The 72,089-nt window shown below is 35.5% G+C and overlaps 1 protein-coding gene across 1 annotated transcript; it reads right to left on the bottom strand.

The window, feature by feature from the left end:
• Positions 1-24,407: 24,407 nt before the first annotated feature.
• LOC149198378 (UDP-glycosyltransferase 86A2-like) lies at positions 24,408-27,028 on the bottom strand. The gene is made up of 2 exons (XM_089404135.1): positions 26,506-27,028; positions 24,408-25,507 (listed from the first exon to the last, which is right to left on the bottom strand). The coding sequence occupies exons 1-2, from the start codon at positions 27,008-27,010 to the stop codon at positions 24,498-24,500; spliced, it is 1,515 nt and encodes a 504-aa protein (XP_089260261.1). The 5' UTR covers positions 27,011-27,028; the 3' UTR covers positions 24,408-24,497.
• Positions 27,029-72,089: the final 45,061 nt, after the last annotated feature.

The following is a 72,089-nucleotide window of genomic DNA, read 5'->3' as shown; positions in this document are numbered from 1 at the left end:
TTCAAAGCTTTGGTTGAGAAAGATTCAGGGAAGAAGATCAAGGCCTTGAGAAGCGACAACGGTGTAGAATATGTCTCTCAAGGGTTTAATGAATTCTGTGTAGCGGAAGGAATTAAATGAGAGTTAATGGCACCTCATAACCCATAGCAGAATGGGGTGGCCGAGAGGAAGAACAAAACTATTATAGTGGCAACATGGGCAATGCTGCATGACCAAGGCCTACCACTTCACTTGTGGGCTGAGGCATGCAACACAGTGGTCTATTTGCATAATAGAAGCCCACATCGCATACTTGGGATGAAGACACCAGAGGAAGCTTTCTCTGGTAAGAGACTAGATGTGGGTCACTTCAGGATCTTTGGCTCATTGGTATATTTCCATGTGACAAAGGATGCACGAAAGAAGCTTGAGCCGACAGCAGAGTTGGGGATATTTGTGGGGTACAATGATACACCTCACAACTATCAAGTGTACTTGCCTACTAGTCAGAGGACAGTGGTTCGCAGAGATATCAAGTTTGATGAGCAGAAGATCATGCGAGTTTCCCTTGAGAGGGAGCTCCAACTACAGGCTATGGAGGAACTGTTGGTTCCTAAGGAGGAGGAGCCTCAGACTGATGCGGAGCAGCCACATGTAGAGGTTTTAGGAATGGAGACATCCAGTCAAGCAGAGTCTTCTAGAGATGGACGGAAGTGCACAAGAGAAGCTGACAGATTGTTGGAGGATGCGGAAGAGAATGTGGGAGCACCATCATATCAGCACAAATAGAGGAGGTCACCTGAGAGGTACACCAGATACATGGCCCTTACGGGGGAATGTGTTGAGACCGAGCCATCTTCCTTTGAGGAAGTAGTGCAGCAGTCGATTTGGGTTGATGCTATGGTGGAGGAGTATGAATCCATAGTTCGTAACAGTGTTTGGGACGTGGTTCCGAGACCAGAGAACAAGTTAGTTGTGAGTTTCCGTTGGCTTTACAAGGTAAAGCAAGCTGCTGATGTAGCAAGGAGGATCATGTTGTTGTTGTTGTAGTATATTTCGACGAAGGCATTGTCAAAGTGCACATTCGAGTTCCATAGAAACAGGATCGGGGTGATAGATAATCCCTTTCTTGTTGAGAGGGAGTGTTGAAATGTGGCAACAAGAATATTCCAATTTAATTTGTCCTTGAATTAAATTGTGAATTAAAATTGAATTTAGCCTTAACAACTACTTGGAAATAATTAATTAATTCATTTTGAATTAATTAGTTGGAGAAATTCAAGTTAGAAGTCTTTCTGAAATCATGCAAGAGTTATTCCTTAAATTAAGGAGATAAGATTGAGTTATATTTGAGTTGTAATTAGTTAACTCAGTTTACTGAGTTAAGTCCAGTTAAATTAGTTCCAAACCGTTTGAGGAACTAAAAGTGAGTTAACAGTCAGTTGATGCATGCATGCACTCAACTAATGCTACTCCAGTTAACTGAAGATTCCCTCATCAGAAACTCATGCATGTCTATTCTGAGAAAGACCCAGTTGAGTTAAATGTAAAGGACAATGTACTATCAGTTGCATGTGTTTTCTTATAAAGAAAACTCATGCATGCAGTCAAGGCATCATTCCTTGAGGATTGTGCAGTTCTGACAGTGTGAGAGAGTGTTCCACTTGGTAACAGGAGAATCATTCCAGAGGAACAACGCAAGGAAATAGGATCTTGGAGGGCAGAGAGGAAGGCTTGAGAGAAGCCAAGATTTCCTGTGTGCATCTGTGAGGATTGTACTGAGACTTGGCTAGTTGTGAGAGCTAAGGCTTTGTATAATTCCTATGTATTTCCACCTTGTATGATAATACAGATAGTGTGGGGTTTTTAGTTGAGGCTTTCCCCAAAGTATTTTCATGTGTATTGTGCATTGATTCTTCTTCTTCTGGTTATATTTTTCAGCTCGATCTTTAAGCTTCCGTAAATTGATAGTAGAAGTAGGTTATAGTATTCTTCTTTGATTTATATTGCATTATCGGGTTAACCTACCATCAGATTTTCTACAATCTGTACCAATCTGCATGAGTTATACAATCATCATATTATCACAATGTTGACATCAAATGCATCTTTATCAAGTAGGTTTCCATTAAGGACAACTTATTAGCCATAATGGCAACATGATCCCTGACGACCTTGTCAGACAATGACATACACACACACACACACACACACACACACACACATACACATATAAACACTAGCATAAAACCATCATGATCCCTGATGACCTTGTCAGGTAATGACATTATCCATCAACACACTCAATGCAAACCCTGATCATATTTTATTCAGAATGTATACATGACTGTTTTGAAGAGTTCCTACGTATATACACGCTTCCTCTAATACAACCTACATACAGATCTCAAATTATTGTCCACTAAATCATTTAGCTAATTGAATCAAGCACTGAACCAATTACAGATCATTGAACCATACCCATTCACACTTACGTAGCATTATAACTGATCAATATATCAATCATCAACTAAATCAACCCAATCAACACTGCTAGATAGAAATCATCATGATCAAGACATCATTGACAGACAACAACAAATAGAACATTCATCATCAGCTATGATCATTAAGAAGCAATTCAAACCCTAGTATATATACACGACCTTCATAAAATAGATCTGCGTATATACACAATTACCATGCATAACACCCATGTGTGTGTGTATATATATTAGCATACTGAATAAATTATCACAAAATTTATACGCAACAGTGCTAAAAAAAATCTGTGTATGTACATGACTAACCTGAAGCAAACCTGCGTAAAGATCTTGAATTACTGAATTAAACCTTCACTACAAACACAAGTCACATTCCGCATGCTTCACTATCAAAACTATATATTTATGAAAACACATCTAGATCACAACATCACTATAACCACAAATATATCATTGTTAACTACTTAAACTTTCGCAATAAGAAAATCAATCAAGCATATATTTCATCATATCTTCAGATCTTTCAGATCTGAATCTCCTCCTTGCTTCCTGGCATGCACATGTTGCAGATCAAATCACACATGAATAAGCCATACATTGCACACCCATCACCTCGATCTCCATATCCTTGTATATATTTTTCCTTAGTCAATACCTTGGTAGTATTGTTAGTATTTGTTGATGGGATCAAATAAACATTGTTGCCCCAATTACTATGGGAAAATACCATGGTAATGACCCCTAGTATCTAGATTTCCATGGTTCAGATTATGTACGTGAATTTTTCTCCCAGGACCTGCATATGTACGCGACTCTTATTCACAGTAACTGCTTATACCTTATCAAACCTCACCTTTGTCATCCATCTATAATTAAATTGTCATTTCTCTGCCCATATCTTCTGTAGCATTTGTATCAATCTGCATGAGTTATACAATCATCATATTATCACAATGTTGATATCAAGTGCATCTTTATCAAGTGGGTTTCCATCAAGGACAACACATTAGCCATAATGGCAACATGATCCCCAACGACCCTATCAGGCAATGACATACATACATACATACATATATATACATATAAATAGTAGCATAAAACCATCATGATCCATGATGACCTTGTCAGGAAATGACATATATATATATATATATATATATATATATATATATATATATATATATATATATATATATATATATAATCATTAGCATATTCATCATCACAACAAAATTACCAATGTTCATAAGGTCAGGTTAAGAGAACTCCCTTTATTCATGCACAACATTGTGAATGAAAGTTCTCAACATGGCTAGGGCATCTGATGCCTCAAATCCATTTACTTTACCTTTCATGTTACCCTTCCCATGGCTATTCTATTTCCGTCCATTTATCCCAATGAACCTAACAATTTCAACCAACTGTCATACTTGATCCCGATCTCTTCATCTTCCAAAATTATCCAAGATCTTTTACTTCTATGCTGTTAGCAGAATTTCATGTGAAAGAGCATAAAACAACCACATTTTCATACTTTAAAGTGGATGAAACATAACGAAAACCATCAAATCACAGGACACAAACAAATTGATAACAGAGTTCACCCAGTGTGGGTTACGTCTTTGGGCCTTGGTGTCAAGAGTGGGGATGCCGCTTCATTAATGCTACAAGATGATGATGATGTACATGGTATATTATTTTTTGTTATAAGTATAAATATCCTCAACCAGAGTGGCATGTCTCTCCACGATACGTTCTCAGGAACTCTCACTCATATGGGAAAATTCCTTCAATAAAAATGGCATGTCTCTCTATGAGATGTTCTCCCTATACGAACTCTCACTCAAATGGGTCCTCCTTCAACATGACAAGATAATTAAATCTCATATGATGTGGCATACAAGTATCCCTCAACATAATGGTAATCAGGGATCTCAACAATAAAAACATCAATCTTAGCAAATTAGAAGAAAAGAATGACATAACTACATCATATACCTCCACTTTCGGGGATGGCTAAAAAATGAGAAGTTCAAGTGTCGAAACGGACACCACCACTGAATTTGTGGCGTGAAACCATGTCAAACGACTATAAAATTTCCCCCTTTTTGACACCATCAAATTATGGATCCTTGGAAATATCAAATATTCCCCCAAAGATTTTTTCGTGAAGATAGTTGAAAAATCCGCTGCTCGAATGAGAATTCTAAGCACACCACTATGCTTTTTGCAAAATTCTATGAAAAATGACTATAAAGTTGGCATCATTCTGCCTCGGTAAAAAATCAGCCTCCAAGGAATCTTTTAGATTCCTCAAGATTCTCGAAAGATTCCTTGCTATTGGAAACCTGGATTTCTACTGCTCAAATGGAGATTATGATTGCATGGGTAGACTCCTGACGAGAAAACGTGGAAAAATGACTATAAGATTGACAAATTTTGACACTGTCATCACTGCCCCCTTAAGGGAATATTTTTGGCATCTTGGCATATTCTCTGCTCATGGTTCCACACCTCTACCCGCTCATGGTTTCGCTCGAGTCCTCCGCTATGGCAGCTTCTAGTCGAATGGCAATTTTGGGTTTAAATATTAAATCTCGGCCGGAAATATCAAAGAGGTTGTTGGGCGCATTGGTTAAAGGTCTAAGTTTGGTGGGGAAATAGGTTGGGTTCAAAACCCACCCACTCCAATTTTAAACAAAGGACAAGGCCTGGCGATAAAATTGGCTGGCAGTTTAAACAAATTTTGGTGTTTGGTTAATAAAGTTCGCTAGCAAAAAATGATTGGAAAACAATATATGTGGCGGTTCCATTTAATATGGCAATGGTTATGGTGGTTCAAATAACATGCAGTAATGTTTTAAATTTTTTTGTTGGGGCAACTGGGAAGAAAGCCGGTTGGACTGGTCGGCCGAGTTCGAGCCTCGCCACCATCGAAATATGACACATGGCGCATTTTTGTGGTGAATGGGGGCGGTTATGCTGGTGGGCGACCCACCTGTCATTATATATGATATATGCATTACAATTGGCTGGTGGTGGCGTGGTTTGACTACTTTCCACCCCATATAATATATTCTATAAGACAACCAGTTGAGGTGGGCAGGTTTGGTAGGCCCGACCCACCCTTTTTTAATATATTTTTTGGTTTTTTAATAACCAATTGTCCGTTTTCATTTTTTTCGAAAGTAAGGGTTATTGGTAAAATTAACAATTCGACAAATTCGCCCTTTTCAATGGTTGGATTCGGTGCATCGGGACCCTATGAAATTGTTGTCTCATTAAGACTACTACTTGTCCAAGTTTGACCGAAACTTTGACCGTGAATATTGTGGCATACGAACTTAGATTTGAGTGTCGTTTGCACTGTTGGAATAAGGACGATGAGCACTATGATCTGGTCCTAGTTTCACTTAAAATCTTAGCACTTTTATTTTTGAGCTTTTCCATAGCCACTACTAAATTTTGAGCATGTATGGATCCACTTGGATCAATACTCTTGCCTCCAACTTCCATTTAATCATGCACCATGCTTCATCTGGGTCTTACATTACCTGTTGGGTTTCATTCTACTCTCCCCGAGCTCCATTAACGTCCCTCTTTCCCAAACCAATTCCCAAGACCCTTAAAAAATAAAAGGGAAGAACAAGAAACAAACAAGAAGAAAACCACGCAAACTAATAAAAATATGACACCACAAAAAAGTGGCATGGCCATGCACCAATCACAGTCAAAATCATAAATAAAGCACAAATAAATCATGATTTCCTAGTGCTTCTAAGGATTCATAAATAAAATCTCAACTTGAGCCTTCTTCAAGATTTCATTTCAGTCTATTTTTCCATGCAATCCCTTGCATCCTACTGCCATAAACAGACAACTGTCAGTGTATAAATAAATATAACAATACACTGATTTCCTTACCTTCTTGTACCCAACATGTTGACTTGTAACTGAACATGTACATATATCATCTCTCAAGGGAATCCCAATTCCTTAAATAATTCAGCATAATTGAAAACCAATGGTTATGGTCGTCACATACATGTTCATGAATCTAATACATATCCATATGATGTCAAAAAAAATCAAGGTTAAGAAGACTTCTTGCATGCAAGGAATTTATTCGTTTGGAATTGTGGTTTCCAAACATAGCCAAATGAATTCTCACACAATTATTTTCTTTTACCTTTTTCCTTGCTACAATTGAGTCTTATTAGGTGTTATCACATCACCTAGTTGTTATATATATAAAAAAATAAACTGTTACCTTTTCACACTAATACGAAGCATGTTTCCTTGCAACTGTTCACATATGTCAGTCACATGTTCCAAATATCAAGACATCATGTCTATTAATTGAAATCAACCTTTGCCAAGACTTATAGCCATGTCATAATCTGCAATCAACTCACATTCATTAGTCATAATGCTACAACTATCACCCACTTGCACTCAAGTACATATCAATTGTCTCAGCGCATATTGTGTTAGTACAATTGTCTTAAAACAAGATCATTCCTTCATGCAATCTTGTAGAGACATACTCATGTCATGTAACTAATCAAACATTCAAACAACCTATAATCATAACCATTTACTATCCATGGTCCACACTAAGGTAGAAGGAGGAAACTACTATAATAGTCCGATCTCCAAACTCTACTAAACTTAACCACACTTTCCAAAACTTCATTTTAATTCTTATACATTTTGTACTTGAAAACATGCCACATTTCCACTATGTAGACTTCATGCTAGACCTGTAAGGGGAGTTATGTGAACCGTAGTCCCCTACTCTACTCTCCATCCCTAATCTTCTGTTTCCTACAAACATACCATGTTAGCTAAACCATATAGATGACATAATCAAACTCCTACCTCAATGTATCTTAGAGGAAGCTATCACATATGCACAAGTCAGTCCATATTAGTACGACACAATATAACAAATATATTGACTCATGCATGAATATCATATCCATAACCATCTGCACAAGCCAATCCAGATTAGAACAATACATAGAATATCAATATCTTATCCGCAATGACCATAATCATCATGTGTGTGACCATAATGCATACAACAAGTTACTACCATTCATGACTAACCGACACATGTTGTTGGCTTGTTGGGGCTTGACCCATGTCTGGAGTTAATTAGCCAAAAAAATCTGTGTACTACTGGCCCTTTTGGCAATAGTCTGTGGAACGTGGACTAAGGTCTCACCCGAAGTAGTATGGGGGGGTGCTGGAACCAGGTTTCCGCACCCTTGAGATGTATGAGGGGTTGACTTGGTCCAATTGTTAGTCCCTTCGCACAGGTTACTTCACGCACTTCCCTGGCCTTCACGTAGCCCTAACCAGGGCCGTGGGGCTTCCGCGCTGCTGGAGTAGCACTCTGTACTATTTCCCTAAGTCACACCCAAGATCTTACTTATCTTCTTATACCAGTTAGTTATCTTCGCATAAATGGATGCCTTATCTTATATTTATTTATATAGCACATTCATATGAGTTCACGCAGAAAATAAACAATAAACTTGCAATTCATACCCAATAATACATAAAACAAGAAAATATACACAGGAATATGGTAAAACTTCTCTTTATTAATACTTTCAATGGTTATAGACTCGACCTGTCCTGCGCACTCAGCTGCAGGGGTTCGCGCACTCAACTGTGGACTACTATGTCTCTGTGCACTCAACTGTAGAGCCTTCTCCTACTCTACAACCCAAAGACATGACTTACACTTCGACTCAACACTTCATCAATCTCTTAGACTCATCATGCTTAGATAGATAGATTTCTTTCCTACACTTAGAGCCTCGCTCTATTTATATAATCCCATGGTCCGCGGACCATGGGTAGATCTTTCAAACTAACATTACGTTACAAAACCAAGGGTGGACAACCCTGTGACTCTATTATGACTTCACACTCTGTGCCCCCAAATCACAGAGTCTTTACAATGGACTTGGTCAAAACTTGCGCTTTAAGCCCCAAAACATGCCTTGGAGGGGATTCCACACCCAACAGCCCCCCTACACAAAAATCGTGACTCGCCCTTGAGTCACTCTGTTGGTGCGGAGACCTTTGCGCAGAGACCCTGCAACTCTGCTCGAACAACTGCAAGGTCGGTAGTGCACTGAGTGGCTGCCTGCTGAATCTCCTATACATGTTGTTCCGAGACCGCGATGTCAAAAATGCTTCCCCTGCATCTGTTCCTGCGTCCCCTGCATTTGTGCGAGCTAGCCTTCAATTGTTGTTGTAATGACGAAGGCCTTGTCGATCCAAGGCTGAACACGCACCTTCAAGATTGCTTCTTTATGCCGTGCTACGTCCACTTTCTCTTTCAGCACTTTGGCCTGTTGCATTTACGCGAGCCTCTCAGTGAGGGCCACCATCTACATGGTCCCTTTGACGCTGTCGTACTGCTGCTAGAGCTCACACGCCTTTGTCTCTAAGAGCTAGATGTTAGGGTCCTTTTGCAGATTGGTGAGGACCTCGAAGGACTCTTCCAACATGATGGTGCAGTCCCTTACTACATTGCTGATTTCTTCCATCCCTAATGTAATAGCATTGGCGTGTTATTCTTTGACTTCTAGAGGGGTTGACGGTTGCTACACGATCTCTAGTATCAACAGCAAAGCAGTCAGGGTGGCAACTCAGATACTGGCAGGAAAGGTCATGCGGAAGTGCCGCGCGGACGAGGTACTCGCGCCAGTGGTGGCACTTGCTGAAGAAGGTGCAGAGGGGGGCTAGTTTAACTGGTCCGAGTTCTTATGCAAGGAGTTCCTGGAAAATTGCCACGAGGAACATGAATAAGGAAAAACGTTCCACTATGCATGGCTTCTTTTGTCCATAGTGCTGGTGGCAGGGGAATTGTCGGAGGACAGCCAGTTCCCCATCATTGATAGGGATTTGCCGGAGGCTAGAAAGTACGCTCACTGTGGGCCACGAAAGACGCAAATCGAATCCACGATAGCAAGATATTCTGGGTGTTCATGGATATGAACATCAGAATGGGGATTAACCGCAAACCACAATTATCACCCACTGTCTACAACAACTTGCAAATTTTTGCAAAATTCAAAGCGGACTTCCACATCATATATATCAGAGCAGGCAAGGACCCAGCCAAGCAATGGAGCGAGCTACCCTTCATTTATCCAAAATGGATCTTGGATAGACTTCTAAGTCTAAAGTGTTCCTCACAGAGGAAAATTAAAGTCTAAGGATGCTCTTGGAAATAGCCCCATTACATAGATATTTTCATTATGAATCTATTGCAACTTGAGTGGGCTAAAATGGACTTTAGATGAAGAAGTTATCGCAAAAAGAAGTTTGCCTTTGTCCTTTGAAAAGGAGGAAAATTCTTATATAAATGGGACTTAAGGGAAAATGTGTTTTAAACATAAAAACCCTTAGAACCCATCGCATCGCATTATTTTATCGCATCTTAATAAACCAAGGCTGAAGGACTTAAAACAAGCGCAAAGGCCTTCAATGGACCTGACAGATTTATAAATCAAACAGGCAAACCTTTTGAGTTTTGAAAGGAAAGGGTAGTGAGCGGTATTTCGGGCAGGCCTCAAGCGGTGAGCGGTATTGGATGGGCTTTGCCCAAATCATTACATTGGCCGACGCGTGGCATGGCAGAGGAGAGAGGAAACCGCTTTTTCAGGTAGTTAATCCCGTGCAAGTTACGTGCCCGAAACAGACTGTCAGCCGTTGGATTAGCGGTCGCGGATCAACGGTCAGGATCTAATCGGTGGATCGGCAATCGACATGACCAAAGGGAAGACCCCCGGGGTCGTTGCGATAGTGATATGCGATATATCGATGTTTCGATGGGCCGATCGGAGATATCAGCGATCGGCGATCGGCTAACCCCCGATACCAGGGCCAATGCACATTGCGATTACGACTTGTGATATGCCGATAAAAAGGCGGACCCGATACGAATTATGGACGCGATTTCATAAGTTTTGAAATCCAGATTTTTGGATTTTCTGTGCATTATCCGTGTATTGGGTTTTTTGTCCATTACGCCATGCGATAGCGATAAGCGATATTTGGATGGACTCGATAGGTTTATAGGGCTGATTCCATAATATTTGAAGTCTGGGCTAAAGGCCCATGATGTTTTTTGTGTGCGTTTCCTGTGTATTTCGTTATTTGGCTATTTTGGCTAGAGGAAGGAAAAACGACTGGGTTTTCTTGCCCGCCTGTTCTTTTCCATTTGTAAACAAATTCTTGTGAGAAAACAGTCAGGTTCTTTAATGATGGAGGACTGTAACCGATGCATGATAAAAACACAGAGAGCACAAGTGCTAAAGGTAGCTGAAGGTTGTCGAGGGAGCTGGAGGACTGAAAAAGGTCGCTTGAAGGTTTCCAAGAGTCGCTTGGAGGTAAAGCGAACTACAGAGGCATGCAGAGGTCAAGAGAGAGAGCTCAAAGAAGCCAGAGCGAGAGTCGAGAGCAAGAGCCAGAGCCAGAGCCAGAGCTAGAGCCAGAGTGAGAACCAGAGCCACGAGCCAGAGCCAAGAGCCAGAGCCAAGAGCTAGAGCCAGAGCCAGAGCCAGAGCCAAGAGCCAGAGCTAGAGCTAGAGCCAGAAAGATAGAGAGCTTCAGAGCCAGGGATAAGATGGTGTTCTAAGCCCATTGTGTTCAGTGTAAACCAGTGGAGTTGAGTGTGGAGCTTGTAAAAGGACTTTGCCATAATCCCAGAGAGCCTAGTCGAGTTGACTAGAGCTCAAGGAGACGTAGCCCAAGAGTTTTGGGTGAACTCCATATTATATTATTGTTCTATGTGTTTGTTTTATTGCTACATTATTTACTGTCACATGTATCTACATAACAACATAAACAATTGAATTTAAAGTGCTGAACAGTTAAAAATAAACACAAGCATACACCTATCTTCAAGCACATTATTAATTCCGCAATTTGTTAATCATAATATCTTGGGAATATTTAAGATTTGGAAGTGGGAGAGGTACTTGTAAGCTTGAAGCGTGGGCCCATATTCCAGATGAAAAGCATAAAGCTTTAGAACCTAAGAGTGAAAAATGTACTTTTGTTGGATATTCTGAAGATGTCAAAGGCTATAGACTTATTCCATTTAAGTCCAAAAATGTTATCATTAGAAGAGATGTAAAATTTGATGAAAATATATCGGCTTGCGAGCCTAGTCCGGCGGATGTGCGACCTCTCCCTATCTCTTCTACCTTTGAAAACATTTCTTCTTCAGATGATGAAAGTGAGGATGACAATCCTCCCCCACCATCTCAGGATCCTCCTTCAGCTCCTGAGCTTCCAAAATGGGTTCGTGCTACTCGAGATGCAGCAGGTGATCTTGCCGGTGATCCTACAGATCAGCGACACACACGTTCTCAGTTCGAGAGAGCCTCTTCTTTACTGGCTCAAGCTCCAGTAAATTATGATCCTGACACCTTTGCAGAAGCTTCAGGCCATCCAGATTGGGAAGCAGCTATGAATGAAGAATATCATTCATTATTAGCAAATGATACATGGGATCTTGTTCCTCTACCAAAGGGACGAAAACTTGTTAGATGCAAATGGGTTTACAGAACCAAGTATGGACCAGATGGGAAAATTGATCAACATAAAGCTCGTCTTGTTGCTAAAGGTTTTTCACAGGTTGAAGGCATTGACTACACTGAAACCTTCTCCCCTGTTGCAAAAATGAACTCTATCCGCCTTGTTCTTTGCCTTGCTGCCTCTTTCAAATGGGAAGTCCATCAGATGGATGTTAAATCTGCCTTCTTGCATGGGGACTTGCATGAAGAAATCGATATGGAACAACCCATTGGCTTCATACAAACAGACTCCAGCCTTGTATGTCGACTTAAGAAATCCCTTTATGGTCTCAAGCAAGCTCCTCGGGCTTGGTATGCCAAAATGGATAGCTTTCTTTTAGAATCTGGCTTTTCTAGGTGTCATTCTGACAATACTGTCTACACCAAGAAAGTGGGCAACTCTCTTATCATCCTTGTTCTTTATGTTGATGATCTTATCCTTACTGGTAGTGATCCCAACCTTATAAACCATGTGAAGTCTAGCCTTAAAAGGAAATTTGAAATGACAGACTTAGGATGCTTACACTATTTTCTCGGTCTTCAAGTCTTGCAATCCAAGGAGGGTATTTCTCTTTCCCAGTCCAAGTATGCCTGTGATATTCTATGCCATTTTCACATGGAAGACTGTAAGCCAACCCCTTCTCCCTTTCAGTCTAGAGTCAAACTTTCAGTCACTTGTACTTCTCCTGAAGTTGATGCTACCTTATACCGTCAACTTGTAGGAAAACTTTTGTATCTAACCCATACTCGTCCTGACCTTTCCTTTGCTGTTGGCCTTGTTGCTCGGTTCATGCAAAACCCCTGTGAAAGTCATTGGAAAGCAGCTAAAAGAATACTTCGTTATGTTCGAGGTACAGTTCAGTTTGGGATTCATTACAGTGCCGAAGCATCTCCTCTATTGGTTGGTTTCACTGATTCTGATTGGGCTGGTGACCCTGATGATCGGAAGTCTACTGCCGGTTATGTGTTCACTCTTGGTTCAGGACCTATTACATGGGCTTGCAAGAAATAAGGTGCCATTTCTCTTTCATCAGCAGAAGCAGAGTATCATGGTGTCGTAGAAGCTAGTAAGGAAGCCTTGTGGCTTCGTCAGATCCTGTCAGAGTTTGGCTTTGAGCAGCAGCATCCGACTACACTTTGGTGTGATAATCAAAGTTCCATTCAGCTATGCAAAGATCTAGTCCAACATAAGCGCAACAAACACATTGAACTGCACATGCACTTCATCAGAAAGCTCATTCATGACCATGTTCTTGAAGTGCAATATTGTTCAACAGATGATCAAGTTGCAGACATCTTCACAAAGGCTCTCACAGAGGCGAAGTTCACTAAACTTCGATTTATGGTTGGAGTTCAGGAAGTTGTCACTAAGGGGGGATAGGCTCTAGTGCCTCCTTCCTTCTCCTATTGTGTCATATTTGTAAATCCTTCAATCCTATCCCAAGTTGTTCTTAAGGGGGGATGTTAGGATATTCCGACACATAGGAAATAGTTAAGTACAACTTGGTCTAGTATAGAGTTAGGTATAGAGTTAGGTAAAGTGTGTTTCTTTACCGTTGTACATTTTGTAACTTACAATCCGACGGTCACGATATGTAGTGATCCGACGGTTCATTCTCTCCTCGGTATTACCGACACTTGATCCGTGGCTTGACACCCGATTGGTCCATGATTTCTATTTAAAGCGCATGGAGGGTCATTTGTAGGGTAATCCGTGCATGAGAGAAACATATGTAAATTTTCATTCTTTTATTAATAAATTGCCTGAAGTGGCCGCGTTGGCTCAGGCCGTGGACTGTTTCCCTCTTTGAGGGTTTTAACCACGTCAAAAATACTGGTGTATTGATCTGCGATCTGGTTGTGAGCGGTGTCCTTTGGTGTTCTGTCTGAGGAACTTACCTTGTAAATTCCTACATGGTATCAGAGCTATTTGAGGGCCGCGTCCGTTGGTGATCCAAATCTGAAGCCGGTAGAACTGCATCCGACTGCTATTTCCTAGATCTGCTGTTTCTAACTGCTTTCGGGCCGAGAGGACTACTCTGTTGTGTTGGGAGCATCTGTTCCAGTGAGGAACCCCTTTCGTTTCACGCGAAAAGGTTTCCGGTAGCCCTAGCTGCGTCATTTTTAAGATCTGGAGGTATACAGTGTTTATTTGCAGTTTACTGTTATTTTCTCTCTGTTTATTTCGGTTTCGGTTTATTTAGCTTTTTTATTACTGGATCTATACCTTTCATTTCTGTGTATGCTCTTTGCCCTGCAACTCTGTGCGATCTGGGCAAATCAGAAACAGAAAGGAAGGATTTTTCTCATGCGTATGCTCTTTTCCCTGCGCCTTAGGGTGATCTCGGAAAATCAGAAACATTGAGGAAAATATTTAGTTTCTGGCCAAAGCTAACTTTGAGCCGCAAGGTTCATTTTTGAAAATATTTAGTTTTTCGGCTAAAGCTAACTTCGAGCCGTAAGGTTCGTTTTCTTTGCATGTCCGTGTTGGGTTTTGTGTTTTTTGTTTTGTAGGGAAAAAGAGCCTTCTCAAAGCAAGCACGCAACCCAAAGCATCAACCCCCCCCCCCCCCCCCCTCTCTCTCTCTCAAATTTTTTGTATAGCTCAATTGGTTCAAAGCTATTCTAAGAGAGTAGAGGTCTTGGGTTCAAGTCTCCATTTTGTGGGGGCGGACTTTTTCATTTCCGCACATTCCCGCACCTCGTCGGCAACTTCAACAACTTTTTTTCAAAAAGCCATAACTTCTTCATCCGGAAGCCGTTTTCAGAGCCGTTTTTTTTAAACCAGCCTAATTTTTCGAGATCTATCCATTGGAACACTTATTTTCAGCATCTTTAGCTTCAGTTTCCGTTGAAATGGAAAGTCAATACCAAGTTACCCTTGACAGCACCAACTACTTCCAATGGTTGGCCTACATTGAGGATTTACTTAGAAGTAAAGGTCTCTACAGAATAGCCTCAGGCCAAGAAAAGAAACCGAAGGATGAAGATAAGGCTGCTAAATGGGAAAATAGGCAAGATCAAGCACGTGGATTGATAGGGATGTCTATTTCTCCAGATCTTAGATTCCATATTGCAGAACTTGATACTCTCGATGAAGCAATGAAACAAATCAATAAAGTTTTTGGGATTAAAAATGAACTTAGAGCCCATCAACTTGAAAATGAGTTGCTTACATTGGACCCTAATAATTTTTCTTGTATTGAAGATTTCTTGTCCAAGTTCAAGACCCTTAGATATCTCTTGGAAGGTGTTAAAGTTAAGAAAGAAGATAGTAACCTTATCTATTCCATTCTTACAAAGTTGGGACCAGCCTACTCTGTGTTTGTTTCCACCTTCCATTCTACAAGAGAAGCCTTCATTTCTCAAGGAACAGACTACAAGTCCCCTTCCTTTGACTCTTTTTGTGATTCTTTAATAAGAGAACAAGAAAAACTCTTACACCTTGGTCTTCTTAATCTTGGAAACTCTTCCAAGAAAGCGTTAGCCGCCCAGCAGCAACCAAATTCAAAGAATCCTAAGAAGTCATATCCTAAAAAGAATGGTCCTAAAACAAACAAGGGTCCTAAGCAATTTCAGCCCCAAAATGAAAAATCATTTCAACAAAATGATAAGACAAATAAAAACAAAGGGAAGAAGACTGATAGACATTGCAATTTTTGTAATCGAGATGGCCACTTAGAATCAAAATGCTTTAAGAAGATGGAAGCCTTGGAAGCAGCAATGAAGAAGCATAACATCCATTTGGGGCAATCTTCAACTTCAACTTCATCTTCAGGAATGGCACTTTCTGCATGTGGTTGTCAAGCATCTCGGTCTGGCTATGCATTAAATGTATCTTCTTCTTCTCATTCTCATGAGTGGCTCATTGATTCTGGAGCTTCTTATCACATGGCCAAAAACAAAGCCATGTTTTCTTCTTTAAATGATTGTAACACCAAAAATATATATGTTGGTGATGATAGATCTCTTAATGTTGTAGGGACTGGAACTGTTCATCTAGACAATGGTCAGTTTAATGATGTATTATGTGTTCCAATCTTATCCTGCAACCTTCTATCTGTATATCAGATAACTCATTCAGGTGAAGGTAAAATCGTTGAATTTTCACCTCACGATGTTGTAATTAAGGACCTAAGAGATCCTAGACAGATTTTAGCTACTGGCATTGTTGATGATTCTACAAGGTTGTATAAGTTTCACAACTTTGGGTCATCAAATCTTCCCTCAGTATTTGTTGCTCATAACGATGAAGTGAGCAAACTTTGGCATGAGCGATTTGGTCACTTAAACTATCGCTCCCTTCAGCATCTATGTAAAGAAAATATGGTGACAGGTCTTCCTATGGTATCTTGCAGAGATGGTGTTTGTTCCGGATGTGTACTCGGAAAACATCATCGGGACAGTTTTGAAAAACGTGCCTCTTGGCACGCCTCAGCCCCTTTACAGCTTGTGCATAGTGATTTATGTGGTCCACTTCCAGTTGTGTCATTCTCTGGCTGCAAGTATTTCTTAACTTTCATTGATGATTTCTCCAGACGCACTTGGGTATACTTCTTAAAACTCAAGAGTGAAGTATTTAACACTTTTTTGGCCTTAAGGGCCTTTGTTGAAAAACAATCTGGACATCAAATTCTTAAGTTAAGATCTGATAATGGCGGAGAATATGTTAAAAACACATTCATCAACTATTGCACTGAGAATGGAATTCAAATGCAACATACTGTTCCATATACTCCACAACAAAATGGTGTAGCTGAAAGGAAGAATCGCACCTTAAAGGAAATGGCTAATTGTATGCTACAATCTAAAGGACTTGGTCTTAGTTTTTGGGCAGAAGCAATTAACTGTGCAAATTACATAATAAATCGCACTCGTACTAAGGCTTTAAAGAATATCACTCCAGAAGAAGCATGGAGCTCAATCAAACCAGATGTAAGTCACTTTCGTGTTTTTGGAAGTGAAGCGTGGGCCCATGTTCCAGATGAAAAGCATAAAGCTTTAGAACCTAAGAGTGAAAAATGTACTTTTGTTGGATATTCTGAAGATGTCAAAGGCTATAGACTTATTCCATTTAAGTCCAAAAATGTTATCATTAGAAGAGATGTAAAATTTGATGAAAATATATCGGCCTGCGAGCCTAGTCCGGCGGATGTGCCACCTCTCCCTATCTCTTCTACCTTTGGAAACATTTCTTCTTCAGATGATGAAAGTGAGGATGACAATCCTCCCCCACCATCTCAGGATCCTCCTTCAGCTCTTGAGCTTCCAAAATGGGTTCGTGCTACTCGAGATGCAGCAGGTGATCTTGCCGGTGATCCTACAGATCAGCGACGCACATGTTCTCAGTTCGAGAGAGCCTCTTCTTTACTGGCTCAAGCTCCAGTAAATTATGATCCTGACACCTTTGCAGAAGCTTCAGGCCATCCAGATTGGGAAGCAGCTATGAATGAAGAATATCATTCATTATTGGCAAATGATACATGGGATCTTGTTCCTCTACCAAAGGGACGAAAACTTGTTAGATGCAAATGGGTTTACAGAACCAAGTATGGACCAGATGGGAAAATTGATAAACATAAAGCTCGTCTTGTTGCTAAAGGTTTTTCACTTTGAAGGCATTGACTACACTGAAACCTTCTCCCCTGTTGCCAAAATGAACTCTATCCGCCTTGTTCTTTCCCTTGCTGCCTCTTTCAAATGGGAAGTCCATCAGATGGATGTTAAATCTGCCTTCTTGCATGGGGACTTGCATGAAGAAATCTATATGGAACAACCCATTGGCTTCATACAAACAGACTCCAGCCTTGTATGTCGACTTAAGAAATCCCTTTATGGTCTCAAGCAAGCTCCTCGGGCTTGGTATGCCAAAATGGATAGCTTTCTTTTAGAATCTGGCTTTTCTAGGTGTCATTCTGACAATACTGTCTACACCAAGAAAGTGGGCAACTCTCTTATCATCCTTGTTCTTTATGTTGATGATCTTATCCTTACTGGTAGTGATCCCAACCTTATAAACCATGTGAAGTCTAGCCTTAAAAGGAAATTTGAAATGACAGACTTAGGACACTTACACTATTTTCTCGGTCTTCAAGTCTTGCAATCCAAGGAGGGTATTTCTCTTTCCCAGTCCAAGTATGCCTGTGATATTCTATGCCATTTTCACATGGAAGACTGTAAGCCAGCCCCTTCTCCCTTTCATTCTGGAGTCAAACTTTCAGTCACTTGTACTTCTCCTGAAGTTGATGCTACCTTATACCGTCAACTTGTAGGAAAACTTTTGTATCTAACCCATACTCGTCCTGACCTTTCCTTTGTTGTTGGCCTTGTTGCTCGGTTCATGCAAAACCCCTATGAAAGTCATTGGAAAGCAGCTAAAAGAATACTTCGTTATGTTCGAGGTACAGTTCAGTTTGGGATTCATTACAGTGCCGAAGCATCTCCTCTATTGGTTGGTTTCACTGGTTCCGATTGGGCTGGTGACCCTGATGATCGGAAGTCTACTGCCGGTTATGTGTTCACTCTTGGTTCAGGACCTATTACATGGGCTTGCAAGAAACAAGGTGCCATTTCTCTTTCATCAGCAGAAGCAGAGTATCGTGGTGCCGTAGAAGCTAGTAAGGAAGCCTTGTGGCTTCGTCAGATCCTGTCAGAGTTTGGCTTTGAGCAGCAGCATCCGACTACACTTTGGTGTGATAATCAAAGTGCCATTCAGCTATGCAAAGATCTAGTCCAACATCAGCGCAACAAACACATTGAACTGCACATGCACTTCATCAGAAAGCTCATTCACGACCATGTTCTTGAAGTGCAATATTGTTCAACAGATGATCAAGTTGCAGACATCTTCACAAAGGCTCTCACAGAGGCGAAGTTCACTAAACTTCGATTTATGGTTGGAGTTCAGGAAGTTGTCACTAAGGGGGGATAGGCTCTAGTGCCTCCTTCCTTCTCCTATTGTGTCATATTTGTAAATCCTTCAATCCTATCCCAAGTTGTTCTTAAGGGGGGATGTTAGGATATTCCGACACATAGGAAATAGTTAAGTACAACTTGGTCTAGTATAGAGTTAGGTAAAGTGTGTTTCTTTACCGTTGTACATTTTGTAACTTACAATCCGACGGTTCATTCTCTCCCCGGTATTACTGACACTTGATCCGTGGCTTGACACCCGATTGGTCCATGATTTCTATTTAAAGCGCATGGAGGGTCATTTGTAGGGTAATCCATGCATGAGAGAAACATATGTAAATTTTCATTCTTTTATTAATAAATTGCCTGAAGTGGCCGCGTTGGCTCAGACCGTGGACTGTTTCCCTCTTTGAGGGTTTTAACCACGTCAAAAATACTGGTGTATTGATCTGCCATCTGGTTGTGAGCGGTGTCCTTTGGTGTTCTGTCTGAGGAACTTACCTTGTAAATTCCTACAATAAAGTAATAAAAAAATTAAAATTACTACTACTATAATGTAATTGTTGACATGAATGGTAACTCCTTTTAGTTAGTTTTTTATTTTTTATTTTTAAACATAACCCATTTTTATATAGTAGTTGTTGACATAAATGGTAACTCCTTTTAGTTCCTTTTTTATTTTTTATTTTTAAACATAACCCATTTTTATTAAGTTTTTATTCTATAACGCTAGCTTGAGAATTCATAACGATAGTTGTTTAACTTTGGTTTTTTACTCCTCTCAATGGAAAGCAATATAAAAATATAAAATTATATCACATATAAAGTAATATAAAAAAGTAAAATTACTATTACTATAATGTAGTTGTTAACATGAATGGTAACTCTTTTTAGTCGCTCTTTTATTTTTTATTTTTAAAAATAACCCATTTTTATTCAGTTTTTATTCTATAACCCTAGCTTGAGACTTCATAACAATAATTGTTTAACTTTGGTTTATTCAAGGCTTTTCACTCCTCTCAATGAAAAGCAATATAAAATTATATCACATATAAAGTAATATAAAAAAGTATAATTACTACTACTATAATGTAGTTGTTGACATGAATGGTAACTCCTTTTAGTCCCTCTTTTATTTTTTATTTTTAAACATAACCCATTTTTATTAAGTTTTTATTCTATAAGGCTAGCTTGAGACTTCATAACTATAATTGTTTAACTTTGGTTTATTCAAGGCTTTTTACTTCTCTCAATGGAAAGCAATATAAAAATATAAAATTATATTATATATAAAGTAATATAAAAAAGTAAAATTATAAGACATATATTATAAAATAATGAAAAGCAATATAAAAATGTAAAATTATATCACATATAAAGTAATATAAAAAAAATTATTATATATATATATATATATTTTTGTCTATTTTCAAATATGATTTTTAAAATTTTAATTTAATTGTTAATTATATTTTTCTTTTAATTTAAAAAGCACTAAGATTTATCTAAAAAGTAGTTATACCCTTTCTATTCTTTTAATTAATTAATTAATTAAAAAAAAGGGCATGTGGACAAGAGCCATATGAACTGAGTTATGGTTTTTTTGGCATATGGTATTCGTAAAGTGAGAGATTAATGTCCATAGTCAAAGAATCTTGTTTCGTGTAATATATATATATCATTTTAATCATAATAATAGTAATAAAATTTAGTTGATTTTTATGACTTTAAATTTTGATGATGTGAACTATATAATAAACTAAGTATTTTGATAATATATCTTGGGATCCATCAAATCAATATTTTTGTTGCAAATGTTTCCAACCTACCAAATAGATGAAGAAAATCTAATCAACTATAGGAAGTACAGAGAAAAAAACCTTAAGAAGGAAAGAGTAAGATCAAAAGCCAAAAGAAATAACCATTATGAGAAATAGAGAAAAACCCTAAGAACTAAGTAAGATCAAAAGTAAAAAAAACCATTATGAGAAATAGAGAAAAACCCTAAAAACTGAGTAAGATTAAAAGTAAAAAAATAACTATTAAAAAAAAACAATATAAAATCCAACCATTAATATAATAGAATAAAATATTTTAATAATAATAAATAATAATTAAAAAAATAAATTAAAAAAAAATTATTAGAATTAAATTAAATATATGATAAGTGTAAAGAGAACACTGTTATAATTTTTTTTTTTTTAATTAATTAATTTATTTTTATTTTTATTTTATATAATAATATTATTATTTTTATTAAATTTTATATTAGTAATTTTTTTTAACTCTTATAATATTAATATAAAATGAATATTAATATTAATAATATTATTATATTAAGAAGATTTTTTTTAGAAATAGTTTAATAATGATTATTAAGATCAAATAATATTTTTATAACAACTAGTTTAAGAATAATAATATTATAGTTTATAATAATATTAATAATAATATTAATTAAGAAAGATCGAGAAACAAACAATCCAAGCAATCAAATACAAGGAACATAATCAAAAAATATATATATAATAAAATAAAACAAATAAATAAATAAATAGGAGTAAAGACCTAATTAATGAGTCAAGATCCTATAACAAAAGTAATAATTAAAGGTGACTAAAATTAAAACTATGCAATCAAAAGTGAGGGTAAAATTATCATTATTATTAAAATAATTTTACCCTCCCTTTTGGTTGCTTTGTTTTAATTTTAGTCTCCTTTAATTATTATTTTTATTATAGAATTTTGACTCAATAATCAGGTTTTTTCCCCTACTTATTTATTTATTTACTATTATTATTATTAAACTAGCCATTATATTAGTTCTTATAGGAATATTTTTTTTTTCTAAATCTGTCTACTTCTATTATTATACAAAAAGAGCAAAAATTACAGCAAGGCCTTGGCCTTGAAGGTCTTGCCAAGAGGTTGGCAATTTGCACAAGTATTCACTTTTTTAGTTCTCAGAGGACCTCCATTTTTGATATGGCCTCTTATAAGACCCGACACATATACATAGCTGAACAGAGACAGTAAAGTACCCGAAACGAGGCTAAACAAAGACAACATTGCATCCTACATGTTGCAGAACAAGATTTAAGACAGAGACCCGACACTGGCATGAGTCAAGAAACAAAACAGAGTAGTATTCCTGCTGCTGAAGCTTCCTTTAGCGGAGAACCGGGATAGATCAATCATCATCAGTGGTGTATGGTTCCTCAACGACTCTGCAACCAAATTGTAAAGAGTCCTCCGAATCTGAATGCAGAGCCACCGAGCCTGTTGGTTCTCTCTGCACTGGCTCGCTTGGACCTGCAGAGACAGCTTGATTCGCCATCGAGGAGCTTCCTAAGACTGGATGCTGACTGTCCATTGGAGTCGCCCTTCTCTGGACGGCCAGCATTTCCGGAGGAGCGTCTACCTGGCCTCTGGGATCTTCACATTTCTCAATTGTGACTGAAACAATAAAGGTAGAATGAGCAAGAGTGCAGGGGATTCGATAGCGGACCGTGGGGTGTGCCTCATGCTCACAATTATTCCGTCTACCACGCCCTCGACCTCTGCCACTACCAGATCTTGTGACAGGGGGACTGCTTCGCCCAGAATCCTGCACCTCCGTGAAAGAGCGCGTCGGGGAGGTTGACCGCTGCGAGATGGCGCGACCCCTGGAGCCTCCTCGCCTACTTATCATCCTGAGCCGTTCTTGCGGCATTGCAAGGCCCCGAGGTGGAGCGAATGAACCTGGAAAGGAATTTAACGCTGCCACGCTGAGGGAGAAGCTCTGCTTTACACAGACCACCGTGACCCAAGAGACTGGGGCAGCAGAAATGAACGCTGGAGCAGCAGGAGAGCAACGGATATGGTGCGCCATGGCACAGTTAACCGGGAGTCTGGTTGAGGAATTAATGTCTCGCCTTAAAAGCTTTGTGCGAGACCAGCTCGCTTTCTTTGTACACCACCCCGTAGCAGGCGTGTTCGGACACTTGCCCATGTGACCGACCACGTGCCTGCCATCCTTTCCATCAGACACCCGCATCCGGGGTTGTTATAGGAATATTATTTGATCTTAATAATCATTATTAAAATATTAATTTTCATAAACTAGCCATTATATGATCTTTTGGTCTCTACATGGCCCTCTATTTAAGCTTGTGCCATGATCTATATCTTCATATGGCCCTGATGATGAACCACACTAGCTGGTTCCATAGGTGTAAGAAAAATTTTCTCCTATGTAATTTCTATCGAAGATACTCTTCTTAATGTAATATGGATCACACATGCATGAATTCAGAAATATTATTATATATAAAATTTTTATATTACACTTATCATATATTTAATTTAATTCTAATATTTTTTTTTTTTATAATTTATATCTTTATAATTATTATTATTATTATTATTTATTATTATATATTTAATTTAATTCTATTATTTTTTTTATAATTTATATCTTTTTAATTATTATTATTTATTTTTAAATATTCTATTTTATCAACGGTTAGATTTTTTATGGTTTTTGAGTTTATCTTTTAATTTTTAAGGTTCCTCTCTATTTATTCTTTTTGTTGGATTAGAGTTTCTTCATCTATTCATCTTGAAGATGAACTACATTGATTGGTCCGAAGTGTCCACAACGAAGATATTGATGGGATGGATCCAAAAGATGTTGATGAATGTCGGCTAAGACCAATAGAGTGTATGCGACTTTAAGGAAGTAAGAGATTAATTGAGTTTCTTTAGTAAGAGATTAATTGAGGTTTTTTAATATTTTATTTCTCTGCTCGAAAAGAAGGGAGAGAAGCCTTACTAGATCACCATAATTTTGCTGAAGGTAATCCAAGAGAAAGTGCTTTTCATCTTCAATCCATTGATTCTTTAGTCCCAAGGTGTTTTGGAAATTGACCAATCATGGATTTCACTTTGAAGCTCATGAAAATTAGTTCTTATCTTGACAATGTTTAACTTCAAGATTGGCTGCTTAGCTTACTTTTTCCCTCCCACTGTTTATCATCCCACAACTTATCCTTAAATTTAGAAGTTATAATATTTTTAATATTATCTTTATTCTCCAAAATGATCTCCTTCTTTACTCTACCCACATAAACATCTATTTAAAAATATTTTAATAGTTATATATAACTATCAACATTTACAAACTATTTAATTTATATAACTACAACATTTATATTTAATTTATATAATTACACTAATTTTTATACAGCATTATAAATCTTTTAAAATAATATACTCAAATAAAAAATCAAATTCCAGTGATAATTATGACTGAAATAGGAACTCAAATCCTAATTAATGATCGAAGCATTTATGCTTAAAATTTAAACAAGTTTACCTAGATAAAGGATACATTTAAAAAGAAATCAAACATTTTGAAAATTCCGTTCTCCGTTGCTTTGTTGTTTCTACAAAACCGTAAATTTCACTATGGAAATAGAAATATAATTTTAAGAAATACAAATAAGCAAATTTACTAAAGTTTGTCAGCTTCTGTCGTGTTAGACACTGGTCCCATTTCTGATGCAGCTCGTTGGTTGCTAGCGATCGCAATATAATCCACAAAACGTTTCATGCTACGCCACGAGGACCCTCCTTCACTCGCTGCTTGCCGTATTGTTTCTCTTATTTCTCGACTCTTTCTCCTCATCTCTTCCCCTTCTGTGCTTCCCAGCAGAAATTTGGCAGCTCTTGCAATCTCTCCTCGCTCAATCACTCCATCATCCCTACACGTCTCTAACTTTAATCCAACCTTCAGTTGGTTAACCACGAGCATTCTATTGGTGTATTGATCAATTCCCTGTGGCAAAACCAACATGGGAACCCCCAAACTCAAGCTCTCCATGGTTGAATTCCACCCCCCATGAGTGAAAAAACCGCCGACGGAAGGATGAGATAAAACTGATAATTGAGTAGACCAAGGAACCACCAGAGCTTGATTTTTCGTTTTCTCCTGAAAACCCTCTGGCAGAACGCTGACATGATCGTTTGTTTCCTTATCAGAATTTAACATACCAGGACGGACCACCCACAGGAAAGTCTGCCCACTTTCCAATAAACCCATCGCTATCTCTTCCACTTGAGTTTCGGACATGCGAACCACGCTTCCGAAGGAAACGTAGAGAACGGACGATCTGGCCTTTGAATCCAGCCACTGCGAACAATCCGTTTCAGCCCACAAACTTAATGATGTGGGGTTCACTGAAATCTCCTTATCCTTGCACTCGGCTTCAAGGTAAACTGATGGAAGTAACGGACCGAGTGAGTTGATGGGAGCTGCTGTTTCTCGAACTGCATCGCTCGCTTCTTTTTCGAGTTCGTAGACTGTGTTTCCAATAATCCACTCTGTCTCCTCTAGTAAAGGGAGCTGCTCCGCAACACGTTGATAGAGTACATTAGACGTGTCTCCCGCCTGGATATCTGATGGCAGATCTTCGGGCTGCAGTGGAGGAAGACCCGGAATGTAGTCAATCATGTCCTTGGGGTCTGTAAAAAGAAAGACATTATTCTTTCAGTTGAAGTAGGTAATGATCCGTTGGATGGGTCAAAGAACGCTGAAAACATGAATAATTAATGGTGGCTTAATATAGCTGTGGTGGACTGAAACAGTATGAAGAAAACATGGATGGAGCAAAACAAGAAGTAGTTGAATAAATAGAGTAAGAAACTGCATGAATGTTCTAAAGAAATAAAAAATTTAGTGATTGGAAAATATTGAACAACTATGTGGACCGATTACACTGTGGCTAAAAAAATATATGTATCAGAGAGTTTAATTTTATTTTTGCAGATTTCAGGAATATCTTAGAATTTCATTGGTCTTTTTCTCAATGTGAGATTCAGAAATATTTTTAGAATTTGTAATAGACATAAGGATGCTAGCTTGTGGCAATGGTGAGAAAACATATTTAAGGGCGGCTATTAAAGGAAAAGCAAGGTTGTTAGTTGCACAACTGAGGACCTGATCATATCACTACCTTCGATGTGAGACTGGTAGGTGGAGGGCACTCAAAGAAGTTGGGAAGATAGAACTTGCATATTCTGCAATAAGGGTGTGAGAGACAAAATGACATTTTGTCATGAAATATGCAACTTACTAGAATATTAATATTTAGTATAAAAACAATTTAAAAATTAACAACATGCACCATCTATTTCACTACCATAAAATCAAGCAAATTCAAGCAAATTGCTAATTTCCTGATCAAAATTCCTTCTAAACAAAATTCATAATAAAAGATTCAACATCCAAAAAGGTATGAAAATAAACTAGAACTATTATCCTCGTGGTCCTTTAGGTTGTTTAGCCTTGTAAAAGTCAATAAAATCAATCAATCAATAATAATAATAAAAAAATCCTTATTTCATAGCAGATTTTAAAAATATTTTAGAATCTCTAAAATATATCACACTCTCATGATAGTACTCTACAATTCCATCTAATCCCAATTTTTAATTTAATTCAGCACGGAAAAGAGGTGCACCTTCTTTTTTGGGCGGAAAGTGACCCTTGGAAATGATTAGGGAGAGATGTCTATAGATGGTATACACACTCAGAGACTGCGGCCAGAATGCGACGAAAGGGAGCTCAAATTTCTTGGCTACACGAAACGTCCAAGTAAGAAAGCAGCTACCGATGATACACGAGAACAGGGGCTTGCCAGTTTCTGTATCGATGTGGCTTTGTATCAGATTTTCCGCAGAGTCTCTCATTTCGTTCATTACACATCGGTCGAATTCCCAAGGATTGGCCCCAAGGTTAAAATCCAGCGGTAGACCGTCGGAAACCTGCGCGAAACGAATGTTTGAATTCGAACCAAGTGAAATCCCATCGTGATAAGTGCGGGCTTTCATCATCTTGGAATGATTGGATTCGGTGTTCATAAAGGTGACCAGAATGCCTTTGGAAGAAAGCATCTCAGAGAGTCGTATCAGCGGATTTATGTGGCTCTGAATTGGATATGGTATAACCAAAACATGGGGAGCCATAGTGAGCAACAGCTAACAATTCTCTCCCCGGCTAAATATTAAGGAGGGTGCTTGAGTAAGGGTTAGGGGAGAAGTCTGTGTCAAAATCTTAAACATCATTTGGATGGAATGCTTAACCCAACGTTAACGCAAGGTTCTCGACGTTAATGATGTCATGGCTTACGCAAATGGAGAGCAAACCACAATTTGGAATCTCGTCCTCTAGTGCACGGTTCTTGTCGAGATGTCATAAGCAAATGAAGAGCAGAAGCACGATTTGGCACGGCTTTGTTTTACTCCATGCATTTGCTCTTCTACAGAGCATCTCCATTATTAATTTTTAGTGTGTTTTTTTCTTTCTCATGACTAGACTAGATCATGACTAGACTGTGTTGAGGTCAGGGATGTCTAAAATGTAATTGGCTTTGCAATTAATTTCGGTAGATATAAGGAAGTCAGGGTTTGTTACATAATATTTCAGCTTTCACAAAATTCTTGCCAATTGAGTTGCGACTAAATACTTAAACATATTTTATATATTATTGTGATTAAAATTAGTTTGTCATTAAAATTATTTACTATATAAAATTTGGTTTAACTTCAATTTATTTTAGATAATCTAACCTCTATTTATGGATCTATCTTTAATTTCTCCTTTTCATTTTAAAATCTTAATTACAACAGATAAAATTTAATTTTATATAAAATTAAATAATTATTATTTTATTATAAAAAAAATCTATAATTCACTAAAAACTATACTTAACTTCCATTTTTAACTTTTTCTTTTTTAATAAAATTTAAAACTAAAATATATAAAAACTAAAAATTATACTAATTACCTAATGAGTATTAAAAAAAAAACACTATGATTAACTTCCATTTTCAATTTTTTTTTAAGTAAAATTTGAAATTAAAATATATATGAAACCTTATACAAGTTAACTAATTATTATTTTAATTAAAACAATGGGTAATTCACTTAAAACCATATCAATATATTTTTAACAAAATGCAATTTAAAATTTAATATAATTTCACTCAAAGAGTATCATGTCATCTGATGTAGTAGATCATGTCATCTGCTACTAAAAGTTTATATAATTTAAGCACTCTAAAGGGACAAATTTATACCATAGTAAAATATGCCTTCCAACGCAACAATCATATGATTCCGTCGCATTTACTATTTATTTTTTCATTGATTCAATGTTTATATTTTCTACTCGTAATTTATCGATTCAATTAGAGTTCTATCACATTAACTATTTGTATTTATTTATATATTTTATTTTAATAATATGTTTTGTTTTTTATTTTTGGTTTTTTGTTTTGTTTTTTTTCTTCTGCACATTATAAAATATTTGAGGAGGATTTAACTAAATTACAACAAGGTCACATAACTAGCTTTCCTGGCCATTTAGTTAGATTATTAAATTTTGAAATTAGTAAATTAAATATTTTTTTAATATATACAACCTTAGTTTGATTATTGAACTTTGAAATTGATTTTTTGGCATATGGTATTGATAAAGTGAGGGATGAATGTCCATAGTCAAAGAAACAAACAATCCAAGTCAATCAAATACAAGGAACATAGTAAAAATAAATAAATAAAATAAAATAAAATAAAATAAAATAAATAAATAAATAGGAGTCAATACCTAATTAATGAGTCAAGTTCCTATAAAAAAAGTAATAATTAAAGGAGACTAAGATCGAGAAACAAATAATCCAAGTCAATCAAATATAAGGAACATAGTAACCAAAAAAAAAAAAAAGGAGTCAAGACCTAATTAATGAGTCAAGATCCTATAACAAAAGTAATAATTAAAGGAGACTAAAATAAAAAGAAGCAATCAAAAGTAAGGGTAACCTCCTTTTTGGTTGCTTTGTTTTAATTTTAGTCTCCTTTAATTATTATTTTTATTATAGAATCTTGACTCAATAATCAAATTTTGATCCCTATTTATTTATTTATTTATTATTATTATTATTATTATTTTTAAACTAGCCATTATATTAGTCATTATAGGAATATTATTTGATCTTAATAATCATTATTAAAATATTAATTTTCATAAACTAGCCATTATATGATCTTTTGGTCTCTACATGACCCTCTATTTAAGTCTGTTCCATGCCCTCTATTTAAGCCTGTGCCATCATCTACATCTTCATATGGCCCTGATGATGAACCACACTAGCTCATTCCATAGGTGTAAGAAAAATTTTCTCCTATGTGATTTCTACGGACTCCTATGTGATTTCTATCGAAAATACTCTTCTTAATGTAATATGGATCACAAAGGCCTGAATTTAGAAATATTATTTAGATTTTTTTATGGTTATTTTTTTGGTTTTTGAGTTTATCTTTTCATTTTTAGGGTTTCTCCCTATTTATTCTTTTTGTTGGATTAGATTTTCTTCATCTATTCATCTTGAAGATGAACTACATTGGTTGGTCCAAAATGTCCACAACCAAGATATTGATGGGATGGATCCAAAAGATGATGATGAATGTCGGCTAAGACCAATAGAGTGTATGCGACTTTAAGGAAGTAAGAGATTAATCAAGTTTCTTTAGTAAGAGATTAATTGAGTTTCTTTAATATTTTATTTCTATGGTCGAAAAGGAGGGAGAGAAGCCTTACTAGATCACCATAATTTTGCTGAAGGTAATCCAAGAGAAAGTGTTTTTCATCTTCAACCCATAGATTCTTTAGTCCCAAGGTGTTTTGGAAATTGACCAATCTTGAATTTCACTTTGAAGCTCATGAAAATTAGTTCTTATCTTGACAATGTTTAACTTCTTCAAGATTGGCTGCTTAGCTTCCTTTTTCCCTCCAACTCCTTATCATCCCACAACTTATCCTTAAATTTGGAAGTTATAATATTTTTAATATTATCCTTATTCTCCAAAATAATCTCCTCCTTTACTCTACCCACATAAACATCTATTTAAAAATATTTTAGTAATTATATATAACTATCAACATTTACTAACTATTTAATTTATATAACTACAACATTTATATTTAATTTATATAATTACACTAATTTTTATATAACATTATAAATCTTTTAAAATAATATACTCAAATAAAAAATCAAATTCCAGTCATAATATACTGAAATAGGAACTCAAATCCTAGTTATTGATCGAAGTATTTATGCTTAAAATTTAAACAAGTTTACCTGGATAAAGGATACATTTAAAAAGAAATCAAACATTTTGAAAATTCCGTTCTCCGTTGCTTTCTTGTTTCTACAAAACTGTAAATTTCACGATGGAAATAGAAATATAATTTTAAGAAATACAAATAAGCAAATTTACTAAAGTTTGTCAGCTTCTGTCGTGTTTAGACACTGGTCCCATTTCTGATGCAGCTCGTGGGTTGCTAGCGATCGCAATATAATCCACAAAACGTTGCATGCTACGCCACGAGGACCCTCCTTCACTCGCTGCTTGCCGTATTGTTTCTCTTATTTCTCGACTCTTTCTCCTCATCTCTTCCCCTTCTGTGCTTCCCAGCAGAAATTTGGCAGCTCTTGCAATCTCTCCTCGCTCAATCACTCCATCATCCCTACACGTCTCTAACTTTAATCCAACCTTCAGTTGGTTAACCACGAGCATTCTATTGGTGTATTGATCAATTCCCTGTGGCAAAACCAACATGGGAACCCCCAAACTCAAGCTCTCCATGGTTGAATTCCACCCCCCATGAGTGAAAAAACCGCCGACGGAAGGATGAGATAAAACTGATAATTGAGTAGACCAAGGAACCACCAGAGCTTGATTTTTCGTTTTCTCCTGAAAACCCTCTGGCAGAACGCTGACATGATCGTTTGTTTCCTTATCAGAATTTAACAGACCAGGACGGACCACCCACAGGAAAGTCTGCTCACTTTCCAATAAACCCATCGCTATCTCTTCCACTTGAGTTTCGGACATGTGAACCACGCTTCCGAAGGAAACGTAGAGAACGGACGATCTGGCCTTTGAATCCAGCCACTGCGAACAATCCGTTTCAGCCCACAAACTTAATGATGTGGGGTTCACTGAAATCTCCTTATCCTTGCACTCGGCTTCACTCAAAGAGTATCATGTCATCTGATGTAGTAGATCATGTCACCTGCTACTAAAAGTTTATATAATTTAAGCACTCTAAAGGGACAAATTTATACCATAGTAAAATATGCCTTCCAACGCAACAATCATATGATTCCGTCGCATTTACTATTTATTTTTTCATTGATTCAATGTTTATATTTTCTACTCGTAATTTATCGATTCAATTAGAGTTCTATCACATTAACTATTTGTATTTATTTATATATTTTATTTTAATAATATGTTTTGTTTTTTATTTTTGGTTTTTTGTTTTGTTTTTTTTCTTCTGCACATTATAAAATATTTGAGGAGGACTTAACTAAATTACAACAAGGTCACATAACTAGCTTTCCTGGTCATTTAGTTAGATTATTGAATTTTGAAATTAGTAAATTAAATATTTTTTTAATGTATACAACCTTAGTTTGATTATTGAACTTTGAAATTAGTAAATTAAATGTTTTTTAATGTATACAACTTTTTTGTATGTCATTCTGTGATGTATTCTTGTAGATTACAGTGTTGGAACTTAAGATTCCTACTTCTACAATTTGGAGTTTAAAATGAACTTTTTGTTTAAATCACCAACTAGGTATTTCTCTGTAATAATATTGTTTCCATAAAATTATGACTTCTAATTGATAAAAAGTTTCACTAAAAGTCCAAAATAAATTAATTCACATTATTCATCAAATTTACAAACAAACCACACCTACCACTAGATTTTATCTTTTTCTACATAATTACGTAAAAAAATATTAACTAAATAGACAAACCATTTCACTACATTCCAAATTCTAAAATAATGATATATGCAACTAAGGTAAAAACAAGTTACATTTTAACCTTTTTTACCTTTGTTGTGAATAAATATAATAAATATAATGAATATTTAATTTTAAAATTTAAATAATAGACAAAATATTTTTTATTTTTAATAAATAAAACCGGTTAAGTTAATTAATATATACAAAATAATGAAAAAATGTATTTTCAAAATGAAAATAAAATATAATTAAATAATTTATTAATATTTTAATTTAATTGATATCCATTGTTATGGTGAGATCACAAATGGATTTTAAAAACCAAAGTAAAGTATATTTTGTTTTCATGACCATTATGCCTTGATGAAGGATGTCTATTCCTCCCAAGTCAGCAGATACGCATCAACGTGGGTAATTTTAGTAAGGAAAATCTGGAAAAAAAGTTTCTCGGAGAGCTTTGTTTATAGGAGATGGAATGATACACTAGGGAAAATGATAAAAAGACAATAAAAAGACAGGTGACACGAATCACAATACACAATGTCATGAAGTATCGTTGATGTGAATTTATTGGCTTTTCGTTGATCTAAAAGGTTTATACTAGCAACTTGTATTCCATAATAAAATACAGACTATTAAAGTTGTTGTAGGTTGGGCACTAGGAGAACACATAGGGACTATGCCACATGCAATGGAACAATGACTCCAAAGTGGCATCAAACCCAGGGCATGTCTTATCATTTTTTTAAATGATGCGAAATATAAGGATGCAAGCTAGTGATTAATTCCATGCCAACTCATAAATACATATGCAAACATACAATATTTGTGGCGCAAATGGTCACAGTACTGTCATACCAGTACTGTGAAATCATTGCAAAATAAGAGCCTAACCAATAGATGACCAGAAAACTAAAAAAAAAAAATATTTCAAAAAATAAAAAAAATGTTTTTATAAAGTTAACTTTAGACAAAGATTTTTAATTTTTGGTCAAATGGTTACTAATTGGGTAGTCAATGATTTACCCAATGCCTTATAGAGGCAGAGATAATAATGCATAACTTAATATGTAATATAAACATTATACTTAAAACAATATAATATTAAATATAATCAAAATATTAAAAAACAATTTTAAATATACAATATAAACATTTTACATAAAACTATATATATATTATTTAATTTGAAATCATGTTTCATATTTACATTAGTCATATTTTATATTTAATATTTCATTATCTGGTACATATAGATTACAATACTACCTCTTCATAGTTTTGATTGGATAAATTTTACACAAAAACTCTTTATATATTTTTACATATTTTCCATATTACATCAAAATGAGAAAAACTCCATTATGTTTAAACCATTTTAATATTTACTATTTAATATTCAATAACAATATTTACATTATTTAATATTCAATAATAATATTTACTATTTAATATTCAATAATAATATTTATATTTCCTATTATTTAATAATTAAATTACTTAATATTATTTAATAATTATATTAAATATATAGCGTTAAACGGAAAGCCACGTTTGTCATTTATGTGACTTTGTGATTTGAATCTGAATACGCTATCTTATTAATGGCGAGTTTCACAACGATTTTTTTGAAAACATTACTAATTTTAGAGTGAGGTTTACATGATGAATTTAAGTTCTAAGTATTATTTTTAATGATGCCTAAATCAATGGGACTCCATAAATTCTTTTAGTTTGCTGTGATATGTTAGTTTGCCTCAATGGGTCAGACACTGTTCGTAGGGTTTTTTCAAATTTGGTTTGTTGGAGGGAGGAACTACGAACTCACTTTGGCAGTGAGGCACAGCGAAGACATGCCCTGCCTCAGTACTTGGTAGCAAATTTATCTATGATTCCAAATGAATATGGATATGGGAAATCTTGCATTAGATGTAGAATATGAAATGACTTATTTCCAGAATATTATGAAGAAAAATACATATAAAAAAAATAAAACAAATAAAACACAGTTACTGTGTGAGCTAATACTAATTGAATCATTAACTACATTCTTATATGGTAAAATTATTACTAAAATCAACTCTGAAACAAATCCACTGGCATTACAGCTAATTTCCAGCACTTTCCAGCAGTGACCACCCTAACAATTTGCTGCTTTAATTTTGCAGAGAACACAAAATCTGCGGACTAATTTGTCAGCAGTTTACATAACTAATTAAGCATTATTCCCAACACTCTCCCTTAATGATTAATGAGGATTTACTATCTTATCTCGTAGTGCCAAAAACTGAGCTTTTGCAACTGCTTTGGTGAAGATATCTACTAGTTGATGCTGAGTATTTATATGCTTCAATTCAATATCCTTCTTCTGCACCAAATCTCTAATGAAGTGATATTTCAGGTCAAAATGCTTTGTCCTGTTGTGATGAACTAGATACTTCGCTAACTTGATGGCACTTACATTATCACAATAAATCACTGTAGGCTAAATTTGTTTTTCTCCAATTTCTTCCAAAATTTCTCTGAGCCAAAGAGCTTGTGTACGCGCTGAGGTAACTGCAACATACTCCAATTCTATGGATGAGAGGGCAACAAATGCTTTGCTTTTTTGAGCTCCATGTAATCAAACCAGAACCAAAAGAGAAACAATTTCCAGATGTGCACTTACTGTCATCAAGACTACCTCCCCAATCTGAATCACTAAATCCAACAAGATTGAACTTTTCAGAAGAGTAGTAATGAATACCAAAATTTAGAGTGCCTTTCACATACCTTAAAATCCTCTTGGCTGCCTTCATTTTTATTTCAGATGGATTTTTCATATACCTTGAAATAAGTGAAACTGAATATGTAATATCGGGCCTTGTGTGGGTTAGAAATATCAAGCTCCATCAATTAAATCAACACCATCATGTCTACATAACACCTCTCCATGAGCACTTGGAGTAGGGATGGATTACAATCAAGCATATCAAATTTATTTAGCATATCATGTGCATACTTTGTCTGACAAATGAAAATATCATCCTTAATTTGATAAACCTCCATTCCTAGAAAATATTTCATGATGCCTAGATCTTTCATCTCAAATTCATTCATCATAGCAACTTTGAATTTATCATTCATCTTAGAACTACTACGCATATACAATAGATCATCAACATACAAACTTATGATTAGAATATCAATACCTTCTTGTTTGTAGTAAAGGGTAGGATTACTCTTACTTCTCTAGAAGCCATTTTCTTGAAAGTATCCATCAATCCTTGCATACCATGCTCTTGGTGCTTGCTTGAGGCCATACAAAGCCTTCTTTAACTTGTAGACATTAGTCTCCTTTCCTTCCACTTCAAAACCTTGTGGTTGCTCCACATATACTTCCTCTTCTAAGTACCCATCCAAGAAGGCACTTTTCACATCCATATGATGTATGCTCCACTTTTTCTGAGCTACTAATGAAATCAACATTCTAATGGTCTCCTGTCTTTCTACTAGTGCAAATGTCTCTTCATAATCAATTCCATACTTCTGTGTGAATCCTTTAGCAACTAATCTTGCTTTGTGTCTTTCAACACTCCCATCACTGTTAAATTTAGTCTTATAGACCCATTTGGTGCCAATCTTTTTCTTGTCATGTGGAAGCTCTGTCAACTTCCAAGTGTCATTCCTTTGAATGGAATCCATCTCTTCTTGCATGGCTTGCATCCAAACCTCATTAGTAAATGCATCTTAAAAACATGATGGTTCAAATTCAGCCTTGGCTAACAAATCAAAATTGACTATTTCACCTATTGAGCTTTCTTCATGTGCTCGATTTGCACTCCTCTCATAAATATCACTCAATCTTCTTACCTTCCTTGTAAAACTTGGAGAAGAAGTTGGACTTGAACTTGATGTTGAAGAAATTGATGAAGGGCTACTTGGTGGAGTTAAGCCACTAGTTACAAAAACATTAGTTGGCTGCTCATGATCATTATCAACAATTATATCATCATTCAAAACAGATTTTGTCTTCTCAACATGGCCTTTTTTATGACCATAAACTCACCCTTCGTAAAAAAATTACATCTCTTGAGACAATAAGCTTGTTAGTTAGAGGATTATACAATTTATAAGCCTTGCTTGTCTCACTATACCCAATAAAAATACATAACTCACTCTTTGCATCTAACTTTTCTATTTTGATCATGTACATGCATATAAGCCAAACAACCAAAAAATTTGAAATGATTAACATTAGGCCTTTTTCCATACTAAGCTTCATAAGGAGTCATCTTTTCCAGTGCACTGGTGGGGCTACGGTTGAGGATATATACTGTTATAGCAGCTGCATCTCCCCAATAAGAGTTGCTCAATCCCTTAGTTTGTAGCATGCATCTTGCCATTTCAACCACAGTATGATTTTTTCTTTCAGCTATGCCATTCTGTTGGGGTGTGTCTGCTGTAGTATGCTGCCTCTTGATGCCATTCATATCACAATAACTCTAGAAAGCTTTTGAGTAGAATTCTCCTCCACGGTTAGTTCGCAAACATTTGATCTTGTACCCTCTCTCATTTTCTACAAGGGCTTTGAACTTCTTGAATGTATCGAGGGCTTCACTTTTTGCCTTCAAAAGATATACCCAACAATTTCGTGAGTAATCATCAATAAAAGTGATGAAATATGATAACTTACCGAAACTATTAGTCTGCATAGTACCACATATGTCGGAATGAACAAGCTGAAGTGGGTGATGGGCCCTCCATGCACTGCCCTTTGGAAACCTTTCCCTTGCATGCTTTCCTTTAGCACATCCTTCACAAACCTCCTTATGCTCTTCTACCTTGGGCAAACTAGAAACTAATGCATGTGAGGTTAGAAACTTCAAAATCTGAAAATTTAAATGCCCATACCTGAGATGCCATAACCAACTTGAATCCTCATAAGCCATATTTGCATGATTGTTGTTATGTTCATCAAACCTCAAGGGAAACATCCTATTTCTTGGCATAGGCACAACAGTGATCACCTTATTTCCCTTATTCTTGTCATAGATAGTACATGTCTTATTTTCAAAGACTACTTTATAATTTTTCTCACATCGCTGCCCAACGCTCAACAAATTATGCTTCAATTGTGGAGTAAAATAAATGTCATGAATACTCTTTATACCTTCTTTTGTTTGGACCTTCATAGCTCCTTTGGCAGTGACCTACAATGATTTATCATCACCAAGCTGGATCTTGGATTTGAAACTTCCATCCTTTGCTGAAAATAACTTCTCATTCCCTGTCATATGGTTAGAGCATCCAGTATCTAGGTACCAAACATCTTTACTAGTATTTTCACCTTTGGTATAAGATAAAAATAAGTGATCTAGAGGATACTCACCACTTTCTTGAGCATAATTAGCATTTTTACCTTCTTTCAATTTTCATTCTCTTTCAAAGTGGCCATACCTGTTACAATAGTAACATTGAACATTTCTCTTATCAAATCTACCTCTACCTCTTCCTCTGAAACTACCTCTTCCACTTGAGCCACCTCTTCCTCTACCTCTTGAATAATTTTGGCTTTGCCATTTACCTTGACCTTGATTGCTTTTGGTATTGTTGCTACTTGCATCTTCATTCTTTGTAATTTGTAATTTAGAGGAAAAAGCTTTCTCTACACCTTCAAAAGTGTCCTTCAATCTTTCTTCATGAGACATCAAAGATCCAACCAATTGATCAAACTATAGTTTTGTCAAATCCTTACTTTCTTCCATGATTATTGCAACATGATTCCATCTATGTGTTAAAGATCTCAATACTTTTTTAATTAAAACTTCATTACTTACAGTTTCTCCAAGTGTAGCCATTTTATTGACCACATCTTTGACTCTCACACAATAGTCACTCACACTTTCAGCTTCTTGCATCTTCAAATTCTCAAACTCTCGCTTCAATGTCTGAAGCTTGACCACCTTAACTTGATCACTACCTTGGTAAGCTTCTTGTAGAGTCTCCCAAGCAGCTTTGGCAGTTTTTGCTCCTGATATTCTTGGAAATAAGCTCTTATCAAGAGCTATCTGAATGTGAAACAAAGCTTGAGCATTCTTCTTCCTTTCTTCCTTTCTTGTTGTTCTTTCATTGGCTATAAGGGCATTCCAATCAGCTAGCTCCTCATATCCTAATTCAACAATCTCCCACAAATCTTTTCCAATAAAAAAGGTTAACATCTTAATGCACCAATAATCATAATCGTTCCCATCAAATTCTGGAACTAGCATCTGGTTAGAATTCGACATGATTAACTTTGGCAAAATTCTAACAATAAAAATTTAACCTAAAACAATTTTCCTTGCTTTGATACCACTTGTAGAATATGAAATGACTTATTTCCAACCAACTGATAAGCCAACAATACTATGAAGAAAAATACGTATAAAAAAAATAAAACAATGAAACAAATAAAACACAATTACTGTGTGAGCTAAAAATCGCTGCAAATCTCATATATTAATTGAACCATTAACTACATTCTTATATAATAAAATTATTACTAAAATCAACTCTGAGACAAATCCACTGGCATTATAGCTAATTTCCAGCACTTTCCAACAGTGACCACCCTAACAATTTGCTGCTTTAATTTTGCAGAGAACACAAAATCTGCTGACTAATTTGTTAGCGATTTACATAACTAATTAAGCATTATTCCCAACACTCCCCCTTAATGATTAATGAGGATTTATTATCTTATCTCGTAGTGCCAAAAACTGATCTTTTGCAACTGATTTGGTGAAGATATCTGCTAGTTGATGCTGAGTATTTATATGCTTCAATTCAATATCCTTCTTCTACACCAAATCTCTAATGAAGTGATATTTCAGGTCAAAATGATTTGTCCTATTGTGATGAACTGGATTCTTTGCTAACTTGATGGCACTTACATTATCACAATAAATCACTATAGGCTGAATTTGTTTTTCTCCAATTTCTTCAAAAATTTTTCTGAGCCAAAGAGCTTGTGTACCTGTTGAGGTAACTGCAACATACTCTGCTTCTGTGGATGAGAGGGCAACAATTCTTTGCTTTTTTGAGCTCCATGTAATCAAACAAGAGCCAAAAGAGAAACAATTTCCAGATGTGGACTTACTGTCATCAAGACTACCTCCCCAATCTGAATCACTAAATCCAACAAGATTGAACTTTTCAGAAGAGTAGTAATGAATACCAAAATTTAGAGTGCCTTTCACATACCTTAAAATCCTCTTGGCTGCCTTCATATGTATTTCAGATGGATTTGTCATATACCTTGAAACAAGTGAAACTGAATATGTAATATCAGGCCTTGTGTGGGTTAGAAATATCAAGCTCCCCACAATATTTCTATAAGTTTTCTCATCAACTAAATCAGCACCATCATCTCTACATAACACCTCTCCATGAGCACTTGGAGTAGGGGATGGATTACAATCAAGCATATCAAATTTATTTAGCATATCTTGTGCATACTTTATCTGACAAATGAAAATATCATCCTTACTTTGATAAACCTCCATTCCTAGAAAATATTTCATGATGCCTAGATCTTTCATCTCAAATTCATTCATCATAGCAACTTTGAATTTATCATTCATCTTAGAACTACTACCCATATACAATAGATCATCAACATACAAACTTATGATTAGAATATCAATACCTTCTTGTTTGTAGTAAAGGGTAGGATCACTCTTACTTCTCTGGAAGCCATTTTCCTGAAAGTATCCATCAATCCTTGCATACCACACTCTTGGTGCTTGCTTGAGGCCATACAAAGCCTTCTTCAACTTGTAGACATTATTCTCCTTTCCTTCCACTTCAAAACCTTGTGGCTGCTCCACATATACTTCCTCTTCTAAGTACCCATTCAAGAAGGCACTTTTCACGTCCATATGATGTATGCTCCACTTTTTCTGAGCTGCTAATGAAATCAACATTCTAATGGTCTCCTGTCTTGCTACTGGTGCAAATGTCTCTTCATAATCAATTCCATACTTCTGTGTGAATCCTTTAGCAACTAATCTTGCTTTGTGTCTTTCAACACTCCCATCACTGTTAAATTTAGTCTTATAGACCCATTTGGTGCCAATCTTTTTCTTATCATGTGGAAGCTCTGTCAACTTCCAAGTGTCATTCCTTTGAATGGAATCCATCTCTTCTTGCATGGCTTGCATCCAAACCTCATTAGTACATGCATCTTCAAAACATGATGGTTCAAATTCAGCCTTGGCTAATAAAGCAAAATTGACTATCTCCCCTATTGGGCTTTCTTCATGTGCTTGATTTGCACTCCTCTCATAAATATCACTCAATCTTATTACCTTCCTTGTAGAACTTGGAGAAGATGTTGGACTTGAACTTGATGTTGAAGAAATTGATGAAGGGCTGCTTGGTGGAGTTAAGCCACTAGTTACAGAAACATTAGTTGGCTGCTAATGATCATTATCAACAATTATATCATCATTCAAAACAGATTTTGTCTTCTCAACATGGCCTTTTCTATGATCATAAAATCCCCCTCCATAAAAAATTACATCTCTTGAGACAATAAGCTTGTTAGTTAGAGGATTATACAATTTATAAGCCTTGCTTGTCTCAATATACCCAATAAAAATACATAACTCACTCTTTGCATCTAACTTTTTTCTATTTTGATCAGGTACATGCACATAAGCCAAACAACCAAAAAATTTGAAATGATTAACATTAGGCCTTTTTCCATACCAAGCTTCATAAGGAGTCATCTTTTCCAGTGCACTGGTGGGGCTACAATTGAGGATGTATACTATTGTAGCAACTGCATCTCCCCAATAAGAGTTGCTCAATCACTTAGTTTGTAGCATGCATCTTGCCATTTCAACCATAGTACGACTTTTTCTTTCGGCTATGCCATTCTGTTGGGGTGTGTATGCTGTAGTATGCTACCTCCTTATGCCATTCATATCACAATAACTCTGGAAAGCTTTTGAGTAGAATTCTCCTTCACGGTCAGTCCGCAAACATTTGATCTTGAACCCTCTACAAGGGCTTTGAACTTCTTGAATGTATCTAGGGCTTCACTTTTGGCCTTCAAAAGATATACCCAACAATTTCGTGAGTAATCATCAATAAAAGTGATGAAATATGATGACTTACCCAAACTATTAGTCTGCATAGGACCACATATGTCGGAATGAACGAGCTGAAGTGGGTGATGAGCCCTCCATGCACTGCCCTTTGGAAACCTTTCCCTTGCATGCTTTCCTTTAGCACATCCTTCACAAACCTCCTTATGCTCTTCTACCTTGGGCAAACCAGAAACTAATGCATGTGAGGTTAGAAACTTCAAACTCTGAAAATTTAAATGCCCATACCCCAGATGCCATAACCAACTTGAATCCTCATAAGCCATATTTTCATGATTGTTGTTATGTTCATCAAACCTCAAGGGAAACATCCTATTTCTTGTCATAGGCACAACAGTGATCACCTTATTTCCCTTATTCTTATCATAGCTAGTACATGTCTTATTTTCAAAGACTACTTTATAATTTTTCTCACATCACTGCCCAACGCTCAACAAATTATTCTTCAATTGTGGAGTATAATAAATGTCATGAATACTCTTTATACCTTCTTTTGTTTGGACCTTCATAGCTCCTTTGGCAGCAACCTCCAATGATTTATCATCACCAAGCTGGATCTTGGATTTGAAACTTCCATCCTTTGCTGAAAACAACTTCTCATTCCTTGTCATATGGTTAGAGCATCCAGAATCTAGGTACCAAACATATTTACTAGTATTTTCACCTTTGGCATAAGATAAAAATAAGTGATCTGGAGGATACTCACCACTTTCTTGAGCATAATTAGCATTTTTACCTTCTTTCAATCTGCATTCTCTTTCAAAGTGGCCATACCTGTTACAATAGTAACATTGAACATTTCTCTTATCAAATCTACCTCTACCTCTTCCTCTGAAACTACCTCTTCCACTTGAGCCACCTCTTCCTCTACCTCTTGAATAATTTTGGCTTTTCCATTTACCTTGACCTTGATTGCTTTTGGTACTGCTGCTGCTTGCATCTTCATTCTTTGTAATTTGTAATTTAGAGGAAAAATCTTTCTCTACACCTTCAAAAGTGTCCTTCAATCTTTCTTCATGAGACATCAAAGATCCAACCAATTGATCAAACTGTAGTTTTGTCAAATCCTTACTTTCTTCCATGATTATTGCAACATGATTCCATCTATGTGTTAAAGATCTCAATACTTTTTAATTAAAACTTCATTACTTACAGTTTCTCCAAGTGTAGCCATTTTATTGACCACATCTTTGACTCTCACACAATAGTCACTCACACTTTCAGCTTCTTGCATCTTCAAATTCTCGAACTCTCGCTTCAATGTTTGAAGCTTGACCACCTTAACTTGATCACTACCTTGGTAAGCTTCTTGTAGAGTCTCCCAGGCAGCTTTGGCAGTTTTTGCTCTTGATATTCTTGGAAATAAGCTCTTATCAAGAGCTATCTGAATGTGAAACAAAGCTTGAGCATTCTTCTTCCTTGCTTCCTTTCTTGTTGTTCTTTCATTGGCTGTAAGGGCATTCCAATCAGCTGGCTCCTCATATCCTAATTCAACAATCTCCCACAAATCTTTTCCAATAAAAAAGGTTAGCATCTTAATGCACCAATAATCATAATCGTTCCCATCAAATTCTGGAACTAGCATCTGGTTAGAATTTGACATGATTAACTTTGGCGAAATTCCAACAATAAAAATTTAACCCAAAACAATTTTACCTGCTTTGATACCACTTGTAGAATATGAAATGACTTATTTCCAGCCAACTTATAAGCCAAAAATACTATGAAGAAAAATACATATAAAAAAATAAAACAAATAAAACAAATAAAACACAGTTACTGTGTGAGCTAAAAACTGCTGCAAACCTCATATATTAATTGAACCATTAACTCCATTCTTATATAGTAAAATTATTACTAAAATCAACTCTGAAACAAATCTATTGGCATTACAGTTAATTTCCATTGTGACCACCCTAACAATTTGCTGCTTTAATTTTGTAGAGAACACAAAATCTGCTAACTAATTTGTCAACAATTTACATAACTAATTAAGCATTATTCCCAACACTCCCCCTTAATGATTAATGAGGATTTACTATCTTATCTCGTAGTGCCAAAAACTGATCTTTTGCAACTGCTTTGGTGAAGATATCTGCTAGTTGATGCTGAGTATTTATATGCTTCAATTCAATATCCTTCTTCTGCACCAAATCTCTAATGAAGTGATATTTCAGGTCAAAATGTTTTGTCCTGCTGTGATGAACTAGATTCTTTGCTAACTTGATGGCACTTACATTATCACAATAAATCACCGTAGGCTGAATTTGTTTTTTTTCTAATTTCTTCCAAAATTTTTCTGAGCCAAAGAGCTTGTGTACCTGCTGAGGTAACTGCAACATACTCCACTTCTGTGGATGAGAGGGAAGCAATGCTTTGCTTTTTTGAGCTCCATGTAATGAAAGCAAAACCAAAAGAGAAACAATTTCCAGATGTGGACTTACTGTCATCAAGACTACCTCCCCAATCTGAATCACTAAATCCAACAAGATTGACTTTTCAGAAGAGTAGTAATGAATACCAAAATTTAGAGTGCCTTTCACATACCTTAAAATCCTCTTGGCTGCCTTCATTTGTATTTCAGATGGATTTGTCATATACCTTGAAACAAGTGAAACTGAATATGTAATATTAGGCCTTGTGTGGGTTAGAAATATCAAGCTCCCCACAATACTTTTTAAGTTTTCTCATCAACTAAATCAGCACCATCATCTCTACATAACACCTCTCCATGAGCACTTGGAGTAGGGGATGATTACAATCAAGCATATCAAATTTATTTAGCATATCCTATGCATACTTTGTCTGACAAATGAAAATATCATCCTTACTTTGATAAATCTCCATAATAGAAAATATTTCATGATGCCTAGATCTTTCATCTCAAATTCATTCATCATAGCAAAATCTGAATTTATCATTCATCTTAGAACTACTACCCATATACAATAGATCATCAATATACAAACTTATGATTAGAATATCAATACCTTCTTGTTTGTAGTAAAGGGTAGGATCACACTTACTTCTCTGGAAGCCATTATGCCTTGATGAAGGATGTCAATCCTCCCATACCACGCATCAACGTGGGTAATTTTAGTAAGGAAAATCTGGAAAAAGCCTTCTTCGGAGAGCTTTGTTTATAGGAGATGGAATGATACACTAGGGAAAATGATAAAAAGACAATAAAAAGACAGGTGACACAATCACAATACACATGTCATGAAGTATCGTTGATGTGAATTTATTGGCTTTTAGTTGATCTAAAAGGTTTATACTAGCAACTTGTATTCATAATAAAATACAGACTATTAAAGTTGTTGTAGGTTGGGCACTAGGAGAACACATAGGGACTATGCTGAAATGGAACAATGACTCCAAAGTGGCATCAAACCGAGTCTTATCTTATCATTTTTTTAAATGATGCGAAATATAAGGATGCAAGCTAGTGATTAATTCCATGCCAATAAATACATATGAAAACATACAATTTTGTGGCGCATCCCAGTACTATCATACGAGTACTGTGAAATCATTGCAAAATAAGAGCCTAACCAATAGATAACCAAAAAACTAAAAAAAAAAAATTGACTAAATAAAAAATTGGGCTTTCTTAATGTGCTTGATTTTTAATTTTTGGTCAAATGGTTACTAGTTGGGTAGTCAATGATTTACCCAATGCCTTATAGGGGCTTGGATAACTAATTGGACTTGAACTTATGTTAAAAAATTGATGAAATATAATCAAAATATTAAAAAACAATTTTAAAAACATTATAAACATTTTACATAAAACATTATCATTACAATTATATCATGTTTCAAATTTACAAATATTTTCTATTTAACATTTCATTATTTTATAGATTATAATACTCCCTCTTCATAAAAAATTACATCTCTTTAGACATTAAGCTTTTTATTTAAAGGATTATACAATTTTAAACCTTTTTATTTCACTATATTCAATAAAAATACATAACTCAATATTCAATAATAATATTTTCTATTTAATATCAATTCATGCACATATTTCCAAACAACCAATAAAAATTGAAATTATTAATTATTATTTTAAATATAAGCTTATAAGGAGTCACGTTTGTCATTTATGTGACTTTGTGATTGAATCTGAATACTGCTTCTATTAATGCGATTTCACAACGAGTTTTTCAAAACATTTAATTTGTAGGTTTACATGATGAATTTAAGTTCTAAGTATTATTTTTTCTGATGCCTATCAATGCCCATAAATTCTTTTAGTTATGCTGTGTATGCTGTTTGCCTCAATGCCATCATATCACAATTCGTAGGAAATTTTTGAAGAATTTTCCTCCTTGGCAATCCGCAAACATTCCCTCCTGCACCCTTCTCATTTTCTACAAGGGATTGAAATCCTTGAATGTATCGAGGGCTCACTTATTTCCAGAAAATTATACCCAAAATATTATGATAAAAATCAATAAAAATGAAAATATGATGACTTACCCAAGCTAATTAGAATCATTAACTACATTCTTATATGGTAAAATTATTACTAAAATCAACTCTGAAACAAATCCACTGGCATTACAGCTAATTTCCAGCACTTTCCAGCAGTGACCACCCTAACAATTTGCTGCTTTAATTTTGCAGAGAACACAAAATCTGCTGACTAATTTGTCAGCAATTTACATAACTAATTAAGCATTATTCCCAACACTCTCCCTTAATGATTAATGAGGATTTACTATCTTATCTCGTAGTGCCAAAAACTGAGCTTTTGCAACTGCTTTGGTGAAGATATCTACTAGTTGATGCTGAGTATTTATATGCTTCAATTCAATATCCTTCTTCTGCACCAAATCTCTAATGAAGTGATATTTCAGGTCAAAATGCTTTGTCCTGCTGTGATGAACTAGATTCTTTGCTAACTTGATGGCACTTACATTATCACAATAAATCACTGTAGGCTAAATTTGTTTTTCTCCAATTTCTTCCAAAATTTCTCTGAGCCAAAGAGCTTGTGTACGCGCTGAGGTAACTGCAACATACTCCAATTCTATGGATGAGAGGGCAACAAATGCTTTGCTTTTTTGAGCTCCATGTAATCAAACCAGAACCAAAAGAGAAACAATTTCCAGATGTGCACTTACTGTCATCAAGACTACCTCCCCAATCTGAATCACTAAATCCAACAAGATTGAACTTTTCAGAAGAGTAGTAATGAATACCAAAATTTAGAGTGCCTTTCACATACCTTAAAATCCTCTTGGCTGCCTTCATTTTTATTTCAGATGGATTTGTCATATACCTTGAAATAAGTGAAACTGAATATGTAATATCGGGCCTTGTGTGGGTTAGAAATATCAAGCTCCATCAATTAAATCAACACCATCATGTCTACATAACACCTCTCCATGAGCACTTGGAGTAGGGATGGATTACAATCAAGCATATCAAATTTATTTAGCATATCATGTGCATACTTTGTCTGACAAATGAAAATATCATCCTTAATTTGATAAACCTCCATTCCTAGAAAATATTTCATGATGCCTAGATCTTTCATCTCAAATTCATTCATCATAGCAACTTTGAATTTATCATTCATCTTAGAACTACTACGCATATACAATAGATCATCAACATACAAACTTATGATTAGAATATCAATACCTTCTTGTTTGTAGTAAAGGGTAGGATTACTCTTACTTCTCTAGAAGCCATTTTCTTGAAAGTATCCATCAATCCTTGCATACCATGCTCTTGGTGCTTGCTTGAGGCCATACAAAGCCTTCTTTAACTTGTAGACATTAGTCTCCTTTCCTTCCACTTCAAAACCTTGTGGTTGCTCCACATATACTTCCTCTTCTAAGTACCCATCCAAGAAGGCACTTTTCACATCCATATGATGTATGCTCCACTTTTTCTGAGCTACTAATGAAATCAACATTCTAATGGTCTCCTGTCTTTCTACTAGTGCAAATGTCTCTTCATAATCAATTCCATACTTCTGTGTGAATCCTTTAGCAACTAATCTTGCTTTGTGTCTTTCAACACTCCCATCACTGTTAAATTTAGTCTTATAGACCCATTTGGTGCCAATCTTTTTCTTGTCATGTGGAAGCTCTGTCAACTTCCAAGTGTCATTCCTTTGAATGGAATCCATCTCTTCTTGCATGGCTTGCATCCAAACCTCATTAGTAAATGCATCTTAAAAACATGATGGTTCAAATTCAGCCTTGGCTAACAAATCAAAATTGACTATTTCACCTATTGAGCTTTCTTCATGTGCTCGATTTGCACTCCTCTCATAAATATCACTCAATCTTCTTACCTTCCTTGTAAAACTTGGAGAAGAAGTTGGACTTGAACTTGATGTTGAAGAAATTGATGAAGGGCTACTTGGTGGAGTTAAGCCACTAGTTACAAAAACATTAGTTGGCTGCTCATGATCATTATCAACAATTATATCATCATTCAAAACAGATTTTGTCTTCTCAACATGGCCTTTTTTATGACCATAAACTCACCCTTCGTAAAAAAATTACATCTCTTGAGACAATAAGCTTGTTAGTTAGAGGATTATACAATTTATAAGCCTTGCTTGTCTCACTATACCCAATAAAAATACATAACTCACTCTTTGCATCTAACTTTTCTATTTTGATCATGTACATGCATATAAGCCAAACAACCAAAAAATTTGAAATGATTAACATTAGGCCTTTTTCCATACTAAGCTTCATAAGGAGTCATCTTTTCCAGTGCACTGGTGGGGCTACGGTTGAGGATATATACTGTTATAGCAGCTGCATCTCCCCAATAAGAGTTGCTCAATCCCTTAGTTTGTAGCATGCATCTTGCCATTTCAACCACAGTATGATTTTTTCTTTCAGCTATGCCATTCTGTTGGGGTGTGTCTGCTGTAGTATGCTGCCTCTTGATGCCATTCATATCACAATAACTCTAGAAAGCTTTTGAGTAGAATTCTCCTCCACGGTTAGTTCGCAAACATTTGATCTTGTACCCTCTCTCATTTTCTACAAGGGCTTTGAACTTCTTGAATGTATCGAGGGCTTCACTTTTTGCCTTCAAAAGATATACCCAACAATTTCGTGAGTAATCATCAATAAAAGTGATGAAATATGATAACTTACCGAAACTATTAGTCTGCATAGTACCACATATGTCGGAATGAACAAGCTGAAGTGGGTGATGGGCCCTCCATGCACTGCCCTTTGGAAACCTTTCCCTTGCATGCTTTCCTTTAGCACATCCTTCACAAACCTCCTTATGCTCTTCTACCTTGGGCAAACTAGAAACTAATGCATGTGAGGTTAGAAACTTCAAAATCTGAAAATTTAAATGCCCATACCTGAGATGCCATAACCAACTTGAATCCTCATAAGCCATATTTGCATGATTGTTGTTATGTTCATCAAACCTCAAGGGAAACATCCTATTTCTTGGCATAGGCACAACAGTGATCACCTTATTTCCCTTATTCTTGTCATAGATAGTACATGTCTTATTTTCAAAGACTACTTTATAATTTTTCTCACATCGCTGCCCAACGCTCAACAAATTATGCTTCAATTGTGGAGTAAAATAAATGTCATGAATACTCTTTATACCTTCTTTTGTTTGGACCTTCATAGCTCCTTTGGCAGTGACCTACAATGATTTATCATCACCAAGCTGGATCTTGGATTTGAAACTTCCATCCTTTGCTGAAAATAACTTCTCATTCCCTGTCATATGGTTAGAGCATCCAGTATCTAGGTACCAAACATCTTTACTAGTATTTTCACCTTTGGTATAAGATAAAAATAAGTGATCTAGAGGATACTCACCACTTTCTTGAGCATAATTAGCATTTTTACCTTCTTTCAATTTTCATTCTCTTTCAAAGTGGCCATACCTGTTACAATAGTAACATTGAACATTTCTCTTATCAAATCTACCTCTACCTCTTCCTCTGAAACTACCTCTTCCACTTGAGCCACCTCTTCCTCTACCTCTTGAATAATTTTGGCTTTGCCATTTACCTTGACCTTGATTGCTTTTGGTATTGTTGCTACTTGCATCTTCATTCTTTGTAATTTGTAATTTAGAGGAAAAAGCTTTCTCTACACCTTCAAAAGTGTCCTTCAATCTTTCTTCATGAGACATCAAAGATCCAACCAATTGATCAAACTATAGTTTTGTCAAATCCTTACTTTCTTCCATGATTATTGCAACATGATTCCATCTATGTGTTAAAGATCTCAATACTTTTTTAATTAAAACTTCATTACTTACAGTTTATCCAAGTGTAGCCATTTTATTGACCACATCTTTGACTCTCACACAATAGTCACTCACACTTTCAGCTTCTTGCATCTTCAAATTCTCAAACTCTCGCTTCAATGTCTGAAGCTTGACCACGTTAACTTGATCACTACCTTGGTAAGCTTCTTGTAGAGTCTCCCAAGCAGTTTTGGCAGTTTTTGCTCCTGATATTCTTGGAAATAAGCTCTTATCAAGAGCTATCTGAATGTGAAACAAAGCTTGAGCATTTTCTTCCTTTCTTCCTTTCTTGTTGTTCTTTCATTGGCTATAACGGCATTCCAATCAGCTAGCTCCTCATATCCTAATTCAACAATCTCCCACAAATCTTTTCCAATAAAGAAGGTTAACATCTTAATGCACCAATAATCATAATCGTTCCCATCAAATTCTGGAACTAGCATCTGGTTAGAATTCGACATGATTAACTTTGGCAAAATTCTAACAATAAAAATTTAACCTAAAACAATTTTCCTTGCTTTGATACCACTTGTAGAATATGAAATGACTTATTTCCAACCAACTGATAAGCCAACAATACTATGAAGAAAAATACGTATAAAAAAAATAAAACAATGAAACAAATAAAACACAATTACTGTGTGAGCTAAAAATCGCTGCAAATCTCATATATTAATTGAACCATTAACTACATTCTTATATAATAAAATTATTACTAAAATCAACTCTGAGACAAATCCACTGGCATTATAGCTAATTTCCAGCACTTTCCAACAGTGACCACCCTAACAATTTGCTGCTTTAATTTTGCAGAGAACACAAAATCTGCTGACTAATTTGTTAGCGATTTACATAACTAATTAAGCATTATTCCCAACACTCCCCCTTAATGATTAATGAGGATTTATTATCTTATCTCGTAGTGCCAAAAACTGATCTTTTGCAACTGATTTGGTGAAGATATCTGCTAGTTGATGCTGAGTATTTATATGCTTCAATTCAATATCCTTCTTCTACACCAAATCTCTAATGAAGTGATATTTCAGGTCAAAATGATTTGTCCTATTGTGATGAACTGGATTCTTTGCTAACTTGATGGCACTTACATTATCACAATAAATCACTATAGGCTGAATTTGTTTTTCTCCAATTTCTTCCAAAATTTTTCTGAGCCAAAGAGCTTGTGTACCTGTTGAGGTAACTGCAACATACTCTGCTTCTGTGGATGAGAGGGCAACAATTCTTTGCTTTTTTGAGCTCCATGTAATCAAACCAGAACCAAAAGAGAAACAATTTCCAGATGTGGACTTACGGTCATCAAGACTACCTCCCCAATCTGAATCACTAAATCCAACAAGATTGAACTTTTCAGAAGAGTAGTAATGAATACCAAAATTTAGAGTGCCTTTCACATACCTTAAAATCCTCTTGGCTGCCTTCATATGTATTTCAGATGGATTTGTCATATACCTTGAAACAAGTGAAACTGAATATGTAATATCAGGCCTTGTGTGGGTTAGAAATATCAAGCTCCCCACAATACTTCTATAAGTTTTCTCATCAACTAAATCAGCACCATCATCTCTACATAACACCTCTCCATGAGCACTTGGAGTAGGGGATGGATTACAATCAAGCATATCAAATTTATTTAGCATATCTTGTGCATACTTTATCTGACAAATGAAAATATCATCCTTACTTTGATAAACCTCCATTCCTAGAAAATATTTCATGATGCCTAGATCTTTCATCTCAAATTCATTCATCATAGCAACTTTGAATTTATCATTCATCTTAGAACTACTACCCATATACAATAGATCATCAACATACAAACTTATGATTAGAATATCAATACCTTCTTGTTTGTAGTAAAGGGTAGGATCACTCTTACTTCTCTGGAAGCCATTTTCCTGAAAGTATCCATCAATCCTTGCATACCACACTCTTGGTGCTTGCTTGAGGCCATACAAAGCCTTCTTCAACTTGTAGACATTATTCTCCTTTCCTTCCACTTCAAAACCTTGTGGCTGCTCCACATATACTTCCTCTTCTAAGTACCCATTCAAGAAGGCACTTTTCACGTCCATATGATGTATGCTCCACTTTTTCTGAGCTGCTAATGAAATCAACATTCTAATGGTCTCCTGTCTTGCTACTGGTGCAAATGTCTCTTCATAATCAATTCCATACTTCTGTGTGAATCCTTTAGCAACTAATCTTGCTTTGTGTCTTTCAACACTCCCATCACTGTTAAATTTAGTCTTATAGACCCATTTGGTGCCAATCTTTTTCTTATCATGTGGAAGCTCTGTCAACTTCCAAGTGTCATTCCTTTGAATGGAATCCATCTCTTCTTGCATGGCTTGCATCCAAACCTCATTAGTACATGCATCTTCAAAACATGATGGTTCAAATTCAGCCTTGGCTAATAAAGCAAAATTGACTATCTCCCCTATTGGGCTTTCTTCATGTGCTTGATTTGCACTCCTCTCATAAATATCACTCAATCTTATTACCTTCCTTGTAGAACTTGGAGAAGATGTTGGACTTGAACTTGATGTTGAAGAAATTGATGAAGGGCTGCTTGGTGGAGTTAAGCCACTAGTTACAGAAACATTAGTTGGCTGCTAATGATCATTATCAACAATTATATCATCATTCAAAACAGATTTTGTCTTCTCAACATGGCCTTTTCTATGATCATAAAATCCCCCTCCATAAAAAATTACATCTCTTGAGACAATAAGCTTGTTAGTTAGAGGATTATACAATTTATAAGCCTTGCTTGTCTCAATATACCCAATAAAAATACATAACTCACTCTTTGCATCTAACTTTTTTCTATTTTGATCAGGTACATGCACATAAGCCAAACAACCAAAAAATTTGAAATGATTAACATTAGGCCTTTTTCCATACCAAGCTTCATAAGGAGTCATCTTTTCCAGTGCACTGGTGGGGCTACAATTGAGGATGTATACTATTGTAGCAACTGCATCTCCCCAATAAGAGTTGCTCAATCACTTAGTTTGTAGCATGCATCTTGCCATTTCAACCATAGTACGACTTTTTCTTTCGGCTATGCCATTCTGTTGGGGTGTGTATGCTGTAGTATGCTACCTCCTTATGCCATTCATATCACAATAACTCTGGAAAGCTTTTGAGTAGAATTCTCCTTCACGGTCAGTCCGCAAACATTTGATCTTGAACCCTCTACAAGGGCTTTGAACTTCTTGAATGTATCTAGGGCTTCACTTTTGGCCTTCAAAAGATATACCCAACAATTTCGTGAGTAATCATCAATAAAAGTGATGAAATATGATGACTTACCCAAACTATTAGTCTGCATAGGACCACATATGTCGGAATGAACGAGCTGAAGTGGGTGATGAGCCCTCCATGCACTGCCCTTTGGAAACCTTTCCCTTGCATGCTTTCCTTTAGCACATCCTTCACAAACCTCCTTATGCTCTTCTACCTTGGGCAAACCAGAAACTAATGCATGTGAGGTTAGAAACTTCAAACTCTGAAAATTTAAATGCCCATACCCCAGATGCCATAACCAACTTGAATCCTCATAAGCCATATTTTCATGATTGTTGTTATGTTCATCAAACCTCAAGGGAAACATCCTATTTCTTGTCATAGGCACAACAGTGATCACCTTATTTCCCTTATTCTTATCATAGCTAGTACATGTCTTATTTTCAAAGACTACTTTATAATTTTTCTCACATCACTGCCCAACGCTCAACAAATTATGCTTCAATTGTGGAGTATAATAAATGTCATGAATACTCTTTATACCTTCTTTTGTTTGGACCTCCATAGCTCCTTTGGCAGCAACCTCCAATGATTTATCATCACCAAGCTGGATCTTGGATTTGAAACTTCCATCCTTTGCTGAAAACAACTTCTCATTCCTTGTCATATGGTTAGAGCATCCAGAATCTAGGTACCAAACATATTTGTATTTTCACCTTTGGCATAAGATAAAAAAAGTGATCTGGAGGATACTCACCACTTTCTTGAGCATAATTAGCATTTTTACCTTCTTTCAATCTGCATTCTCTTTCAAAGTGGCCATACCTGTTACAATAGTAACATTGAACATTTCTCTTATCAAATCTACCTCTACCTCTTCCTCTGAAACTACCTCTTCCACTTGAGCCACCTCTTCCTCTACCTCTTGAATAATTTTGGCTTTTCCATTTACCTTGACCTTGATTGCTTTTGGTACTGTTGCTGCTTGCATCTTCATTCTTTGTAATTTGTAATTTAGAGGAAAAAACTTTCTCTACACCTTCAAAAGTGTCCTTCAATCTTTCTTCATGAGACATCAAAGATCCAACCAATTGATCAAACTGTAGTTTTGTCAAATCCTTACTTTCTTCCATGATTATTGCAACATGATTCCATCTATGTGTTAAAGATCTCAATACTTTTTTAATTAAAACTTCATTACTTACAGTTTCTCCAAGTGTAGCCATTTTATTGACCACATCTTTGACTCTCACACAATAGTCACTCACACTTTCAGCTTCTTGCATCTTCAAATTCTCGAACTCTCGCTTCAATGTTTGAAGCTTGACCACCTTAACTTGATCACTACCTTGGTAAGCTTCTTGTAGAGTCTCCCAGGCAGCTTTGGCAGTTTTTGCTCTTGATATTCTTGGAAATAAGCTCTTATCAAGAGCTATCTGAATGTGAAACAAAGCTTGAGCATTTTTCTTCCTTGCTTCCTTTCTTGTTGTTCTTTCATTGGCTGTAAGGGCATTCCAATCAACTGGCTCCTCATATCCTAATTCAACAATCTCCCACAAATCTTTTCCAATAAAAAAGGTTAACATCTTAATGCACCAATAATCATAATCGCTCCCATCAAATTCTGGAACTAGCATATGGTTAGAATTTGACATGATTAACTTTGGCGAAATTCCAACAATAAAAATTTAACCCAAAACAATTTTCCCTGCTTTGATACCACTTGTAGAATATGAAATGACTTATTTCCAGCCAACTTATAAGCCAAAAATACTATGAAGAAAAATACATATAAAAAAATAAAACAAATGAAACAAATAAAACACAGTTACTGTGTGAGCTAAAAACTGCTGCAAACCTCATATATTAATTGAACCATTAACTCCATTCTTATATAGTAAAATTATTACTAAAATCAACTCTGAAACAAATCTATTGGCATTACAGTTAATTTCCATTGTGACCACCCTAACAATTTGCTGCTTTAATTTTGTAGAGAACACAAAATCTGCTAACTAATTTGTCAACAATTTACATAACTAATTAAGCATTATTCCCAACACTCCCCCTTAATGATTAATGAGGATTTACTATCTTATCTCGTAGTGCCAAAAACTGATCTTTTGCAACTGCTTTGGTGAAGATATCTGCTAGTTGATGCTGAGTATTTATATGCTTCAATTCAATATCCTTCTTCTGCACCAAATCTCTAATGAAGTGATATTTGAGGTCAAAATGTTTTGTCCTGCTGTGATGAACTAGTTTCTTTGCTAACTTGATGGCACTTACATTATCACAATAAATCACCGTAGGCTGAATTTGTTTTTCTCTAATTTCTTCCAAAATTTTTCTGAGCCAAAGAGCTTGTGTACCTGCTGAGGTAACTGCAACATACTCCACTTCTGTGGATGAGAGGGAAGCAATGCTTTGCTTTTTTGAGCTCCATGTAATGAAAGCAAAACCAAAAGAGAAACAATTTCCAGATGTGGACTTACTGTCATCAAGACTACCTCCCCAATCTGAATCACTAAATCCAACAAGATTGAACTTTTCAGAAGAGTAGTAATGAATACCAAAATTTAGAGTGCCTTTCACATACCTTAAAATCCTCTTGGCTGCCTTCATATGTATTTCAGATGGATTTGTCATATACCTTGAAACAAGTGAAACTGAATATGTAATATTAGGCCTTGTGTGGGTTAGAAATATCAAGCTCCCCACAATACTTTTGTAAGTTTTCTCATCAACTAAATCAGCACCATCATCTCTACATAACACCTCTCCATGAGCACTTGGAGTAGGGGATGGATTACAATCAAGCATATCAAATTTATTTAGCATATCCTATGCATACTTTGTCTGACAAATGAAAATATCATCCTTACTTTGATAAACCTCCATTCCTAGAAAATATTTCATGATGCCTAGATCTTTCATCTCAAATTCATTCATCATAGCAACTTTGAATTTATCATTCATCTTAGAACTACTACCCATATACAATAGATCATCAACATACAAACTTATGATTAGAATATCAATACCTTCTTGTTTGTAGTAAAGGGTAGGATCACACTTACTTCTCTGGAAGCCATTTTCCCGAAAGTATCCATCAATCCTTACATACCACGCTCTTGGTGCTTGCTTGAGGCCATACAAAGCCTTCTTCAACTTTTAGACATTAGTCTCCTTTTCCTCTTCTAAGTACCCATTCAAGAAGGCACTTTTCACATCCATATGATGTATGCTCCACTTTTTCTGAGCTGCTAATGAAATCAACATTCTAATGGTCTCCTCTCTTGCTACTGGTGCAAATGTCTCTTCATAATCAATTCCATACTTCTGTGTGAATCTTTTAGCAACTAATCTTGCTTTGTGTCTTTGAACACTCCCATCACTATTAAATTTAGTCTTATAGACCCCTTTGGTGCCAATCTTTTTCTTGTCATGTGGAAGCTCTGTCAACTTCCAAGTGTCATTCCTTTGAATGGAATCCATCTCTTCTTGCATGGCTTGCATCCAAACCTCATTAGTACATGCATCTTCAAAACATGATGGTTCAAATTCAACGTTGGCTAATAAAACAAAATTGACTATCTCACCTATTGGGCTTTCTTCATGTGCTTGATTTGCACTCCTCTCATAAATATCACTCAATCTTCTTACCTTCCTTGTAGGACTTGGAGAAGTAGTTGGACTTGAACTTGATGTTGAAGAAATTGATGAAGGGCTGCTTGGTGGAGTTAAGCCACTAGTTATAGAAACATTAGTTGGCTTCTCATGATCATTATCAACAATTATATCATCATTCAAAACAAATATTGTCTTGTCAACATGGCCTTTTTTATGACCATAAACTCCCTCTTCATAAAAAATTACATCTCTTGAGACAATAAGCTTGTTAGTTAGAGGATTATACAATTTATAAGCCTTTCTTGTCTCACTATACCCACTAAAAATACATAACTCACTCTTTGCATCTAACTTTTTTCTATTTTGATCAGGTTCATGCACATAGCCAAACAACCAAAAAATTTGAAATGATTAACCTTATGCCTTTTTCCATACTAAGCTTCATAAGGAGTCATCTTTTCCAGTGCATTGGTGGGGCTACGGTTGAGGATGTATACTGTTGTAGCAACTGCATCTCCCCAATAAGAGTTGCTCAATCCCTTAGTTTGTAGCATGCATCTTGCCATTTCAACCACAGTATGATTTTTTCTTTCATCTATGCCATTTTGTTGGGGTGTGTATGCTGTAGTATGCTGCCTCCTCATGCCATTCATATCACAATAACTCTGGAAATCTTTTGAGTAGAATTTTCCTCCATGGTCAATCCGCAAACATTCGATCTTGCACCCTCTCTCATTTTCTACAAGGGCTTTGAACTTCTTGAATGTATCGAGGGCTACACTTTTGGCCTTCAAAATATATACCCAACAATTTCGTGAGTAGTCATCAATAAAAGTGACGAAATATGATGACTTACCCAAGCTATTAGTCTACATAGGACCACATATGTTGGAATGAACAAGCTGAAGTGGGTGATGAGCCCTCCATGCATTGCCCTTTGGAAACCTTTCCCTTGCATGCTTTCCTTTAGCACATCCTTCACAAACCTCCTTATGCTCTTCTACCTTGGGCAAACCAGAAACTAATGCATGTGAGGTTAGAAACTTCAAACTCTGAAAATTTAAATGCCCATACCTGAGATGCCATAACCAACTTGAATCCTCATAAGCCATATTTGCATGATTGCTGTTATGTTCATCAAACCTCACGGGAAACATCCTATTTCTTGTCATAGGCACAATAGTGATCACCCTATTTCCCTTATTCTTATCATAGATAGTACATGTCTTATTTTCAAAGACTACTTTATAATTTTTCTCACATCGCTGCCCAACGCTCAACAAATTATGCTTCAATTGTGGAGTATAATAAATGTCATGAATACTCTTTATAGCTTCTTTGGTTTGGACCTTCATAGCTCCTTTGGCAGCAACCTCCAATGATTTATCATCACCAAGCTAGATCTTAGATTTGAAACTTCCATCCTTTGCTGAAAATAACTTCTCATTCCCTGTCATATGGTTAGAGCATCCAGAATCTAGGTACCAAACATCTTTACTAGTATTTTCACCTTTGGCATAAGATAAAAATAAGTGATCTCGAGGATACTCGTCACTTTTTTGAGCATAATTAGCATTTTTACCTTCTTTCAATCTGCATTCTCTTTCAAAGTGGCCATACCTGTTACAATAGTAACATTGAACATTTCTCTTATCAATCTACCTCTACCTCTTCCTCTGAAACTACCTCTTCCACTTGAGCCACCTCTTCCTATACCTCTTGAATAATTTTGGCTTTGCCATTTACCTTGACATTGATTGCTTTTGGTACTGCTGCTGCTTGCATCTTCATTCTTTGTAATTTGTAATTTAGAGGAAAAAGCTTTCTCTACACCTTCAAAAGTGTCCTTCAATCTTTCTTCATGAGACATCAAAGATCCAGCCAATTGATCAAACTGTAGTTTTGTCAAATCCTTACTTTCCTCCATGATTATTGCAACATGATTCCATCTACGTGTTAAAGATCTCAATACTTTTTTAATTAAAACTTCATTACTTACAGTTTCTCCAAGTGTAGCCATTCTATTGACCACATCTTTGACTCTCACACAATAGTCACTCACACTTTTAGCTTCTTGCATCTTCAAATTCTCAAACTCTCACTTCAATGTCTGAAGCTTGACCACCTTAACTTGATCACTACCTTGGTAAGCTTCTTGTAGAGTCTCCCAGACAATTTTGGTAGTTTTTTCCACTGATATTCTTGGAAAGAAGCTCTTATCAAGAGCTATTTGAATGTGAAACAAAGCTTGAGAATTTTTCTTCCTTGCTTCCTTTCTTGTTGTTCTTTCATTGGCTGTAAGGGCATTTCAATCAGCTGGCTCCTCATATCCTAATTCAACAATCTCCCACAAATATTTTCCAATCAAAAAGGTTAACATCTTAATGCACCAATAATCATAATCGTTCCCATCAAATTCTAGAACTAGCATGTGGTTAGAATTTGACATGATTAACTTTGGCAAAATTCCAATAATAAAAATGTAACCAAAAACAATTTTCCCTGCTCTGATACCACTTGTAGAATATGAAATGACTTATTTCCAGCCAACTGATAAGCCAACAATACTATGAAGAAAAATACATATAAAAAAATAAAACAAATAAAACACAGTTACTGTGTGAGCTAAAAACTGCTACAAATCTCATATATTAATTGAACCATTAACTACATTCTTAAATAGTAAAATTATTACTAAAATCAACTCTGAAACAAATCTACTGGCATTACAGCTAGTTTCGAGCACTTTCCAGCAGTGACCACCCTAACAATTTGCTGCTTTAATTTTGCAGAGAATACAAAATCTGCTGACTAATTTGTCATCAATTTACATAACTAATTAAGCATTATTCCCAACACTCCCCCTTAATGATTAATGAGGATTTACTATCATATCTCATAGTGCCAAAAACGAATCTTTTGCAACTGCTTTGGTGAAGATATCTGCTAGTTGATGCTGAGTATTTATATGCTTCAATTCAATATCCTTCTTCTACACCAAATCTCTAATGAAGTGATATTTCAGGTCAAAATGCTTTGTCCTGCTGTGATGAACTAGATTCTTTGCTAACTTGATGGCACTTACATTATCTCAATAAATCACTGTAGAGTGAATTTGTTTTTCTCCAATTTCTTCCAAAATTTTTCTGAGCCAAAGAGCTTGTGTACCTGTTGAGGTAATTGCAAAATACTCCACTTCTGTGGATGAGAGGGCAACAAATGCTTTGCTTTTTTGATCTCCATGTAATCAAACCAGAACCAAAACAGAAACAATTTCTAGATGTTGACTTACTGTCATCAAGACTACCTCCACAATCTGAATCACTAAATGCAACAAGATTGAACTTTTCAGAAGAGTAGTAATGAATACCAAAATTTAGAGTGCCTTTCACATACCTTAAAATCCTCTTGGCTTCCTTCATATGTATTTCAGGTGGATTTTTCATATACCTTGAAACAAGTGAAACTGAATAGGTAATATCAGGCCTTGTGTGGGTTAGAAATATCAAGCTCCCCACAATACTTCTGTAAGTTTTCTCATCAACTAAATCAGCACCATCATCTCTACATAACACCTCTCCATGAGCACTTGGAGTAGGGGATGGATTAAAATCAAGCATATCAAATTTATTTAGAATATCCTGTGCATACTTTGTCTGACAAATGAAAATATCATCCTTACTTTGATAAACCTCCATTCATAGAAAATATTTCATGATGCCTAGATCTTTCATCTCAAATTCATTCATCATAGCAACTTTGAATTTATCATTCATCTTAGAACTACTACCCATATACAATAGATCATCAACATACAAACTTATGATTAGAATATCAATACCTTCTTTTTTGTAGTAAAGGGTAGGATCACTCTTACTTCTCTGGAAGCCATTTTCCTGAAGGTATCCATCAATCCTTTCATACCACACTCTTGGTGCTTGCTTGAGGCCATACAAAGCCTTCTTCAACTTGTAGACATTAGTCTCCTTTCCTTCCACTTCAAAACCTTGTGGCTGCTCCACATATACTTCCTCTTCTAAGTACCCATTCAAGAAGGCACTTTTCACATCCATATGATGTATGCTCCACTTTTTCTGAGCTGCTAATGAAATCAACATTCTAATGGTCTCTTGTCTTGCTACTGGTTCAAATGTCTCTTCATAATCAATTCCATACTTTTGTGTGAATCCTTTAGCAACTAATCTTGCTTTTTGTCTTTCAACACTCCCATCACTGTTAAATTTAGTCTTATAGACCTATTTGGTGCCAATCTTTTTCTTGTCATGTGGAAGTTCTGTCAAATTCCAAGTGTCATTCCTTTGAATGGAATCCATCTCTTCTTGCATGGCTTGCATCCAAACATCATTAGTACATGCATCTTCAAAACATGATGGTTCAAATTCAACCTTGGCTAATAAAGCAAAATTGACTATCTCACCTATTGGGCTTTCTTTGTGTGCCTGATTTGCACTCCTCTCATAAATATCACTCAATCTTCTTACCTTCCTTGTAGAACTTGGAGAAGAAGTTGGACTTGAACTTGATGTTGAAGAAATTGATGAAGGGATGCTTGGTGGAGTTAAGCCACTAGTTACAGAAACATTAGTTGGCTGCTCATGATCATTATCAACAATTATATCATCATTCAAAATAGATTTTGTCTTCTCAACATGGCCTTTTTGATGACCATAAACTCCCCCTTCATAAAAAATTACATCTCTTGAGACGATAAGCTTGTTAGTTAGAGGATTATACAATTTATAAGCCTTGCTTGTCTCACTATACCCAATAAAAATACATAACTCACTCTTTGCATCTAACTTTTTTCTATTTTGATCAGTTACATGCACATAAGCCAAACAACCAAAAACTTTGAAATGATTAACATTAGGCCTTTTTCCATACCAAGCTTCATAAGGAGTCATCTTTTCCAGTGCACTAGTGGGGCTACGTTTGAGGATGTATACTGCTGTAGCAACTGCATCTCCCCAATAAGAGTTGCTCAATCCCTCAGTTTGTAGCATGCATCTTACCATTTCAACCATAGTAGGATTTTTTCTTTTAGCTATGCCATTCTGTTGGGGTGTGTATGCTGTAGTATGCTGCCTCCTGATGCCATTCATATCACAATAACTCTAGAAAGATTTTGAGAAGAATTCTCCTCTACGGTCAATCCGCAAACATTTGATCTTGCACCCTCTCTCATTTTCTACAAGGGCTTTGAACTTCTTGAATGTATCAAGGGCTTCACTTTTGGCCTTCAAAAAATATACCCAACAATTTCGTGAGTAATCATCAATAAAAGTAATGAAATATGATGACTTACCCAAACTATTAGTTTGCATAGGACCACATATGTCGGAATGAAGAAGCTGAAGTGGGTGATGAGCCCTCCATGCACTGCCCTTTGGAAACCTTTCCCTTGCATGCCTCCCTTTAGCACATCCTTCACAAACCTCCTTATGCTCTTCTACCTTGGGCAAACCACAAACTGTTGGCATTATGACACAGGTTTGGCACTATGACACAAGTGTTGTCCTTGATCGCAAATCTCTCGGAAAATCACTCAGATGGCAATTCAGGCTCACTGGCTCTCAGCATAAAGGAAAAGGAGGTATATGCAGGTTCCCGTTGACGAAGTCGCGTATACATGCGATTTCACAGACCAAAAGGTGCGTATGCGTATACACGCACTTTCATGCATAGAAAAGCGCTTACAGTTTGGAAAACTTGGTTTTGGTCCGTGGTATTTGGTCCATGGTATTTTGGTATTGGTCCATGGTATTTGGTCCGAAGTATTGACCCTAGGTATTGGGTCCGAGGTATTGATTCTATATGGTTTTGGACCATGGTATTGAGTAAGGCCTAAGACTATAAAAGGGGAAGGAGATCATTAGGCAAAGGGACTCACCGATCGAATATCTTATGAAGAGAAAAATCTAGAATATTGGTATTTGGGTAATGGTGCACAGCTGGATCTGAATCAAGGAGGAACCTAAGCGCTAGAAGGAGGATAAGTTCTATTGATGGGTCAAGATCTCAAGGCTTAAAGAGAAGTATATTTGTGTGATTTTGATCTGTTATATTTGGCGCATGACTTGATCTATAAATCTGATGATCTGTGTATAACTGATGTCTGAATATTTGAAAAGGGTAAATTATCTTTTATAGGTCTGTACGCAGGTTCCGCATAGAAAAGGCGCGTATACACGCTAGTTCGGTATTTCAAAACTGTGTATACGTAGGTTTGCCTTAATATAACAGTGTATGCACTTAGGTTATACATATTGAAGTAGCGTACGTCTCATAAAATATGTTTTAGCTACTTCTGTTTATTGTTGCAGTGTTCTGGGTTCAAGATTGGTTTCTGGTTACTGTTACTGTATTTTGGTTACAACATTCAGACAAGTGATTGTTTGATTCAGTTTTTGGTTGGTAGAAAGGAGATTGGTTGATGCAGATACATTTGATGTTTAATTGATGATATTGATGGATCCAATCTGAAAATTTATGAAACGTGGTCCCTGGAAGAAAAGAGAAGGCTGTAGCCTTCTGTAGGTAAGCACCTACGTACTAGTACATCAGCCAGTACAAGAGCTAAGGGGGTTGTAGCTCTCTTCCAGGAGAAGCTAGAGAATGAGAGAAGGTTGTAGCCTTCTGCAGGTAGAAGCCTGCGTACTGGTATAAGACTGCACCAGTACAGAAATATTGTAAAAAGAAGTTTCTTATTAAAAGAAGATAGAGATGAATTGCAGCAGGTGGTTTTCACCCACGTTGGGTTTCCACCTTATATCTTGTGTTCATTTCCTGTACTGTTTGCTGCCTTGATTACTGTTTTATGGTTCTGATACACATATTAAGATCAGCTAACTAAACTAGAAGTTTGCAAGATATACGCGTTTTTCTCTAAACACAATTGCGTATATACACAGTTTTAATTAACAAAAGTAGTGTATATCAATTTGTTTATGGAAATGAAAAATTGTTAAATTGATAATACTGATTCACCACCCCCCTCTCAGTATTATTTCCAACAATTGGTATCATAGCAGGTCCTTTAGAAGAAGCTTGATCGCTTGAAGGAAGATCTATCATCATGAGCAACTACGAAAAAGAGGCATCCATTAGGCCACCAATATTTGATGGGAGCAACTTCGTTTATTGGAAGGTAAGAACCACAACCTATCTTCGATCTCTTGGTATAGATGTTTGGGATATCGTGGAAGGAGGATACACTTTCCCATCAACAACTCCTACAGATACAGCTGGTAAAAAGCAGTATGAAACAAATGCAAAGGCAATCAATACTCTATTGGGGAGTCTATCTTAATTAGAATTCGTCAAGGTTATGCAGCTCAAAACCACCAAAGAAATATGGGACAAGATCATTCTAAGCTATGAAGGAGACGATCAGGTAAAATGTTCAAAACTACAATCTCTCAGAATTCAATATGAAACTCTCAGAATGCACAGTGATGAAAGTGTGGCTAATTATTTCTTACGTATAGATGAGATTGTTAATCGCATGAAAAACTTGGGTGAAGAGATAAAAGAAGTTACTTTAGTCGAAAAGGTTTTAAGATCTTTGTCTTCTAAGTTTGAATCAAAAGTTTCTGCCATAGAAGAAAAGCAGAATCTTCAAAGTATTTCCATGTCACAACTGCACGGAATCCTAACTGCATTCGAAATGAGAAAAGGGGGTCCATCAGACATAAGAGAAGCCACATTCAAAACTTCAAAAGGAGAATACAATGAGTCAGGACATACGTCAGAAGGAGAGGAAGAATCAAACTTTGTCAAGAACCTTCAACGGGGTTCTGGAAGATTCAGAGGTAAGCTACCTTTCAAATGCTTTGCTTGTGGAAGAGTCGGTCACTATGCAGCCAAATGTCCTCATAAAGATAAGTTTGATAAAGGTAAGGAACCAGTTAAATGGAACAGAAAACAGAACGTAAGTAAGAAGAGCTATTATACACATGAAGACAGTGATGGACTTTCAAATAGTGATGAAGATGAACATGGTAATGATTATAGACTTTTGATGGCTTTTTAAGATGATGATTTCTTGAATGTTGTAGATGAAGATGATCTCTATGAAGAAATTTCTAAACATAAAATTTAACATAACCCATTTCCAGATTATTAAATAGAGAATTGAAACAAATGGTTTTTTGTTTACCTGCACAATGTAGCTCAAAATCTTCACATTTTCTTCCTTATCCGATGAGAGACCAGTAGCCACATTGCTGGTATAAAAACCCAACGAATTTTTTCAAGGCCTTAAGGGTTGCACGGAGCGAATTTCATTCAAAATAATTTCTTTAATATTACATATGAATCAATTAGTTTTATGAAAATTTATGAGTTGAATGAAATACAAACTACCCATTATGAACAAACTTTAACATGGAATGCAAAATTACCTGGGTAGTTGTCGAATGCCTTAAAAAAAGCATGCCATGCCATAGGAATGGAGGTACCAAATATTTAAGAAAGATATTGTATGAGAACAAGAGTTAAAGGATGTGCTCTTGCAACATAAAACATAAAAATCGAACCACAAATAAAGTCTACGAAAGATCGATGTTTCAGAGCTGAGAAAACCCATTCGCAACAAAGCAAAATGGGTAAACCAAAAATAATGAAAAGAACGAAATAAGTTGTAGTCATTCTTTCACCATGAAACCCTAAATTTGTTTACACCGTCGATCTATTATGAACACATAATAGTCGTTGATATGGTACTTGGGGAGGACCCTCATGGCAGTGCCAAAATTTAAGGGACAAATTTATACCATAGTAAAATATGCCTTCCAACGCAACAATCATATGATTCCGTCGCATTTACTATTTATTTTTTCATTGATTCAATGTTTATATTTTCTACTCGTATTTTATCGATTCAATTAGAGTTCTATCACATTAACTATTTGTATTTATTTATATATTTTATTTTAATAATATGTTTTGTTTTTTATTTTTGGTTTTTTGTTTTGTTTTTTTTCTTCTGCACATTATAAAATATTTGAGGAGGACTTAACTAAATTACAACAAGGTCACATAACTAGCTTTCCTGGCCATTTAGTTAGATTATTAAATTTTGAAATTAGTAAATTAAATATTTTTTTAATATATACAACCTTAGTTTGATTATTGAACTTTGAAATTAGTAAATTAAATGTTTTTTAATGTATACAACTTTTTTGTATATCATTCTGTGATGTATTCTTGTAGATTACAGTGTTGGAACTTAAGATTCCTACTTCTACAATTTGGAGTTTAAAATGAACTTTTTGTTTAAATCACCAACTAGGTATTTCTCCATAGTAATATTGTTTCCATAAAATTATGACTTCTAATTGATAAAAAGTTTCAGTAAAAGTCCAAAATAAATTAATTCACATTATTCTTCAAATTTACAAATAAACCACACCTACCACTAGAATTTATCTTTTTTTTTCTACATAATTACGTAAAATAATATTAACTAAATAGACAAACCATTTCACTACATTCCAAATTCTAAAATAATGATATATGCAACTAAGATAAAAAAAAATTACATTTTAACCTTTTTTACCTTTGTTGTGAATAAATATAATAAATATAATGAATATTTAATTTTAAAATTTAAATAATAGACAAAATATTTTTTATTTTTAATAAATAAAACTGGTTAAGTTAATTAATATATACAAAATAATGAAAAAATGTATTTTTCAAAATGAAAATAAAATATAATAAAATAATTTATTAATATTTTAATTTAATTGATATCCATTGTTATGGTGAGATCACAAATGGATTTTAAAAACCAAAGTAAAGTATATTTTGTTTTCATGACCATTATGCCTTGATGAAGGATGTCTATTCCTCCCAAGTCAGCAGATACGCATCAATGTGGGTAATTTTAGTAAGGAAAATCTGGAAAAAAAGTTTCTCGGAGAGCTTTGTTTATAGGAGATGGAATGATACACTAGGGAAAATGATAAAAAGACAATAAAAAGATAGGTGACACGAATCACAATACACAATGTCATGAAGTATCGTTGATGTGAATTTATTGGCTTTTAGTTGATCTAAAAGGTTTATACTAGCAACTTGTATTCCATAATAAAATACAGACTATTAAAGTTGTTGTAGGTTGGGCACTAGGAGAACACATAGGGACTATGCTGAAATGGAACAATGACTCCAAAGTGGCATCAAACCGAGGGTATGTCTTATCATTTTTTTAAATGATGCGAAATATAAGGATGCAAGCTAGTGATTAATTCCATGCCAATAAATACATATGAAAACATACAATATTTGTGGCGCAAATGGTCCCAGTACTATCATACGAGTACTGTGAAATCATTGCAAAATAAGAGCCTAACCAATAGATAACCAAAAAACTAAAAAAAAAAAATAATTCAAAAAATAAAAAAAATGTTTTTATAAAGTTAACCTTAGACAAAGATTTTTAATTTTTGGTCAAATGGTTACTAGTTGGGTAGTCAATGATTTACCCAATGCCTTATAGGGGCAGAGATAATAATGCATAACTTAATATGTAATATAAACATTATGCTTAAAACAATATAATATTAAATATAATCAAAATATTAAAAAACAATTTTAAATATACAATATAAACATTTTACATAAAACTATATATATATTATGAAATTTGAAATCATGTTTCATATTTACATTAGTCATATTTTATATTTAATATTTCATTATCTGGTACATATAGATTACAATACTACCTCTTCATAGTTTTGATTGGATAAATTTTACACAAAAACTCTTTATATATTTTTACATATTTTCCATATTACATCAAAATGAGAAAAACTCCATTATGTTTAAACCATTTTAATATTTACTATTTAATATTCAATAACAATATTTACATTATTTAATATTCAATAATAATATTTACTATTTAATATTCAATAATAATATTTATATTTCCTATTATTTAATAATTAAATTACTTAATATTATTTAATAATTATATTAAATATATAGCGTTAAACGGAAAGCCACGTTTGTCATTTATGTGACTTTGTGATTTGAATCTGAATATGCTATCTTATTAATGGCGAGTTTCACAACGATTTTTTTGAAAACATTACTAATTTTAGAGTGAGGTTTACATGATGAATTTAAGTTCTAAGTATTATTTTTAATGATGCCTAAATCAATGGGACTCCATAAATTCTTTTAGTTTGCTGTGATATGTTAGTTTGCCTCAATGGGTCAGACACTGTTCGTAGGGTTTTTTCAAATTTGGTTTGTTGGAGGGAGGAACTACGAACTCACTTTGGCAGTGAGGCACAGCGAAGACATGCCCTGCCTCAGTACTTGGTAGCAAATTTATCTATGATTCCAAATGAATATGGATATGGGAAATCTTGCATTAGATGTAGAATATGAAATGACTTATTTCCAGAATATTATGAAGAAAAATACATATAAAAAAAATAAAACAAATAAAACACAGTTACTGTGTGAGCTAATACTAATTGAATCATTAACTACATTCTTATATAGTAAAATTATTACTAAAATCAACTCTGAAACAAATCCACTGGCATTACAGCTAATTTCCAGCACTTTCCAGCAGTGACCACCCTAACAATTTGCTGCTTTAATTTTGCAGAGAACACAAAATCTGCGGACTAATTTGTCAGCAGTTTACATAACTAATTAAGCATTATTCCCAACACTCTCCCTTAATGATTAATGAGGATTTACTATCTTATCTCGTAGTGCCAAAAACTGAGCTTTTGCAACTGCTTTGGTGAAGATATCTACTAGTTGATGCTGAGTATTTATATGCTTCAATTCAATATCCTTCTTCTGCACCAAATCTCTAATGAAGTGATATTTCAGGTCAAAATGCTTTGTCCTGTTGTGATGAACTAGATACTTCGCTAACTTGATGGCACTTACATTATCACAATAAATCACTGTAGGCTAAATTTGTTTTTCTCCAATTTCTTCCAAAATTTCTCTGAGCCAAAGAGCTTGTGTACGCGCTGAGGTAACTGCAACATACTCCACTTCTATGGATGAGAGGGCAACAAATGCTTTGCTTTTTTGAGCTCCATGTAATCAAACCAGAACCAAAAGAGAAACAATTTCCAGATGTGCACTTACTGTCATCAAGACTACCTCCCCAATCTGAATCACTAAATCCAACAAGATTGAACTTTTCAGAAGAGTAGTAATGAATACCAAAATTTAGAGTGCCTTTCACATACCTTAAAATCCTCTTGGCTGCCTTCATTTTTATTTCAGATGGATTTGTCATATACCTTGAAATAAGTGAAACTGAATATGTAATATCGGGCCTTGTGTGGGTTAGAAATATCAAGCTCCATCAATTAAATCAACACCATCATGTCTACATAACACCTCTCCATGAGCACTTGGAGTAGGGATGGATTACAATCAAGCATATCAAATTTATTTAGCATATCATGTGCATACTTTGTCTGACAAATGAAAATATCATCCTTAATTTGATAAACCTCCATTCCTAGAAAATATTTCATGATGCCTAGATCTTTCATCTCAAATTCATTCATCATAGCAACTTTGAATTTATCATTCATCTTAGAACTACTACGCATATACAATAGATCATCAACATACAAACTTATGATTAGAATATCAATACCTTCTTGTTTGTAGTAAAGGGTAGGATTACTCTTACTTCTCTAGAAGCCATTTTCTTGAAAGTATCCATCAATCCTTGCATACCATGCTCTTGGTGCTTGCTTGAGGCCATACAAAGCCTTCTTTAACTTGTAGACATTAGTCTCCTTTCCTTCCACTTCAAAACCTTGTGGTTGCTCCACATATACTTCCTCTTCTAAGTACCCATCCAAGAAGGCACTTTTCACATCCATATGATGTATGCTCCACTTTTTCTGAGCTACTAATGAAATCAACATTCTAATGGTCTCCTCTCTTTCTACTAGTGCAAATGTCTCTTCATAATCAATTCCATACTTCTGTGTGAATCCTTTAGCAACTAATCTTGCTTTGTGTCTTTCAACACTCCCATCACTGTTAAATTTAGTCTTATAGACCCATTTGGTGCCAATCTTTTTCTTGTCATGTGGAAGCTCTGTCAACTTCCAAGTGTCATTCCTTTGAATGGAATCCATCTCTTCTTGCATGGCTTGCATCCAAACCTCATTAGTAAATGCATCTTAAAAACATGATGGTTCAAATTCAGCCTTGGCTAACAAATCAAAATTGACTATTTCACCTATTGAGCTTTCTTCATGTGCTTGATTTGCACTCCTCTCATAAATATCACTCAATCTTCTTACCTTCCTTGTAAAACTTGGAGAAGAAGTTGGACTTGAACTTGATGTTGAAGAAATTGATGAAGGGCTACTTGGTGGAGTTAAGCCACTAGTTACAAAAACATTAGTTGGCTGCTCATGATCATTATCAACAATTATATCATCATTCAAAACAGATTTTGTCTTCTCAACATGGCCTTTTTTATGACCATAAACTCACCCTTCGTAAAAAAATTACATCTCTTGAGACAATAAGCTTGTTAGTTAGAGGATTATACAATTTATAAGCCTTGCTTGTCTCACTATACCCAATAAAAATACATAACTCACTCTTTGCATCTAACTTTTCTATTTTGATCATGTACATGCATATAAGCCAAACAACCAAAAAATTTGAAATGATTAACATTAGGCCTTTTTCCATACTAAGCTTCATAAGGAGTCATCTTTTCCAGTGCACTGGTGGGGCTACGGTTGAGGATATATACTGTTATAGCAGCTGCATCTCCCCAATAAGAGTTGCTCAATCCCTTAGTTTGTAGCATGCATCTTGCCATTTCAACCACAGTATGATTTTTTCTTTCAGCTATGCCATTCTGTTGGGGTGTGTCTGCTGTAGTATGCTGCCTCTTGATGCCATTCATATCACAATAACTCTAGAAAGCTTTTGAGTAGAATTCTCCTCCACGGTTAGTTCGCAAACATTTGATCTTGTACCCTCTCTCATTTTCTACAAGGGCTTTGAACTTCTTGAATGTATCGAGGGCTTCACTTTTTGCCTTCAAAAGATATACCCAACAATTTCGTGAGTAATCATCAATAAAAGTGATGAAATATGATAACTTACCGAAACTATTAGTCTGCATAGTACCACATATGTCGGAATGAACAAGCTGAAGTGGGTGATGGGCCCTCCATGCACTGCCCTTTGGAAACCTTTCCCTTGCATGCTTTCCTTTAGCACATCCTTCACAAACCTCCTTATGCTCTTCTACCTTGGGCAAACTAGAAACTAATGCATGTGAGGTTAGAAACTTCAAAATCTGAAAATTTAAATGCCCATACCTGAGATGCCATAACCAACTTGAATCCTCATAAGCCATATTTGCATGATTGTTGTTATGTTCATCAAACCTCAAGGGAAACATCCTATTTCTTGGCATAGGCACAACAGTGATCACCTTATTTCCCTTATTCTTGTCATAGATAGTACATGTCTTATTTTCAAAGACTACTTTATAATTTTTCTCACATCGCTGCCCAACGCTCAACAAATTATGCTTCAATTGTGGAGTAAAATAAATGTCATGAATACTCTTTATACCTTCTTTTGTTTGGACCTTCATAGCTCCTTTGGCAGTGACCTACAATGATTTATCATCACCAAGCTGGATCTTGGATTTGAAACTTCCATCCTTTGCTGAAAATAACTTCTCATTCCCTGTCATATGGTTAGAGCATCCAGTATCTAGGTACCAAACATCTTTACTAGTATTTTCACCTTTGGTATAAGATAAAAATAAGTGATCTAGAGGATACTCACCACTTTCTTGAGCATAATTAGCATTTTTACCTTCTTTCAATTTGCATTCTCTTTCAAAGTGGCCATACCTGTTACAATAGTAACATTGAACATTTCTCTTATCAAATCTACCTCTACCTCTTCCTCTGAAACTACCTCTTCCACTTGAGCCACCTCTTCCTCTACCTCTTGAATAATTTTGGCTTTGCCATTTACCTTGACCTTGATTGCTTTTGGTATTGTTGCTACTTGCATCTTCATTCTTTGTAATTTGTAATTTAGAGGAAAAAGCTTTCTCTACACCTTCAAAAGTGTCCTTCAATCTTTCTTCATGAGACATCAAAGATCCAACCAATTGATCAAACTATAGTTTTGTCAAATCCTTACTTTCTTCCATGTTTATTGCAACATGATTCCATCTATGTGTTAAAGATCTCAATACTTTTTTAATTAAAACTTCATTACTTACAGTTTATCCAAGTGTAGCCATTTTATTGACCACATCTTTGACTCTCACACAATAGTCACTCACACTTTCAGCTTCTTGCATCTTCAAATTCTCAAACTCTCGCTTCAATGTCTGAAGCTTGACCACGTTAACTTGATCACTACCTTGGTAAGCTTCTTGTAGAGTCTCCCAAGCAGTTTTGGCAGTTTTTGCTCCTGATATTCTTGGAAATAAGCTCTTATCAAGAGCTATCTGAATGTGAAACAAAGCTTGAGCATTTTCTTCCTTTCTTCCTTTCTTGTTGTTCTTTCATTGGCTATAACGGCATTCCAATCAGCTAGCTCCTCATATCCTAATTCAACAATCTCCCACAAATCTTTTCCAATAAAGAAGGTTAACATCTTAATGCACCAATAATCATAATCGTTCCCATCAAATTCTGGAACTAGCATCTGGTTAGAATTCGACATGATTAACTTTGGCAAAATTCTAACAATAAAAATTTAACCTAAAACAATTTTCCTTGCTTTGATACCACTTGTAGAATATGAAATGACTTATTTCCAACCAACTGATAAGCCAACAATACTATGAAGAAAAATACGTATAAAAAAAATAAAACAAT

This window comes from Pinus tabuliformis, chromosome 2_2 (genome assembly GCF_031772625.1).
Source record: "Pinus tabuliformis cultivar Carrire ecotype Pingquan chromosome 2_2, CPIR1, whole genome shotgun sequence".
Classification (NCBI taxonomy): Eukaryota; Viridiplantae; Streptophyta; class Pinopsida; order Pinales; family Pinaceae; genus Pinus; species Pinus tabuliformis.
Note: the sequence above shows the minus strand (reverse complement) of the source record. Positions and strands in the feature narration are given on the sequence as shown.

Excerpts from the sequence above, each read along its gene's own strand:
- LOC149198378 (XM_089404135.1), bottom strand. The coding sequence starts at position 27,010 with ATGGCTCCCCATGTTTTGGTTATACCATATCCAATTCAGAGCCACATA. Across the intron at positions 25,508-26,505 it reads CTTTCCGCCCAAAAAAGAAG|ACCCCAAGGACATGATTGAC; the intron begins GTGCACCTCTTT and ends TTCTTTTTACAG.